At 37.6% G+C, this 72089-nt stretch overlaps 1 protein-coding gene and 1 non-coding gene across 2 annotated transcripts; both read right to left on the reverse strand.

Annotated features, from left to right (window-relative positions):
- Nucleotides 1–18797: 18797 nt before the first annotated feature.
- On the reverse strand, nt 18798–18904 carry LOC141624528 (small nucleolar RNA R71). The gene has a single exon (XR_012534334.1). It is a non-coding gene; the product is annotated as a small nucleolar RNA R71 (small nucleolar RNA).
- A 26808-nt stretch (nt 18905–45712) lies between these two features.
- On the reverse strand, nt 45713–48189 carry LOC141617279 (uncharacterized). The gene is made up of 5 exons (XM_074434463.1): nt 47690–48189; nt 47286–47602; nt 46320–47200; nt 46080–46231; nt 45713–45893 (listed from the first exon to the last, which is right to left on the reverse strand). The coding sequence occupies exons 1-5, from the start codon at nt 48187–48189 to the stop codon at nt 45713–45715; spliced, it is 2031 nt and encodes a 676-aa protein (XP_074290564.1).
- Between the last annotated feature and the right edge of the window lie 23900 nt (nt 48190–72089).

Genomic DNA, 72089 nt, shown 5'->3' on the forward strand with positions numbered 1-72089 from the left:
TGGCTAATAGCTCGAGAACCAATGATACTCAAGGATAGGCTCCACAGATTTGGTGTAGCCTCTGATGATGTATGTTTGATCTGTGGTACTGAAGCTGAAACGTATACTCACTTGTTCAAGGAGTGTGCTTACAGCAAATTGATTTTTGAAGAAATGGCCAGGTTGTGTGGCATCAGTCTCCCTTCTACTAATTACATTCAGTGGATTGGCCTAAGTCAGGTATCTAACTTGAAGAAATGGGTGATATTGTGTTTCTTTCTTGCTACACAATATCATATTTGGATGCAAAGGAATAAGGCACATGTGGATGGCTATATCATGAGACCTGAATTCCTTTGTCAGATGATTAACCGTGAAGCTAAGGTTTGGTTGCAGGCTAAAGATAAGCAGCTTGGTACGATTAGGGATCAACAATGGCTTACTTCCTTGCAAATGTCGTTGTAAATACATCTATTGTGTTAGGTGTTGAAAATTGTATGTATTGGAAATGGTAGCTTGTAATAGCTGTTTTGTTCTTAATGGAAATTTTACATTTCACCAAAAAAAAAAAAAGTATATAAAGTTAATGTTACATAGTTCTAAACCAAACCAAAGGAAATGTTTGCTACTACTCAAAACAACTGAAAACTTAAACAGCTAAACTCGTAACAACGGAAGCTAGACTCGAAGTGGTGACTCCCCATCTCGTCCCCATAGCTAAAGACCATCATCACCTGTCACAATATGCGCACCATCCCCGAATGGATCACCACAGATTTACAAAACAACAACGGGGTCAGTTCACTTCATAATCAAAATAAGACAAGGTACGATAAAGATAAACAGCTGTTCACAATCCACCTCCAACTCCCAATCACATCTCATAATTGACTACATACTAAAGTGTGTAGCCCTGCCAGTGGGGGACCGCAGCCTTGCCCACCTAAGCCCCCGCTCATTAACGAGCGATAACCCTGTTCATTAATGTGCACATCCCCTCTTGTGGCGGGTTCCACAGAGGGTGAATCTAGGGCATGAAGCCACTCCCGCAAGTGACTCCACTCAGTCGAGGACGCACCTCGCGAACATAAAAAACCATCTCAACACCAATGCCATACTCAAATCCACCAACAACAATCAATCACAATATCAATCATACAATCAATTACAACACATATCTTAAATCAATTAAACGGTAAACCGAGTAGGGAAACCCTACCTTAGTACAAATCTGACACGAGGCAAACAAGCAAGCTAAAACGGCTCCTCTACGAAGTCTCTACCTAACAATAATCATACAATTGAATCACAAACATGAACAACAACCCCTTTCCCCCAAATCATAAGATTAGGGCAAAACCTTAAAAGACAAATTGCTAAAACTCATAGAACTAGAGGCTTACCGACACAATCAATATGAAAGAAGGATGAACAAGACTCATGAAAGATCCACGAAATCGAGAGAGATTTGGAGATGATTAGAGTTACGTTGCAAGTTTAGGTTTTGGTAAAAGTGATTAAGAACTGTAAATCTCGTTTATATAACTCTAATCCTCTCTAAATTAAACCGCAGAAATAAACACTGTCAGACCGGATACTCGGTCAAGTATAGAGTATACTCGGCCGAGTATCCTCTACTCGATCGAGTATTCCCATACTCAGCAGAGTATTCCTGGACAGTAGCCTGACCAGAAATACACGACGCACTTACTCGGCCGAGTAAGCTATATTCGGCCGAGTAATAGGACTTAGAAAAACGTAGTATTACACCGGTCTAGTTTGATTTCTATCTATTCCGGTCTGATCTTGAATCGATGCATGCTCTTATTTGTCTTAAAAATTTTGTTTTTGCTAAGTAATTCAGAGTACTCTATCATATTGGTTCTAACATCGTCGCATTTTCAATATATTAATTTTTTTTTAACATAATTTCTTACTACTAAACGGACCAGATAATTTTCAATATATTAAAAATTATGTTTCTGCTAAGTAATTCAGAGCAATGTTTCTGCTGTTGGAGATTGGACCAGATCGCTTATGCATAACAGAATTATGCCTACTCATAGGATAATTTGTTCTTTTGTTGTTCAACAACATCTAGCCACAGTTGATAAACTTCAAACTAGGGGCATTCAGTTGGCAAATAGATGTTCTCTTTGTCAGAATGGGCTTGAAAGTCACGATCATCTTTTCTTCAATTGTGCTTACTCTGCTGCTGTTTGGGATAAGCTGCTTCACTGGATGAGTTATAATAATTTGGGTTATAATCTGATTACCATCTTAGAAAATTCTGGAGCAACAGGGAACTATTGTAGATGGGAGCATGTCTGGTTTCAGGTTACAGTTGCAGATGCTATTTACCAGCTTTGGAGAGAGCGTAATGTTAGAATCTTCTGTAATAGGCATTCTAGTATTTATTCTTGTGTTAATCATGTTAATTTTTTTTGTTTGTGTCCGGATGTTTATGTGGAAAACACATAAATCTTACAGTCGTATTGTTGATAGGCTAAGTACTTAGTGGCTTCCTAGTCTAGAGGATAGTTTTGCAAAATCCTTGTAATTTCATTTATCTTGAATGAAATAATACCTTTTTTTCAAAAAAAAAATAAACGAACCAGATTCTCACAACAAATATATAATGAAGGGAGCTAGGGTACTTTCTTTCTTCCAGACTCTCAGTTATGGATATATCTTTTCTATTTTGTAGTGTCTCATTATGGCCCTGTTTGGTAAACAGCGGATTAGTTTCAGCATACGCAGATTATAAATGGCAGATTTTATAAGAAGGTTTGATTAGCATATTACAATTAGCATAATTAGTTTGAGTTTTTGGTAATTGCCATACTAGGATTAGTAGGATTAGTATATTGTTAGTTTTCTTTGTAAAATGAAGTAAACTTCCCTATTTTACAATATGCTAACTAATATGCTGGGGTAACCAGCATATTGTAAAACAGCATATCGACCCCAAATATGCTGTTTCATTATGCTCTTTACCAAACACTAAAATTAGCATATTGTTTGGTCAAACATGCTAAAACCCTTTAATATGCTAAAAATAGACCAATATGCCATTTACCTAATACCCCCTATATGCTATTTTTACATTTTGCGAATTTTGTAATTAGTTATTACACATTGACTTACATACCGCTCTACTTAATATAGAGAAAGAAATGACACTTCCTCAACCCTTCTTAGTTTTAACTCTACTGAAATAACAACTAGTTTTGGAGCCCGTGAAAATCACGAGATCGTTAATAACTTATTGGTTTAGGTATTTAATTAATCTGTGCATAGCTTATATGGAGTACTTCCTCCATCTCGAATATCGATTATTTGTTCAACTTTAATTTAAACCGCTCGTGAAAAAGAGAAGAGGGTAACAAATGAATTTGACGGATTTAATAATATTATAAAAAAATAATATTTTGAGCAACATTAAACCTTATAAATACAACAAAACTCTAATTTAAACCGCTCATGAAAAAAAGAAAAAAGTAAACAAACTCAAAAATTCTATTTAAACCGCTCACGAAATAGAGAAAAAAAAAGTTTTTTTTTGGTTTTTTGTTTTTTTTTTTTGTGGGCATCCGACCGTTACATCTAATCATATTTCCTCAACTTGACTTCGTTGCTAGTCTTAAAATAAAATTATAATGTGGATATTTCTTTTGATAAGGCGATCAACAATTTACAGTGTTAAAATTCGCCTTGATCAATATCTCACTGTTGTTAAAATAAAAACCAAATTTAAATTTTCAACTTATAATATAACAAAAAGTTAAAATCAAGTAAAAATGAGCAATGGCTTCCCAATCTACAAAGTAAAAATCATGTTAAAATTCACTTTGCTATTTTGCTTCAATTGAGGTCTTGTTTTAGTATATTTTTTGTATACTAACCCATTCTTCAAAGGAGAATGATCTATTTTCCTATTCATATTTATTTTCGATACATATGTGAAATCTTATTACTATTGTTATTTTCATCTACTTTATTTGTCTTTTTACGGACAAAGACCAACTAATATTGTTTCAATAAAATTAAATGTCATCTAATATGAAATAAGAAAGTCGACATTTTTCCCTTGGACTAAAACGCTCTCTAGTCTGCTTTATTAAGTATATTGAAAAACAATCATCTTTTTCATTATTGCACGGAAAGACGTAATATTCATAGCTGATACGTGCAATTTATATAGACTTTTTAGCCTCTTATTGCATGCATTTCTATGCCATTTTCATTGCTTTGTATTGCAAAATGCCCCGAATTGGCTACCTTGGTTTGTTTTGTCTTAATTGTAGAAATGGACCTTAAAGTAGTGGAATCGCACCTTATTCGTCCTTCTTAGCATGCATTTTGAGGAGATGGAGATTTAGAGCAGAAGTCGTACCTCGGGAAGCGTGAAGGAAGGTCCTAGGAAGCTAACCAATGAGTGTCAAGGCTGTTTTCATTGGAAGATGCTCGATCGAGAGCTTCTAGAGGTCGATCGAGTGGTTTGGCAGCTGCAGGTGTTCGATCGAGTGGTTCTTAAACTCGATCGAAAGGGGCTAATTTGGAAGTGTTCGATCGAGAGCTGCTTTTGCTCAATCGAACGGTTTTGCTGAAGATTCACTCGATCAAGTAGTTTGAAAAGGCTCGATCGAGTTACTAGCTATTTTATGTCACTATTTTACACGGGTTAATTAATTCGTGTTAGGTTTATCTTTATGTTAATTTTCGCTTCCCTATATAAAGGAAGTCATCATTAGGTCATAAACACTTTTTGATACGTTTAATACTCTCTTTACTTCTCTTAATTGCTGCTGCTACGTTGTTCTTTACGCCGGATTCGCTCTTTTGTAATCTCTCTTCCTCTTAACCTTAATCTAATCCATTGGTTGCTTTCATTTGTTCTTCTTTACTATCTCTTAATTTCTATTCTTTTGTTATCATTGTTGGTGTATGCTTCATCCCTTAATTCTCTTTATCATGCTTCTTTACGACGATGTTGTGAATAGGCTAGACAGTTGATTGTGAGAACCTGTGACCATAGCAATATAACTGTAATATGTTTAGTTGAGTGCATGCTTCTAAATAACTTTAATTTGGTTAAATTCGCTCCTAGATCAGAAGATTGGAATGAACAGACCTGTTATGAACAGTAGACTACCCTAATGAGGACGGAAGTTAAGTTAGTTGTAATCTAGGGTGGATAGTGGACCGGAAGGACCTTTCCCTTACCCTTCTCACAGTAGATTGTCTATACTATTTACGACTGAGTTAGTAAACTGCCATGGTGAACCGAAATCTTGACATACCTCTCCCTATCTAATCAATCTTAGCTTTCCTAACCTTTATCGCTCTTGTCTTTATTTCTCTTGCCTTACATCTTCAGTAGTTTAGAAAACCAATTTTAAAACCCCCAATTGTGACCCGACAGACGTACTTAGCAGATAGATACTTCGCCGCCCTGTGGAGATAGACCATACTTACCGCTAGCTTATGTTAGTAGTAATAGGTATTTATTTTTGGTACCTAACGACGGTATCAAATTTTGGCGCCGTTGTCGGGGAGGCAATAGCCTATTTGCCTGTTTTTTATTTCGTTTGTCTCTCTCAGTCTCAGGGAATTCTTATTCCTTGAGACAGTTCTTATTTATTTCTCCATTGCTGTTTATGCCCAGGTCTAACAGGTCAGAGTTAGTTCCAGCTGATCCTGAACCAGAGAGGACCTTTCATTATAGACAGAGACTGCAGAGGAAGATCCAAAAGGAAGCCTTGACTACTTTTGAACCCGAGCTAGAACACTTTCTGTTTGCAGAAGACCCGTCTTGTGAAGATGACAACTCTATTTCTGCCGTAAGTCCAGTGAAAATGCCTAACATCACGAGTTACTCAGAGCCCGTATTTGCCTCAATCCCTAAAGGTTTCAAACTTGCGACCGAAGATAGGAATACATTTGATATTTGGCCTTCCTACATCAATCTGGTCGGACGGAACCTGTACCGAGGTGTGGCGGGTGAAGATCCGCGTAAACATATGGAAGTTTTCACATACTATTGCTCAACCATTCCCGCTACTAAGGGAGTGACCCAGGACAAGATTAAGGAGGTCTTATCTCCTTTCTCTTTAACATATGGAGCTCGTGAATGACTCACAGATCTAGACAGAACCGCAGCCGGTATAACTAATTGGGAGACCCTGGCTCTTGCCTTTTATAAAAGGTATTTTCCTCCACAACGGACTAATCAGCTGAGAGGAAAAATTACAAATTTCAAGCAAGCACCAGATGAGAACTTCTATGAAGCTTGGTGCCGGTTTAAGAAGTTGGTGCGGTCTCTTCCTCATCATGGTTTCGATCAGTGGTTCTTATGCAACTAGTTCTATAATGGGTTGTATGACGACCACCGTGCTATCTTAGACGCCTCATCAAATGGGCGATTTCAGAAGAATAATGATGATGATAAGGGAGGGGGAATTAGAGGAGATGGCTACCCATTGTGCTGAGTATGGGAACCCGAGAGATGGTATTCGGAGAGTTAATTCTATTGATAATGTAGTTGTGGCTCAGCTTGAAGCCATGAATGCCCGTTTTGATAGGTTGGAATTGCAGAATGCTGGTGATCAACAGACGGTTCACTTGTTGACTAGACAAGAAACCATTTCATGTGAGAGGTGCAGTAGTAATGACGGTCACACTGTTGTTGACTGTCTAACTGAGAAGGAGCAAGTTCTTGCCTTTCAACAATATAGGCAAGGAGGTTCCTATTATAACAATCAGAGTGGAGTACATCCCAATTTGGGATAGACCAGTCAAAACCGTAGCAGCAACAACCTTACATCCCTCCTCAAAAGGCTCAACAAGGCTTTCAAAAGCCCCCATCTTTTTCACCGCCGCAACAAGGTGCTTTCTCAAGTGGTGTTAGTGAGATGACCGAGTTGAAGTCAATGATACAAGCATTGACTATTCAGTTGCAGAAGAGTGACCAACAGAAAGATGCGTCGATAAAGTCACTCAAGTCCCAGATAGCTCAACTCGCAGCTAACCAATCTTCAAGGAAGCCGGGTCATTTACCGTCTCAACCTGACAAGAACCAACATGAGACGATTATTCTGATAAATTTGCGAAGCGGTCTTTCTTATAAAGGACCCAAAATATCGACTGGTGAAGACATATCAGACCCGAAAAATACTGTTGCAGTGCGTGAACAGTCGTCAGTGGACGAATCTATGCTGAATCCAAGGAAAATCCTCGATCGACTCATATTTGGAGGTCGATCGAGAGGAAATGCTGGGAATATTACTCGATATAGTGAAGCTATTGGTTGATAGAGTAAGGCTGATTTTGAAGAATTCGATCGAGTAGAGGAAATTCCTCGATCAAATGAAATTGCTGAGAAAACTACTTGATCGAGTGAATTCATATCTCGATCGAGTGATGCTGATAAAGAGGACTTCGATCGAGTTGTTGATGGAGCTCGATCAAATTATATTGCTAATGAAAAACCTCGATCGAGAGGAAAAATGGGTCGATCGAGTAAGACAGACGACGATCCTGTTGAGACGTTGGCAGAAAGAAACAAGGGGTTGGAAATTCCTATCACGGTTCCTTTTCCGGGGCGATTGCAGAACAAGAAGGCCGAACAACAGTTCTGGAAATTCACTGATATTTTAAAAAGCCTTCATGTTAATGTTCCATTCGCCGAACTGCTTACCTAGGTACCCTCTTACATGAAATTTATGAAAGAATTATTAACGCGTAAGAGGCATATTAGTGACCATGAAATGGTAGCTTTGACTGAAGTAGGGTCCGCCTTAGTTCGGAATAAGACACCACCCAAACAATCAGACCCGGGTAGCTTTTTGATTCCATGTCATATAGGAACCCACTTAATTGACAATGCGATATGTGACTTAGGAGCTAGCGTGAGTGTCTTACCTTTGTCTCTCACTAAGAGACTGGGTTTGACCAAATTTAATTGCACCAATATGACTGTTCAGATGGCCGACCGTAGTATATCACGGCCCTTAGGTGTCATAGAGGACATACCTGTGAAAATTGGGAGATTCTTTATTCCCGTTGATTTTGTGGTCTTAGACATACCCGAAGACTCTTATACCCCTATTATTTTAGGGCGACCATTCTTATTTACTGCTCGTCCAGTAATTGATGTCGGGTGGAAGACCCTTACTTTCCAGGTAGGAGATGAGGAGCTGACATTTTATCAGTCCAAAGATCGTAGGCCCCCTATGTAAGTTCAACCTTGCAATGCCCTGCCCTCTACAGACCCAGACATAGACTCTCCAGCTGAAAATATTGAATATTATGCTGCGATAGTAACACCTCCGCCTCAGACTGAGAGCAAAAAGGAGGACCATTCTGTTGTTTTCCTTGCTGCAGGTACACACAGAGTGGATACTGGAGATGTTGTCGGTCATGGTGCAGTGAAAGTCAAGTTAAGTGACGAGAATGTCGCCACTGAAGATAGGAATGCTAAAGGGAAGAAGAAAGTGAAGGCGTACGTGGACGCAAATTATTATTCTTCTATCAGTTCAAGTTCAAGCTCATGGCGATCCAAGAGGACGGTCCGCGATGCTGAAGGGACCTCCTCCAGTCAGAATCCCTCTTTTGGGCTACTACAGTGTTTTGGAAGATGAGCGGGGAATGCCCCGTTGTAAAACTTTTTAATTTGAATTTCCGTTTAGGCATTTTAATTGCGTTTTAGACTGTTAGACAATATCGTAGTTAGTTTTAGCATAAGACCGAATATAGACTGCGTATTTTGTGAATTTGGTATTTGCGGGAAGCATTTCTACGTGTTTCTATGCAGGTTTGGGGAAGATTTATTGCATTGGGATGCGTGCCAAAGGAAAACAACTCGATCGAGTATTTTTTGTACTCGATCGAGAGGAATGCCCAGGTAAATCGTTCGATCGAGCAGATTAAAGCTCTCGATCGAATTGACCAAAAAGGAGAGTTCTCGATCGAACGTTGGTTTACTCGATCGAGAGGAATGCAGGAAGAAGGACTCAATTGAGTGGTTTTAAATCACTCGATCGAGTGATTAAGGCTTATATCACGCAGGGAGTCTATCTTTTCCTCTTCTATTTTTCATTCTATTTCTTTTTCTCTCCTTCCTTTTGCCATAAAACACCCTAAACCTCTCCAGATCCTCCATTTTTTCTTCCCCATTTCCAAATTCAACTCCCACATTATGCTTATTGTGTGATTTTCGACAAAAGCCCCATATTTTCCCCTTCAAAATCGTGTTTTTTGCTGCTTAATTTGGGAATTAGGGTTTATTCAAGTCGGGTTTTAATCCACCTTGTTTCTTGCATTTTTGTCGATTTCTTTGCATCTTTTGTGGGTAATCAATCAAGTAAGTGATCTTCCCCTCTTTCTTGTTGTTTAATTGCTATTTTTCGACCTAATTTAGGGCTAGGGTTTCGAAATTTCGATTCAATTTGGGGAAATCGTGTCTAATTGATTAATTTTCTGATTAATGTACTTAATTGATTGATTAGGATGGATAGTAACACAATGCCCTCTACTCGTTCTACTGTTACCCCATCCCATTCTGAGACGGTGGTCCCTGCTCCTACCACCGTCACAAGCCCTGCTGTTACTGTTTCTGCTGCCACCACCGCAACCATTGTCCCTTCCCTGGTGACGACCCCTGCTGTGTCGTCACCATATGTCACTGATGCTACCTCTTTTGCGCTTGTTCCTAGCCGGCCAGTCACAGGTCACACGCCTGGATCGCCTACTATTACTAGATGAGGGAGGGGTGGAGGACGAGGTCCTCCTACTGCTAGACGTACTGCTGCCACGTTCCGAACAGATGACTCCTTGGACCCGCTTCCCGAGTTTCCTGAGGTACGTTTTGTGAATTCTATTCATCGTAAACGCTTTAAAAATTTGATGCACTGTGACATTGCCTCTAATAAATTCTTGTGTCGGACTTCACTTGAGAAACTAGGGATTTACGAGCATGTTGCTGAGTTGTTAAGTAGGACAGGGATGACCGGGTTGACCACCATGCACGCACTGATCTACGAGCAGATCACACTTGAGTTTTTCAGCTCATTTACCTTTTCAGCTGGTGCTTATGACACTGACCCGGAGAGCTCTTGTGTCTCCTTACGACTGTTCAACCAGACCACTACCTGAACCTTAGCTGAGTTTGGGAGGCGGTTAGGTTTGTCTTCTCACGACCATCAGGACCCTCCTCGGAAGGTCCTGGCTCGACTTTGGCCCACTTTGGGACAGACTCCCTTTAGCCAGTGCCGACTGGCTCATATTCACCTTCCCCCGGCCCGTTACTTTTTGCGTCTCCTTGGCGGGACGATTTTTGGCCGTAAAGAGCCTAACAACATTAACAATGTTGAGTTGTCTATTTTAGGGGGCTATTTAAACATTGATAGCGTTGGCCCCTTTGTTTTTAACATTGCTTACTTGACAGCTCCGCATTTTAATGCTGTCGGGCAGAAGGAGACGGGCACGATTTGCTATGGAGGCATAGCCTCTTTTCTCGCCCGTTCCCTTTTCACTGACTTCCCCAGAGGCTTGAGACACATATATAGGGAAGCAGACTTAGATGTTAACGCCATGCTGGCGATGTTTTGGTTAGCTTCAGACCAGCGGATGATGTGACCAATATTTGAGCATATTTAGTCCCCGAATTAGCCTCGTTCCTATGCTTTTTAGTGCATACTTGGGTCATTTACTATCTTTAGTCCTTTGTTTTGCATATTCTTTGAGGTTTTGTTTCCTTGGTAGGAGAGGATTGCAAACCTTGCATTTTCATGGCAAAATAGAGCTAAATTGATCGAATCTAATGACCAAGCATCAAAGTGAAGACAAGACTAGAAGACCTTTGTAAATAATGTAGTAGATGGGCAATGCTGAAGAAGATCCTTGCATCTCCAACAAGATCCCGGAGGATTGTTGGAAGAAGGAAAGAAGAAAAGAAGAAAAAGCTCACTGGACTGGAATCCGCTCGTCCCAGCATCTGGACGCTCGTCCAAGAGTCACAATCCGAGACCTGCCTGGCCGCTCGTCCACCGCTTGCACAATCCGCTCGTCCCGACCTTTTGGACGCTCGGATTGTTCTCCAGTGCAGCCCGGCTTCTTCTTGTTCTACTCGGGATGCGCATATTTTCGAAAGACTGCTAGCAAAAAGGAGACTCGCATCTTTTTTCGAGAGGAGCATTTCCTCAACTTTTCTTAAGGACTTAATCGTCATTTAAGCCCTTAGTAACCCTAATTTGTGCACCTAATCCCCATTATAAATACCCCATTATACTAATTAGATTATCATGTTCTTCTTATCAATCTTTAGTGTAGTCAATATTATTCTAATCTCTCTTTTATCTTGTAATCAACTTTTAATCAAGTATTAATACAAATTTTATTTCCTTAATTTCTCTATTATTCATCCTTTATTTTGGGTAATTGAAGATTATTTGGGTTTATTTGGAGGATTGACAACCTTCCAATCATCCATCAAGTACTTCTATTATTCTTTGTTTATTATTTTGGAATCATCATTAGGTATAATTCTCTTAATTCCTTTTTAATTATTGTTAATCATCTTTACTTATTCATCATGTTTTGCTTTGTTGATATGATTGACAACCTAGTTAACATGTTAAACTTGATAATGAGTGAGTAGTTTCCTTAACTAGGGTTAATGGGGAATTAGGGGAAACCAACATGGGGGATGATTCATGCTTAATCTAATATGTTCACATAATTTATTTGCTTGCTTGTTGTGATCTCAACTTATGCACATGTTATATTTGATGAAATGCGAGCCTATGAATCCTTGTATTTTTTACCCATCACTTACCTTTTCAATGAGACTTGTAAGACATAAACCAACTCGAGTCTCATTAGACCATGCATATAGTTGAGTAGGGAGGATTAAGTCGACTTGTAGGTGTTGTAAAATCTAATCGATTCGGCTCCGGGACCCAAGCCTTCCTAGGATTGTAAGATATAAACCAAGTCGATCCTATCACAACAATAATTGCTTGCATATAATTTGAGAATATGTTTGTATGATCAATTCCCATGAATCCCCTATGAACCCATGACACCCTAGTGCTTTTAATCAATTGTTTACACCTCTTTTTAATCATCTTGCTTGTTTACTTTTATTGTTATTTAGTTTAGTGATCTTCTTATCTCAACCCAAATTGTGACACCCTTAGACACCACTACTTGCAATCGAAAATCGTACATCAATACCCGTCCCTTGGGATCCGACCTTACTTGCCTCTTTACTAATAGTAGAGTTGTTTGTGAAGATTATAAATATTGTTTTGGTCTAGGTACTCCTAACGACAAGTAACCGAAATCTAAGCTAAGAAAGCGACCGACCAAAAATGGCGCAGTTGCCGGGGACGGTGTTAACTTGATTTGATTTCACTAGTAGAAAAAGTGCTATTGACATCGCCTTCATAAGATCACTTTTTTAAAAAACCGATGTAAATAATCCAGCCTTAGCTATTGACATCGGTTTCTAAAAAAACCGATGTAATATAAAATTATTATTTTTATTTATATCGTTACTAGCATCGGTTGTTTGAAAACCGATGTTAATTTGGTTTCTTCACATCGGTTCTATTGAAACCGATGTTAATTTATTCAATTAGTCTTGCTGAAGACGGGTCGGAGCAAGTGACGGGTAATGTCACTCACAAAACGGATAGGGGGAACAAGGTGGGAGCACCCTCATGTGCTTCCCTCTCTCCTCTATTTGGGTCATTTGTGAGAGGAAATGGTATCCGTTACTCCAAAGTGACGGATACGTTCCGTCTTCAATTAGATTTTGTGTAATTTATTTACATGATATTTAGGTTGCATCGGTTATTTAGTGAACTGATGTCGGAGATAATTTGAAAAAAGCCCTTCAGTCCCCACTCCCCTCTAATCAAACCGCCTCAAATCGAACTCTTCTCATTATTCTATGGAGTCCCTGCGTCTCCTTTCTCTTTTTCTGTTTCCCATCCAATTCTCACAATCCATGGACACTACGCTAGTAACGGCCAACCGCTATCACCATTCAGAATCACCCGCGGTCACCTACCACGCCCACCATCGAGACTCGCAACTCCTTTCGTCAGTAAGTTTAATCGCGAAATTACTCATACTTTTGATTTTCATTCTTTTTATTCGAAAAGGATAAATTGTTATTAGATTCAAACTAATGCCTAAATTTTTTATCTTTATAGTTTAGAATCAATACATTTTAATGTGTGTGTATTAGGATTAGGGTTTATAATTGAATTAGGGAGAGAAATAGCATTATTGAGAGGCAAAACAACGTATGATGTTCGTTCAATTTTTGTATTCATATTTGATGTAACGTGTAATCATAATCATCGAATTTCACATTTAACTGACGATTGAATATGTTATCTGCGGTATTTCTTTTACTGTAACTTGAACAAATGCGATAATACTTCATGTTTAATATCAATAATTTTTTCTTCCAATATCTGGCGTGAAGTTTATGCCCTAAGTTTTCAGGAGAAATCATGATGGTGTTTCTTGATACAGTATTATACATTTACTGGAATTCTTGTTGCCGTTGTTGGACAGGGAAACTAAGAGGGCTAGCAGGGACGATAGTCCTCTAGGCATTAGAAAAATGAAAATTTCCAGTCAAGTTTTGCCCCCCTCTAACTTGAAATCCTGGTTCGTCACTACCATTGGACTTTGTCGTAGTTTCTTGCTTTAGATGTGCTATTAGTTACAGGAATCAGTGCTAGAATGGTTAATATGTTAATGATTCATTTGATGGTTTTGTTTGTTATGATGTACACAATTATACAAATGTGTACAGATTTTGCATATTGTTAAAATGTTAGTTTTTGGATGGGGTGATGGGTTTAATCTAAGGTAGTGTTTGGAAACACGGAATTGATTTCATTTTCATGATTTCAATTGTAGAAATTGAAATGTTTGAATTCAATTCCAAATCCAATTCCAAAATTGTGTTTGGTAAACCCGTGGAATTGGAATTGGAATTGGAATTGGAATTGGGCGAGACGGATATGGGTTGAGGTCATTTGATGTTTTACATTTGAAAAAATAAAATATTGTCTCGAAAAATATTTGCCATCGGAAAAAATATCATAAATAAAAATATTGTGATGAAATTTGCATCACAAAATAAAACGTCAGAAGTCATGGAATTGAAATGACTAGTATATGGTAGGTGTTTGAGAACCCCAAATTTTAACTAGCTTGGAATTGATAAGGAATTGAGTCAATTCCAATTCCAAATTCTAAGAGTTCCCAAACACTTGAAATGTCTCAATTCCAGAATTCAATTCCAATTCAAGGTTCCCAAACATAGCATAAAGTCAAACTATTTCCTAGAGACAAAACTGTATGATGGCTGATCAGGATAATTTCTGTACAGTTCCATTTTCATTTTTCGATATTGTTTTCACTCTTTAATATTTATTCTATAATGAGAGAAAACATCAGAGTATTGAAAGGTCTATAATCTCAAAATAACTATATCTGTTGCAGTACGGTCCAGTACATGGGGTTCTCTCTCGGTTGAATATGAATCTAGCTTAGATCACGACCCTCATTTCTTGGTATGTCCCAACAATGCATAAAATATTTAATATTTATCATGTTTTGGAGTGGTGATTTCACATTTTGAGTTGTTTGTTAGTCAATTTTTACCTTATTTTTATGTGACTGCAGTTGTTGGTTAAGGTACTCAAATCAAGGATTCACATACATCTTGCTTCTTTACACTTATCTATGTCAGTTGCTTCTACTTTGTTTCTTTCCTAATTATTCTGCATAATCTTTAGTTTTTTTTATTTCCTCACTTGATGTAATGTTCCCTTAAAGTTGATTAAATCAGGGTTACCTAATTCGCTCCCCCCCCCTCCGAATTGCGAATTAATTCGCGCAATTCGTTTTCATCTTAATTCGCCCCAATTCGCTTTTAATTCGCTAAGATGAGCGAATTATATGATTATGCTAAAAACCAAAAAAAATCAAGAAAAATAATTTAGTAGTACACTAGTACTTGATCAGTTTCTGTTATTTGATCAGTTTTCCGTTATTTAGGTACTTTGGAGACTTGTTTAAAGTAATTTTATCAAGAATAAGTATTTTGCTAAAATAATTTTCATATTTTATTCATTTTGTAGAGTAGGCGAATTGATTCTAATTAGCGAATTATGATTTCTTTTTGCGAATTGGATTCGGTGAATTACCGAATTTTAAAATAATGTAATTCGCCAGCAAATTGAATTCGCTAAATTGAGCGAATCGCGAATTAGAATTAAGAAAGCGAATTGAACGAATTGCGAATCCGGTAACCCTGGATTAAATGGTGTAATTATTTCTTCACATGGCCATGTCGTAAGATTTTTCAATAATATGATGTTCAAATAACTTTTTTCTTCATGTTCAAAATTTTGAGCCTTACAAACTTACAGTTTGTTGTTTGTGATGTGATTGTGTGCAAAAGGATTATGTAGTGTTTTTGGATGCTTGACCAGATTGGAGCTAGAGCCTGATTTATTGGAGTTAAGGCACTGCACTTAAGTGGCAACTAAAATGCACCTACAGAGATAAAGGAGCGAGATAAGGTAATAAATCTTATCTTTGATCATTTGTTTTCATTTTACTCGGCTCATTTATTTTTCTATCTAACGTATTTATAGTTGCTGGATTGACAGATGATAGCTTTCTTTTTATGACACCAACGATGGCTTAATACATTTGCTATATGGGTTGGAAGGGTGGTCATATTATTGGTGTCATGCTTTGTTGTGTTAAGAGTTGTCTGTCTTGCATAACAACTTAATTGTGTGTGAGAATGACCTTACAGTTGTTGACGGACTTAGTAGTAACATCACTGGAGAGTTGGAAGGTCTTGGATATCACCTGAATTCACTGAAGTCTTATCCTTATTTTTTTTGGTAAGTTTCAAGATATATTGTAGCTTTTCTATTTGCTTACCTTTAAGAGTACTGCTCCTCAGAACGGTAAGTTTCAAGATATATTAGAATACATGATTCTTAAACATGTTATTCATGTTTATCACAAAAACAGCCACATTCTCTGCAGCATGATCTGAACTAGTGGCTGAAACAAAGAACATAAGAGAATAAAACTGAAAAGATAATAACTTTGAAAGAAATACCTAAAAATAGAAAGGAATATTAAATAGAAATAAGTGTAAGTATTGAGTTCAGTGTGGAGTTTAAGAAAGTAATGACAGTCGCCCTGTGTTACTTAAGTGTGCAGTATTATGTTGGTAACTGTAATTTGAAAACTCAACATTATGTTTTGAACCACTACAATATTGAACATTTGTGCCTATTTTTTTACTTCCTTGATGAGTTGATACTCATACTGACGGTGACTATGAACACACTAGTTTCTAATATCTCCGTATCGTTACGTTGTTGACTAAATCTAAGTAATGACAGTCGCGTATTGTTTTCAAGCATCCTACTAAAAAATAACACAACAAATTAGTTGATCCTTTGTCTAACAAAAGGCTTTGTGTGTGCGTGTGTGTTTGTGCTTCCTTGTCAGGTTTACAATTTAAATCAAGGAAAAAGGGATGTAAAAACTGTCTTAACGATGGGAGTCATGGACAATGTCAGCATATTTCCCCAACCTGCCGAAGGTACATACATAGAGTTTCTCCTCTAACCTTCTATGGAGTATTAGCTTATTACACTGACATTCTGCCAACAACATGTCATGTTATATTGAATATTGTTTACCTGGTGAACTTATTGTATGGAATTCGCTGTTTGGCCTTCGCAAAGATTACAGATTCTGATAAGATGAAACCCTTGCTAGCCGAATTTAGCTATATGGCTGTATCCCATGCTTCTGAAGTTGTACTCTCACTACTCTGTAGTAGTGTAGTGTTCTTGGGAGTATTATTTCTAGTTATGGCCTAAGCCGAAGGATTTAATTAACTAGGGTAATTCAAACGAATAGCTAGTGATATCACTGTTTTGCACTTATTTTTTCAGCTATGCTCTGTGGTCGGTCTTTCAACCAAGCAGAGGGCAGACATCAGGAGGGTATAGTTGATTGGCTAGTAGACCCACTGACCTTACTTTATATAGATTGGGGATTTGAATTTAATCTTCATGCTACATTAGCTATTTAATGGACACGTAGAGACAGGCCTGGTCTGTCATGGTAGATTTTCTGCTTGTGGTAGTAAGATCTTACGAGTGTTTTGGTTTGTCATTTGCATAGGAGTTAATCACTAACTCACCATACGTCCGGGTCTGTATAACACTATATATATTGGAAGATGTGTTCAATTTTGTATTAGCTATTGACATGAATGGTTGTGATTCATACCAACACTAACTTTTGCAAGTATTGTCTACAACACTGCAGACACAGGCAAGGTTGATCATGTCATGAATCTGCTTGAGCATGTCCGTGGAGGCCAGTTTCTCAGCTCGTGGTGATATTTCAAGTGGGTATGACTGTATGAGTTATTGTACTGATATGAATATTAAGATCATGGCCTCTTGCAATTGTAGAATAACAAAAGAGGAGTATTACACTATTATGTTAATTTTTTTTATTACATTTGTATACTATCATTATTTAGTCAGTAGTATTATACAAGTATCATATCTATTTATATGTAGATCTAAAAATATTTATGTTAAAAACAAGTGTATATTTATAATTTTGGAGAATTTATTTATTTATAAATTATGGGTTTTAGAAATATAAATATATTTTTTTAATTGATTGGAACTTTCATTTGAGGTGTTTTCCCAATAAAAAACGCCTCAAATGTAATTTTTTTTATTTAGAAATATACCTATTTACATCGGTTTTAGTCAACAAATGATGTAAAAAAGGTGATATTTACATCGGTTTTAGTCTATAACTGATGTAAATAAGGTTATATTTACATCAGTTCTGTACCAAAACCGATGTAAATTAAAGGCTATTAACTTCAGTTATAGAAAGAAACCGATGTAATATATGTCATTAACATCGGTTGTAAAACCGATGTTAAGGTAAAAATACTATAAACGTCGCCCCCAGAAACATCGCCCAAAAACCGATGTAAATGAGGCAAAATAACCGATGTCAATAGGACTTTTTCTACTAGTGTTTTCTTTGATTGTTATTAGTTGTCTCTTTGTTTGCCTTGGGGAAATAAAACTCCTCAAGCTTTGTTCTAATTGTTTTTTAGTTGTTTGATATTTTGCATGTCTAGAAGATCACAAGGTAACTTGTTGCCCATTGATCACGAAATTGAAAGAACTTTGACAACCAATAGAAGACTTGCTAGAAATACTTTGAGAGGTATTGGTGAGGTTGTAGATATTCAACCAAATAATCTTGAGTTCATCAACCCTTTTGCAAGAGAAGGTGAGGAGAACCCAACACAAAATCAACCACACAATCAACCCATAATGCCTAAGTATGCATCACATTCCGTACCAACCGAGGAGAACCTACCCAATGGTACTCCCACACCACAACACTTAACCGGAAATTTTATTGTAAAATCCGCATTTATCCAATTAGTTGAAAGAAGCCAATTTGGGGGGATGCCTAGTGAAGAGCCTCATTCTCACATGGAGACTTTTTGTGACTATTGTGATGCGATTCCACAAACCGGAGTGACTCAATACCAAATTCGATGGGTCTTATTTCCTTTTTCTCTAATTGGTACCGCGAAACAATGGTTAAAGAGCCTTGATAAGGCTACTCTTGGAATTGACTCTTGGATGAAGTTGGCTCTAGCTTTCTACAAAAAGTTCTACCCTCCGGAAAAGACTAACATGCTAAGAGCCCAAATCACGGGTTTTAAGCAAAGGGACGAAGAATCTTTGTATGAAGCTTGGGAGCGATTCAAAGGAACTTGTCGCTCATGTCCTCATCATGGACTTAGCGAGTGGTTCTTGGTACAACAATTTTGGAATGGTCTTTATGAAGACTCCCGAAACATTCTCAACATGGGATCAAATGGTATGTACACCGAAGTTGACGATAATCAAACTTGGAACAAGATTGAGGAAATGGCGGTCCATAACTCACAATATAGTAGACCTCGCAAGGCTACTAGAGGAGGAAAACATGAAGTGGACTCTATTACTCAATTGGGTGCTCAACTTAGTGCTCATATTGATACCATCAACTTGAAGTTTGAAAAGGCTATGGCTAAGCTTGAAAAAGCCTCAAAATCACCAAAGAAACATGTTAATGCCATGGTAGCATCTTCATCGATTCCAAATGGAGTATGTGAGAATTGTGGAACTTTGGGACCTGACCAAAGTGAATATAGGGGAACAAGTGAGCAAGTGAATGCTTTTCAAGCATACAAAAGTGGTACCCCTTATTCCAACTATTACAATGAAAACACCAAATTCCATCCAAATCTCTCATACAAAAGCCAAAATATTCAAAACCCTCAACCAACAACATACACCCCACCCCCAATGAGAAACCAAAATCAAAGACCCTTTTACAACCAAAACCAAGGTTACCAAAATCAAACTTCATACAATCAACAAAATGACCAAGGTTTTGATGTTCAAAAAGCGGTCCTCTAAATGCAAATGAATCAACAAGAATTTTTCACTCAAATGCAAAAAGATAGCCAAGCAAAAAACATCACCATCAACAACATCCTAGCCCACACAAAAATGTTGAAAACTCAAATGACCCAACTAGCATCTTCAAGATCTCAAAGACAAAAGGGGCAATTACCACCTCAAAGTAATCCCCCAAGACATGAAATGGTTAGTGCCATCCACTTGAGGAGTGGTACAAGATATGAAGGGCCAAAGAAGCAAGTTGAGGATGAAGTTGTGGAGGCTAGTGACAAGGAAATAGTTGTGCAAAACTCTAGGGAAAAAGAACCCACCTATCAAGAAGTTTCAAAGAAAAATGAAGAAAAGGCCAAAGAGAAGGAGCCCATTGTGATTAGACTTCCATTCCCGAGTCGTCAAGCTAAGCCTAAGTTTGATGACCAACTTGGAAAATTCATGGAAATTGAGAAGAATTTAGAAGTCTCGATTCCTTTCACGGAATTGATCAATCACGTTCCGACCTATGCAAAGTACATGAAGGACATCCTTACAAAGAACAAATCAATCCGGAAGCTTGAGACTATTGCCTTAACTAAGGTGAGTAGTGCCATCCTTCAAGGGAGTTCACCTCCAAAGCTCAAGGATCCGGGAAGCTTCTCCATTCCATGCACTATTGGTGACACTACAATCAACAAAGCTTTATGTGACCTTGGGGCAAGTGTTAGTGTCATGCTATATTTGGTTAGCAAGAGGCTAGGAATGGGAGAACTCAAATGCACCAACATCATGCTTCAAATGGCGAATAGATCAACAAAGACACCTTTAGGGGTATAGGAAGATGTTCCCGTGAGAATTGGAAAATTCTTCATCCCGGTGGATTTCATTATTGTTGACATGGAAAAAGACTCCAACATTCCTATTATCTTAGGAAGACCTTTCTTACACACCGCGGGAGCGGTGATCGATGTGAAGCATGGAGAGCTCACCCTTGAAGTGGGAGACGAAACCATCACTTTCAATCTTGACAAGACTATGAGAACTCCCCGATTGCATGAGCCATGTTTTATGGTTGATCACTATAGCCGGAAGGATGATAGAAAGAAGTTGGAATTTCAATGGAGAAAGAAAGTGGATGATGCCCCATCAAAAGAGCAAGGAAATTGCAACAATGAGAGCTTGAAAAGCTCACCCATGACAAGTAAAGAAGAAGACCTCATTGGCCAAGACAAGAAAGAAGGAGAGTTGTCTTTATCAACTCAAGACTTTTTTAGTGAGCAAGTAGACGAAGTACGCGGTCTTTGGGATGATGAGTTTGAAGGGATATTCAATCCTTATATTGGTAATGCTATGATCCAAGACCATCATGGAGAACAACAAGTGCAAAGATCTATTGAGGATCTTTATCATGATAATGAGCAAGCTTTCGACTACTCAAGGTGTTGGGTAACACCAACAACACCTTGAACATGCCCCCTTGACATCTCACATTGGATGAGAGTTTGGTGGAGTCCTCCCTAAACCACCATTTGTAAATATTCTAACTCCCTAACTTGCATTTCAATTATTCTATTGCATTTTTGTCATTTTTGGATTTACATTTATGTGCCTTGATCAAGATATTAATCATTTTGAGAGAAGTGAGGGAGGGACTTATGAATTTATTGATATGTAGTGCTTTGACTTAGTGTGGGGATAGCAATTGCCTAGGCTATTCATGCCTTTGTAGTGCCCCTACAATGAAGAACATAAGAATTGAAGAATGAAATGACACGGGTTGCGAAGCACCCACGGATGGACCTGAATCCGTGTGATCAAGGAAGAATTCGAGCGGCCTGAGGGATAATCCGCTCGTCCTGAAGAAACCCGAGCGTCCAAGCCATCAGACGCTCGTCTGGTAGAGCTGCAGAAATTAAAATTTGGGTCTGACTGTTAATCCGAGCATCCCAGCCAGAAAGACGCTCGTCTCAGTCTGGACGGTCGTCCATCAAAAAAAGACGCTCGTCTTTTTACTGCCAACTTCTGGGATTTCTCCCTGGAAAGGAATCCGAGCGTCCTAAGGAAAAGACGCTCGTCTCAGCTCAAGGAATCCGCTCGTCTTTCCTGTGGTCCGCTCGTCATGTGGCGTCTTTTTCTAACCCCAAATTTTGAAGAAGCCGAGCGTCCCGACCCCTGGTCCGCTCGTCTCCCTCTGCAGATTCAAAACTAACGGGTATTTTTAAACCCTCCTCTCCCATTCATTCTCATTTCTTCAAAATACAAACACTACCCAAAATCCTAAAACCCCGAAATCCTCATCCTCTCCATCAACAAAAACAAATTCCCTCAACCAAATTCAACTAAATCAAATCCAAACTTCCTCACGGCAAAAATTAATCACTCCTTTTGCAACAACAAGTAATTCAAACACCAAAATCTTCAAGTTTTGAGTCGATTTTTAGGATACAAAGCAACATTCATTCATCCTAAATCGATTTGAGCATTACTAGAAATCGAAGATTTCAATCTTTCATTGGTGAAATTAAGCAAAGGAGAATGGCAAGAACAAAAGGTGCAAACAAGGCACCTCAAAAGAAGACACTTTCCAAAAGGCAATTAGCTCTTCAAGCAAAACAAGTATCAAAGGCATTGGTAGTCCATGAGGCAAGGTTGGAGGTTCAAGAACAAAATCCCCCTATGGAATCTACTGATAAGACTAAATCAAACACACAACCAAACCAGACAACTAATCCTACCATATCACACAATGTCAGCATCAAATAATTTGCATATCAATTAGTAATTCTCCTACTTATTCTCCTCACTAATTGATTGCATATCTTGTATATTTTAGGAATAGATTATGTATATGTTTATGCTTTCACACTTGTATTCTCAACTATATAATGTAACCCTTGCAATGAAATATATCATTAAGCTTCTAATTCTTTACATGGTATCAGGAAACAAATAAGATCCTCACGATCAATGAAAAATCTTATCACCTTTCTTCATCCGTCTGCCCCGGTTCATCTATTTCGACCTCCGACCTCCGCTATTATGGCAAACCAACTTCAACTCACCAACGCCAACGACCCAACTCACCCATTAACCATTGTTACCTTTTCAAATTGCATCCAACTCAAAGATTCCATTTCCTTCCGTCAATGGAGGTTTCAAGTTCGAGCAATTATGAACGGCCTCGAGATTTTCTCCTTCCTTGATGGTACTGCCCCTGCTCCACCCAAAACAGTAACTGTTGACCCGGTTGCACCCGAAACCAAACCCACCATCCAAGCCAATCCCGCCTATGCTACGTGGTACCGCCGGGATCAACTCATCCTCGGCGCTCTTGCCGGTACCCTTGCCTCTCCAATAGCCGCATTGATTGTCAAGGATCCTACTGCTCATGATGCTTGGTCCACTCTTAATCGAACATTTGCCAATTCCTCCCGTGGTCATCGCCTTCAGATCAAGGATCGTCTCGAAAATATCACTCACACTGATGGTATGACCATCACGGAATACATGACAGCCATCAAGTCATGGACTGATGATCTAGCGCAACTCGAGCATCCCATGGATGTCGACGATATCACCACAAAAATTTTGAACGGACTAAACTATAATAAGTATCGCTCTGTGATAGAGGCTATCCGCGTTACAGATACCTCTATCTCTTTCGAAGCCCTTCATGAGAAGCTCATCAGAACTTCGCCTCAAAAACGAACCTGCCCCCACTGCCTTTCCTCCATCCGCCAACGCGGCCTCATACCACAATCGATCCGATTACCAGAATCGTTCTAATAATCAAACCAAATCCTCCAACTACACACCCAAACCTACTACCAACAGCTCCAACCCATCCGGCTACGCCAAACCCTATAAGGGACGATGCCATTTCTGTGACGAGGTTGGCCATGTAGCGTCGTCATACCGTCTCCTTGCTGAACAGTACCCAAATGTGGTATTCCCAACCCGCCAGCCTCGCGGGCCGTGTCCACAGGCCAACAAGGCCACCCATCAGTCCAGCCAACCTTAGAACTCGTGGGTCGTTGATAGTGGGGCGTCTCACCACATTACCAACGATCTCAGCACGTTGTCCTTGCATTCACCATATGAAGGACCTGATGATCTCTTCATCGGTGATGGCTCGCCGCTCCAAATAACACACACTGGTTCCTTTTTTTTCCCTTCATACTCTCGTTCTCTTCATTTCACTAATGTCCTAGTTGTCCCGGAAATTTCCAAAAACTTATTTTCCGTATCTCAATTTTCCTATGATAATAATGCTTATGCCATATTCTTACCGTCTTCTTTTCTTATTAAGGACACCCAGACGGAAGCAGTTCTACTTCAAGGGCTCCTAATTGATGGCACCTATATATGGTGTCCTTCCCTGCCTCAAGCTAATGTTGCCTTATCATCCGACCGTTCTACATGGCACCATCGCCTCGGCCATCCGTCTAATAAAATATTGCAACTTTTTAATTCTAAATTTCAATTACGTATTCCTATTTCTGATTCCTGTACTGCATGTTTAATTAACAAAAGTCACAAATTAGCTTTTGGCATTTCTAGTCTCGTCTCTCGCGCCCAGCTTGACCTTATATTTTCTGATGTTTGGACCTCACCAATTCTCTCCTCTGACTCATATAAATACTACCTTATCCTTGTTGATCACTACACCCATTATATATGGCTATACCCTATTAAACGAAAATCCGACACCACTGACACATTCATTAAATTTCGCGCAATTGTTGAAAATTACTTTAACAAACCTATCCGTCAATTTTATTCCGACAACGGAGGTGAATTTGTAAAACTTACTAATCATCTCAATATCAACGGCATCAATCATCTAACCTCCCCTCCGCATACTCCGGAATATAACGATTTTGCTGAAAGGCGACACCGCCATATTGTTGAGACGGGTTTAGCTCTTCTTACACATGCTCAATTACCCACAACCTTCTGGCCTTATGCGTTCACTACAGCAACTTATCTCATCAATCGACTACCTACATCCACGCTTTAAAATATCTCTCCTTATTCTGCCCTATTTAACCATGAACCCAACATTCACAAACTCCATAGCTTTGGCTGTTTGTGTTTTCCTTGGTTACGCCCGTACACGACACACAAATTTCAACCACGGTCTGTCCAATGCATCTTCATTGGCTACTCCCAAACACAAAGTGCCTACTTGTGTCTCGATCCCCTCACATCTCGAATTTATATATCTCGACATGTCCGGTTTGTCAATGATACGTTCCCATACATCACCCTCCTCAATTTACCAACTCCACATGCCACCATATCCTCCATGGACTGGTGCTCCTTCACCGTACCCATCTTACCCGCATCTGCCCCCACTGTTACTAACACCGACCCCTCCCCTACCTCTCCTGTTTCTCCTGCCACGGCTATCCCCTCCTCTGACCCAGTCACCACCACCTCCCCTACTCCCTCTGATTCCTCTCCTCCCATACCCAACATCCACACTACCTCGACGTCTAGTTCACATTCGGACCTGCTACCTTCCACAACTGTCCGTCACAATACCCGACTATCCAACAATATCATAAAACTGAATCCCCGATACTCTAAAAACGCCAACCTGTCTGTCTCCCCCACTATCTACACTACTCCAAACACCGTTAAACAAGCTCTCATCGACCCATTATGGCGAGCTGTTATGCAATCAAAATATGATGCCCTTATTCACAACAATACATGGACCTTAATACCTCCAAATTCGACTCATAATGTTATTGGATGCAAATGGGTATTCCGTCTCAAGTATAACCCGGATGGAAGTCTTAAGCAACACAAAGCCCGTCTTGTTGCGAAAGGTTTTCATCAACGCCCTGGACTCGACTATTCCGAAACCTTCAGTCCCGTAATTAAACCCACAACCATTCGCCTAATCCTCTCCCTTGCCATCACTAATGGTTGGTCGTTGCGACAAATAGATGTTAATAACGCTTTTCTTCAAGGAACGTTAACCGAGGCAGTCTACATGATTCAACCACCAGGTTTTTCCGACCCAAATAAACCAAATTATATTTGTAAACTGAGCAAAGCTATCTACGGATTGAAACAAGCCTCACGGGCTTGGTACACCGAGCTTAAAAATTATTTAATTTCATATGGTTTTCGCAATTCCATTTCCAACTCATCTCTATTTATTTGTGACCGACCTAACATCCGTCTATTTGTTATAGTTTATGTCGATGATATTATTTTTACAGGACCGAACCCGATAGATGTGACTCAGTTCATTGAAGCAATTTCAGCTCGATTCTCACTCAAAGACTTTGGCCCATTGTCTTACTTTCTTGGTATGGAAGTCACACCGACTTCAACAGGTTTACATCTCAACCAATCGAAGTATACATCCGACATCCTCAGCCACTACAATATGGAAGACTGCTCACCCTCTACGACCCCCATGCTGCCTCATCCGCCTCTGATACGACAAGCAGATCAACCACTCGAAGATGAAATAACATATCGTGCCATCGTCGGGAGCCTTCAGCATCTATCCCTTACACGGCCTGATATAGCCTTCCCCGTCAACAAACTTACGCAATTCCTCACTCACCCGACTTCCTCTCACTGGATAGCACTCAAACGCCTTCCCCGCTACCTTAAAGGAACACTGCATCAAGGTATTCATCTTCAACGTAACACCCCATTCAATCTACATGCCTATTGTGATGCCGATTTAGGTGGTGATAAAGATGATTATGTATCTACTACTGGCTATATTGTTTTCATTGGGCAAAATCCGATCTCTTGGTCCTCTAGAAAGCAACGGGCCTTATCAAGATCCTCAACCGAAGCCGAGTTTCGAGCAGTGGCCGACACTACAGCCGAGGTACTATGGTTAAAATCCCTATTGTCTGAACTCTTTATCTTCATATCGCCCCCCTGTTATCTTTTGTGATAACCTTAGCGCAACAAATTACTCAGCCAATCCGATCTTTCACTCTCGCATGAAACACTTGGCACTAGCTTTCCACTTTGTTCGAGAACAGGTCAACCTTGGCTCCATCCGTGTACAACATATCAATGGTGACGATCAATTAGCTGATACACTCACCAATCCCCTTGTCTAAACCACGGTTTATGTTACTAGCTGCCAAGATTGGTCTCCGTCTACGCCCGTCCATCTTGCGGGAGCCTGATAAGACTAAATCAAACACACAACCAAACCAGGCAACTAATCCTACCATATCACACAATATCAGCATCAAATAATCTGCATATCAATTAGTAATTCTCCTACTTATTCTCCTCACTAATTGATTGCATATCTTGTATATTTTAGGAATAGATTATGTATATGTTTATGCTTTCACACTTGTATTCTCAACTGTATAATGTAACCCTTGCAGTGAAATATATCATTAAGCTTCTAATTCTTTACAGCTACTACTTCAACTCCAGTAATTGAACAATTATCCGATTATCCGGAGGTAATTTTCACTTCCGACTCCCATATGGAGAAATTCATTCTCTTTGCTAAGAAAACCATCATGCCTACTAAGTTTATTTGTGAAGGTGCATTGTCAAAGTTGGGTGTCCTTGAACAAACTAAGACCTTTTTCGAGTCTATGGGGTTAAGTAAATTGTTTACAATGCAAGAATTGACATACCCCTCCCTCACCTTAGAGTTTTTGAGCTCTTTGAAAGTCACAAAGGTGGAGACCCGAACCATTATTGAATTTCGTCTTGAAAATGTTGATAGGTGCTTATCTTATGACGAATTAGGTAAGATATTTGGCCTTAGTGATAGTGTAAAATTTACAAAGATGCCTACGAAGTATGGCCCCGCTCCTCTTTGGATGGCAATTTCCGGAAGGAAATTCACCCGCTTTCATGATAGTCGTGCTCTCTTAGTCCACCATCCAGGCATTAGAGTATGGCATAAGGTCATTGGGAATACTTTGATAGCTAGAAATGGCACAAATCATCTTACCAAACTCGACTTTATCCTTCTTGAGTCGGCTTTGGACATTGGGAGAGAATTTACCAAGCCATACAATGCTTTACGACATTTGGTTGATCGATGGCTTAATATTGATTGTGGCAAAGAAGGCACGGCCTTTATTGCCAATAGAGGACTAGTTACCTATTTGGCTAAGCATTTTAACCGGGATTTCAACAAGAACAACACTTATGCACCGGTAAAAGGTGGCCACCTTATCGATTTGCCCACCATGATTCTAAAGTTTAAGTGGGTCAAGAACGATACTCTTGACAACAAGTTTGGGTGGTTGACAAATGAAGCTAGATCCTTCACTTTGCCTAGCAAAATTTGCCGATTGAATGTTCATCGACCGAACTACCTTTTTCCCACTCTCCGAAGAGACCGAGTACATCATTCAACACCAAGGGGACGAAATTGCCGAGCCCTCCTCCTCCATTATCACCCCACCTTACCCATTTGAGTACCACGAGTTCAACCCCAAAGATGCCAAGGCGGGAAATGATTACTTGACTCTACTCATGAGGGAAATGCATAAACAAGCTTACAATGATAGAGTTGATGCTTACAAGGCCCAATATCCGCCCCTCCTACATCTAGCTAGGCAAGGACTTCTTGATCCATCTTGTCCTTTGCCTAGTTGGGCGGATAGGGAAGTATTCTTTCCTAGCACTTCTAGTGGTGGTAGACCGGGTGGAGAGGAAATGGTTGTTGATGAGAGTGGTGACCAAGAAGGAGAAGAAGAAGAAGTTCAAGAAGAACAAGAAAGTGAAAGTGAGAGTGGACATGATTCCACATCTATGTAGGTTGATGATGCCTCAAGCAAGGAAGATGATGATAATGATGATATGATGGGTGAGGACACGTAAACTTTTGGAGGCTCCTACATTCTTACACCTCCCTTATGGTTTGTCTACTTCTCTTGTTTTTATTTTATCTTGATCATTTTGAGGAGTCCTAGCAACATTGGAGGACTAGAACCTTGGCATCATTAAGGTGTTCATTTTTATTGTTCCCGACTTGAAAAATCCAAATTGACAATTTTTAGTTTCATGCATTGCATTCCATGTGCATGAACTCCCCCGAAATTCTTGACATTAGAAATAATGTCTATTTTGATTTGGGAAAGTCTATGCATATGCATTGGGAGCTAATCTAAATTATGCTCTCCGCCATAACAAAAACACATGCATCATATAATATAGTTTAGATTACATTCATTTGTTATATATGTCATATAGAATTGCATTTAGTTAGAGCATGCATTCATTCATATCATATCATTGCATTTGTACTTCAATTTCCATAAAATCAAAAAAAAATCCAAAAACATGTTTTTCTTTTTCATTCCTACTCCTACATGTACATTGAGGACAATGTCCAAAATAAAGTGGGGGATGGGAATTTATATTCCAAAAATGCATAAAATTTGAAAAATTTCGAAAAAATCCCAAAAACATGTCTTTTTATTTCATAAAATCAAAAACCATAAAATTTTGAAAAATTGAAAAAACCAAAAACAAGATCATTTCCCTTTGTAGTGTAGTCTTGTATATATATTGTTTTGTATATATTGTGTTTGTTTATCCTTGTTGACATTGATCGACTACGCCACATCTGAGACATGAGGATATTGAAGACCGCATGGTATGATCTTTCCAATCTCCTTTTTCCTCTCTATGTTAATGACTATGTGGCTTTATTTTGATTGATGCGGTATAAGCAATGTGAATCTAGGACTTGCATTTAGATTATTTGGCATACTAGTTGGTAGAACCATATGCATTAGGTTGTATAAATGTTAGTTGCATCATGGCATATAATTTGCATGTTAGAAAAAATTTTGCGAAACCGTCTACTTGGGAAGCTTGACTAGTGTATATAGGCCCTAGTAGATGCTTGTTGTTCTTAAGACTTTGCTTGTTAGAATACTTGTAAAATACCCTGGGATGTGTCATGCTAGTATCCTTTGACCCATGGATTAAGGCCTAGTCAAGAGTACCTTGTGGTGTGATAACTCCTTGGCTACCGTTTATTCCAAGGTGACCCTTGAAACCATGCAACCATCATCCATGTTCTACCACATTTTGTCATCAAAGGGAATGGGCACAAAAATTGTTCAAAAATTTGAGTTCAAGAAATGAAATGAAAAGTTAAAAAGTTTGCAAATTGCATCAAAAGAAAAGAGGAGTAACAAAAATAAAAACTTCTATGCTTCAAATATAAGGCACCCTCGTTACTAATTGGGGTGACTTTGAAAATGTTCAAAAGAAAATGCAAAAAGTTGAAAGTTGTCAAGTATTGAAATGCCAAACATCAAAAGAAATGGCAAAAAGAAAGTGTTCTCAAATGTTATATGCCACAAGAAATTGGGAGGAAAAACAACAACAAAAGCAAACTCCCAAATGAAACTCAAATCCTATTGATCCCTTTATCCATCATATCATTTTTGTGCATGGTAGAGAGGGGATGACCCTTCTTCTTGTCATGCAAGAGACGGAATTCCGCGATCCTCCAGTATTTCTAACACCATAGGGAGTTTATTCTTGACAAAAGCATTTAACGATTGAGGACAAAGGTACCCTAGCTAGACACAATTTGGAGGTGATTTATTGGTATCCTTCTAGGCTTAGTAGTTTGAAGAAACCATATCTATGAAGGAGTATGTACCCTTGAATTGCTTCCCCTTTAGATAATTTCCGCCACTTAGATGAGGAAAGTGGCTATTCCTTTTGTAGATGCATCCATTACTTGATTTTGTGTGCTTTAATGATTGGATGTGTCGACCTTTTGGCAAGACCCACCTTGCCTTGCAAGAAGGCATCCAACCTCATGGTTGTCTTGTTGTGAGTTGAAGGGGCGGAGTGAGACCCGCTAATTGTCTCATATCGGCTATATTAGTAGGTTAGTTTAAATAAGGGTCCTAGTTTTGTCACCTCTTTACTCGGAACGAGCAAAGGTTCGGTTTGGGATATTTGATGTGACCAATATTTGAGCATATTTAGTCCCCGAATTAGCCTTGTTCCGATGCTTTTTAGTGTATACTTGGGTTATTTACTATCTTTAGTCCTTTGTTTTGCATATTTTTTGAGGTTTTGTTTCCTTGGTAGGAGAGGAGTGCAAACCTTGCATTTTCATGGCAAAATAGAGCTAAATTGATCGAATCTAATGACCAAGCATCAAAGTGAAGACAAGACTAGAAGACCTTTGTAAATAATGTAGTATATTGGCAATGATGAAGAAGATCCTTGCATCTCCAACAAGATCTCGGGGGATTGTTGGAATAAGAAGGAAAGAAGAAAAAGCTCACTGGACTGGAATCCGCTCGTCCCAGCATCTGGACGCTTGTCCAAGAGTCACAATCCGAGCGTCCCACCTGCCTGGCCGCTCGTCCACCGCTTGCACAATCCGCTCGTCCCGACCTTTTGGACGCTCGGATTGTTCTCCAGTGCAGCCCGGCTTCTTCTTGTTCTACTCGGGATGCGCATATTTTCGAAAGACTAGTAAAAAGGAGACTCGCATCTTTCTTCGAGAGGAGCATTTCCTCAACTTTTCTTAAGGACTTAATCGTCATTTAAGCCCTTAGTAACCCTAATTTGTGCACCTAATCCCCATTATAAATACCCCATTATACTAATTAGATTATCATGTTCTTCTTATCAATCTTTAGTGTAGTCTATATTATTCTAATCTCTCTTTAATCTTGTAATCAACTTTTAATCAAGTATTAATACAAATCTCATTTCCTTAATTTCTCTATTGTTCATCCATTATTTTGGGTAATTGAAGATTATTTGGGTTTATTTGGAGGATTGACAACCTTCCAATCATCCATCAAGTACTTCTATTATTCTTTGCTTATTATTTTGGAATCATCATTAGGTATAATTCTCTTAATCCCTTTTTAATTATTGTTAATCATCTTTACTTATTCATCATGTTTTGCTTTGTTGATATGATTGACAACCTTGTTAACATGTTAAACTTGATAATGAGTGAGTAGTTTCCTTAACTAGGGTTAATGGGGAATTAGGGGAAACCAACATGGAGGATGATTCATGCTTAATCTAATATGTTCACATAATTTATTTGCTTGCTTGTTGTGATCTCAACTTATGCACATGTTATGTTTCATGAAATGCGAGCCTATGAATCCTTGCATTTTTTACCCATCACTTACCTTTTCAATGAGACTTGTAAAACATAAACCAACTCGAGTCTCATCAGATCATACATATAGTTGAGTAGGGAGGATTAAGTCAACTTGTAGTTGTTGTATAATCTAATCGATTTGGCTCCGAGACCCAAACCTTCCTAGGATTGTAAGATATAAACCAACTCGATCGTATCACAATAATAATTGCTTGCTTATAATTTGAGAATATGTTTGTATGATCAATTCCCATGAATCCCCTATGAACCCATGACATCCTAGTGCTTTTAATCAATTGTTTACACCTCTTTTTAATCATCTTGCTTGTTTACTTTTATTGTTATTTAGTTTATTGATCTTCTTATCTCAACCCAAATTGTGACACCCTTAGACACCACTACTTGCACTCGAAAATCCTACATCAATACCCGTCCCTTGGGATCCGACCTTTACTTGCCTCTTTACTATTAGTAGAGTTGTTTGTGAAGATTATAAATATTGTTTTTGTCTAGGTACTCCTAATGACAAGTAACCGAATTCTAAGCTAAGAAAGCGACCGACCAGCGGACCAGGAAGATTTGTAGTTCCAGGTCCGTGACCCTTCCCTTTCCTGACCTACCCCGTCTTATACCTTGTCCACTGTGACGGGTGGGTTGCCTCCACCTCTACCTTCTTACCACCTTCCACTTTTTGCTTCCGCTTCTAAGAAGCGGAAGCGACCTGACATTAGAGAGGGGTCCACACCGACTCAGGCAAGGTAGAATTCCACGCTCATGCCTACACCGACCCCTATCCCTACTCCTCCTGTGACACAGCCGGTCTTTCCGGTTAATTTTATTCCTCCTACTCCTTTTGTGGCGCCTGAGGTCATGGACCAAGGGCGTCGTGACGGTTTGTTACTTGAGATGTGTAGTCCTGTGGCTCGTATAGAGCGGGACCAGGCATTTGCCTTGTTTTCTTTGTACGAGTATCACATGAGGAGAGGACGTCCCGTTCTAGATGGCTGGCCACACCCTTCTTTCTACCGGTACCCGACGGAGGGGTACCCGCAGCCAGAGAGCGAGGCAGACACAGCTGAGCAGGAGGAGAGAGCCCGAGCTGAGGAGGGTAGGAGACGGGAGCAGGAGGGGGATCCTGACTACGTGGTAATAGAGGAGGAGGAGGAGGTTGTCGACAAGTAGCTGCTGGTCTACTCACTTCCCCAGTTTTCTGGCTGGTTTGGGGAAGTTCGTATATTTTGTATGTATTTCTGCCTTTTTTTTATTTTCATCTCCTTATTTATTTATTGTATTCATTCATTGGTTGTTTTATCCCATTCCCCTATATATACTGCTGGTGTATGCTGGAGGACAACGAGGGCGTTGTCCGTTTTGGTTTGGGTAGGGTATACGTATTGCATTCTTTGAGTCTGCATTTGCATTTGTTCTGCATTCACATTTATTTTTCTGCTTGCATTTGTACTTTATTTCAAAAAAATATAAAAAAATCACAAAAAAATAGAAAATTCAAAAAAATTCACGTTTCATTTTGCATATAGGTTGAGTCGGAACGGTAGATTTCCGTAATGATTTTGCACTTTAACTTGTCATTTCACTTAAGCATTGCAGCTAATTGGCAGTTATTAGCTTAGTCATGCGCATAGTCTACGAGTTAATGTCAAAAATACAGTTGATCAGATAGACTTGACCTTAAAAATTGGCAAACTACTTGAAAATTTCTAAGTTATTAGAGCCGTATAACTGGTATTATTCATGACCAGTTCATGTAGGAATTCGAGAGTAGTACTCCTTGCATAACATGTTCATCAATTTGCACTTTTATGAAATTCGATTGCTTTTTGCTTGCATACATTCGGGTTTGTGGTCGGTGTCACACGCAGGGAGGTGCTTGCAAATTTCCCCCTTTCTTTCATTTTCACCCTTTTAACTCCACATTAGCCACACTTAGCCTTTTGACCCATTAACTACACCCAAATTAAGCCTGCCAGTCAAGCTAGTTTAGTGTACGTTTTGTGGTATATATCTCATTGTTGCGAGTTGGTTTGTTCCTATTCATATGGAGTTGGTAGAAAAGAAAGAAACGTGGGCAGGAAATGAGAAAAGCATGAAAAAGGAAAAAAATGAAATGAAAAAAAAAGAGAAAGAAACGTGAGTTCAGAAGAAAGAAAGAAAATGAAAAGAAAATGAAAATTGGAAAATGAAAATTATAGACCGTATTAAAAAAGGGAAGTTTGTGACGGTCTTACTCCTCCGTTTTTATTTATATCTTTTTGAGGAGATTGTGTATTGGTTAGTGAGTTTTGTGCCAAAGAAGGGACTTGTGTTAGATTTCTAATCAGCTGAGAATTGGATGTTATTATATGGTCTTGTTTAGGTGCTAGCTTGACGCTTTACCTCCACATATCCCATAATCATTTTGCCGTTCCTTACCTGTTGCCTCACTTTACCATAACATTTGTAAGCCCTCGGCTGTGACGGATATTGTTGGTTGGAATGTATGTATGGTAGCTAGACCGTCTTCCAGATCACGTCCCGATATCATCGAGTACCGACTTCGTTGTACCTGTTACGGAAATTCTGTTCTTGAGACGGTTCCCAAGCAAATGATTGCTACAAAAAAAAAAGGCGACAAAATTTCATATCAGTATAAAATAAAAGTCTAACTTGGTTCTTAAAAAATTTATCAAAATTAATTATTTGGTTTCTAAAACAAAGAACTACGAAAAATATATACCCGAAAGTTATTGAACCACGCCTCTTTTTGTGCATTAGAAGCTTGTATCCACGATGTAGGAATTGGACCCACGAAATTAGTCTTCGTGCTTTTTGTTACACCTCGTATCACGCAATCGTCCATAAACCTGCATTTATTTTCAACATGTAAAATTAGAAACAATTATTATTTTACAAAAAAAAATAATAATAATAGTAGTAGACTAATAAAGAATAAGACTTACCATAATCCCATCGGCTCAAGTATCATCCGATGATCCGAAGTGTACCGTATCTGCACCTGTACTGCCTCGTCGGTAGCGTCAGCCTGATCCTCGTCACCGTCACCGTCACCGTCTGTCTGCATCGGATCCTCACGCACAAACTCCTCCTCCTCCTCACGCGTACTGCCCGTAACCCGAGCCGCCTCCACGCTTCCTACCTCGACCGCTCCAGCCATCGCGATAATACAAATAAAAATTAACACAAATAATGATAAATGAAAATTATACGGACTTCTAAATTTTAATTATTTACTCTTGAGGAATATAAAATTATACCAATTTAATCATACTCATCATCGTCGTCGTCCTCATCCTCATCCTCATCCTCATCATCGTCATCATCATCATCATCATCATAATCATCTTCATCTCCAAACCCCTCGTCTCTCCTCCTCTTTTTCTCCTCCTCCCTTCTCCTCCTCACCTCCTCTTCCCCCCTCCTCTCCTCCTATTCTTCCCTCCTCTCCTCCTCCTCCTCCTCCTCCTCCTCCTCCTCATCCTCCCCCGGCAGTCTCTCTTCCACATCATAATATTCTTCCTCTTCCATGTCTTCACCATCTTTATTCTCATGCTCATAGTTGATTTCATCGGGTGGAGACAAAAGTGTTTCATTTGAAACGTTTTCTTCTTGGAAAAAAGTTGTATCAACTTGTGACCGTGCCTTTGTCTTAAAGATTGCACACCACGCATTTTGATTTCTATCATTTGTTGTGCTTGGATAAGTAGCAAAATACACTTGATGAGCCTGATGTGCAAGTATAAATGGATCATACTTAGAGTATGTTCTAGTACGATTCACTTCTACAAGCTTGTATTGTTCATGTACTCTCATTCCAAATACGTAATTATCCTTCCAAGTCAACCTTGAATAAGACAGTTTTATAAGCTCGCTCACGTCCATTATAACTAATTTCAAAGATATCTTCAACTATACCATAGTATTCGTTGTCATCAAGAGAAGAAATAGTAACCCCCCAATTGCACCTAGCCTTACCTTTACCGTGGTTGAATGTTTGGAAATTAAACCCATTAACCGAGTATCGATTCCACATTCTTACCATTTTTGAAGGACCAAAAGCCAAACCTCTTATCAAATCATCTTGAATATTCAACTCAATTACATGTTTCAAAACCATGTTGAAATTGGTCCTCATGTTTGTCCCAAACATCATCCTTACTTATATTAGGATTCCTCTCAATGAAATCATTAACAAACTGTGTTTCGTATGACTCCAAGAGGTCACAATTAGATAGCACGTAAAGGTGGGCACGATTATACTCCTTATCATCCAAATATCTTGTTTGCCCCTTTGATGAACACCCTTCATCATCTTGAGTTTGAAAAAATTCGGGTAAACTTCCGTCTATTTCATCCGGTTTCTCAACATTCAAGTTTTTTGCTTTGGTTTCTATATGTTTTTCAAAGTAAAGAGAACAAAAGTTTGCAATCTCTTCCGTTAAATAAGCATTGCATATAGAACCTTCCACCCTAGCTTTATTACCAATTTTTTTCTTCAAATGATTACGAAACCTATAAAAGTTAATGATGAGTTTTATTAATAATAAAGTTAACATATAATAAATAGATTAGTTATTATTATTAATTTTAATTTAAAAGTAGCTAGATTATCTTAATTACCTTTCAAATGGATACATCCACCTATATTGGACGGGTCCCCCAACTTTGGCTTCATATGGCAAATGAACCGGTAGATGCTCCATGGAATTAAAAAATACAGGAGGAAAGATCATTTCAAGCTTACACAATATCTGTGGTATTTGCTCTTCCAGAGGAATCATGTCATCAACACATATTGAAGAGGCACATAAATCTCGGAAGAATTGACTAATCTCAACAACTGCATTCCAAACGTTTGTCGGCACGAGGTGTTTCAAAGCAACGGGTAATAATCGCTCCATGAATACATGACAATCATGACTTTTCAAGCCTTGCAACTTCAGCTTCTTAAGATCAACACATCGACTAAAATCTGATGCATACCCATCAGGAAACTTCAAATTTTGTAACCACTCAAGCAATACCTTTCTCTTAGCTTTGTCGAGAGTGAAAATGGATGTTGGCTTAGACCCGTCGCCGCGAATGTGTAATTTGGGACGATCACAAAATTTCTGCAAATCTTTTCTAGAAGCAATTCTATTACATTTTTCACCTTCTACATCCATGATCATGTCAATTAGTTGCTCAAAGAAATTCTTTTCTATGTGCATTACACCCAAATTATGTCCTATCAACATTGTCTTCCAATAAGGAAGACCCCAAAGAATGCTTCTTTTAAACCAACCGTTTTTCTGCTTTTTCAATTCTTTAAATTCTTCTTCGGTACCATCAACAGGGGATGGTAAATCACATACCATCTTCCATATCTCATCCCCATGCACTCGTTTCGGAGGGGCATCAAGCACCTCTTTATCTTTTCTGAAAGCTTTCTTGTTCCTCCTATGTGGATTTCCCTCTCGTAAGAAGCATCTATGACAATCAAACCAGCTTATTTTCTTGCTATTGGGAAGCCAAAATGCTTTACTTTCCCCCATGCAACAAGGACATGCTTTTTGTCCTTGTGTAGACCACCCAGATAGCATACCATAGGCAGGAAAATCATTTATTGTCCACAAAAGGGAAGCTTTAAGTTGAAAATTTTGTTTTTTAGACACATCATAAGTTTCCACCCCAACTTCCCACAAATATTTCAACTCCTCCACTAATGGTTATAAATAAACATCCAAATTACGTTTCGCGCTTTTTGGTCCGGGAACAATAAGTGACAAGAAGATAAATGGTCTTTTCATACATAACCAAGGTGGTAAGTTGTATGGTGTGACCATAACGGGCCAACAAGAATACTTCCTCCCAAAATTACCGAAAGGATCAAATCCATCCGTACACAATCTAAGTCGTACATTGCGGGGTTCCTTGGCAAATTCAGGATACATCTGATCAAATCGTTTCCATTCTTCCCCATCACTAGGATGACTCATCTTCCCCGGAGCACGTGGGTTTTCTTTGTGCCATCTCATTTGTTCGGAAATGTTTTTGGTGGCATAGATTCTTTGAAGTCTTGGTGCGAGAGGAAAGTAAAACAATTGGTTACATGCTATTGGTCTCTTACTCTTTTTGGCCCTCTTACTACCCTTGCCTTTTTTCAACACCAAAAATGTATCTCCTTCACTTGTCTCATATCTATTGGCCCCGCAATCTTTGCATTTGTCAAGCAAAGCATCATCTTTCCAAAATAGCATACATCCTTCAGGACATGCATCAATCTTTTCATGCGGTAACTGAAGACCTTTAACTACTTTTTTGGTAGTGTATAAACTTCGGGTCATGATATTATCATCGGGGAAAGATTCCTCAAGGAACGAGGCAATGCCATCAACAGCAAGAAATGGCATATTAAACTCACATTTCAATTTAACTAGCCTAGAAGCGGCTTGTAACAATGTCATTCTGCTTCCTTCATACAAGGGTTTTTCTGAGGCTTTTAACATGTCAAGAAAGGCTTTTGCTTGTGGGTGTGGCGGTTGTTCTTCAGAAATGGTTGTAAGGTCATCACTATTAAAAATAGTGGAATCCATAGCATCAACAACCATCTCTCTATATGGGTTCTCATCATTTTGTATTTGTTGGGTGTGAGCTTGTTCATGAATTGGAGAATATGCTTCTCCATGTGAAATCCAATTGTAATAATTTGGCTTAAACCCGTTTATAATGAGATGTTCTTCTACTACAATGTCAAGCTAGTATTTCAGGTTTTTGCATTTGGCACAAGGACACCTAAGTTTTTTGTCTACCAAGTCATATTCATCTTGTTGTTTAGCAAATTCAATAAACTCGCTAACACCCTTTATAAATCTAGCGGTAGGACGTCTTTTCTTATTGGAATGGTCTAATCTTCCTTCATACATCCATGAACGTTCCAATATCTTCATTTTAATCTAAATAAGACCCCACAATAATTTAAACATTTTTAAAAAATAACAATAATATTACATACAAAATTTAAACATTATACTCCACATTATATAATAAACATATGAAAACAATATATAAATATTGTCAATAAGTAATCCATCTTCGAATGGGGTCCTTATCACTCCAACCTAAACCCGTCAATGTACGTTTCAAGTCACTAGCAAACACACTTGTAATTTATTAATGAAGAAAAAATTTGGCAGCAATTCCCTTCAGTTCTCAAAATACACATCAATGTAGAATATCTAATTACTCCACATATACATGTATTCGGAGAACATTAAAGGGATCGCCACCAAACTCATTCCTCATTAATAAATCACAAGTACGTGTTTACTACCTAAATGACTTGAAACGTACAAAGACAGTCCCAAAATGGGGACTATTCAAGAATTACTCCTAAGGAGTAATTCTTGAACGGGTACTAAGTCAACATCAAATCAAACTAACACTAATTTAAAGTTTAAGATAAACAACAACACACTTGGTACTAAATTAATTAAGTCAATCAATAGCATAATTCAACCACATAATAAAGGTTTCTATCCTAAAGTCCGTAGCATAATTTGAACTAAAATTAGTAAATTTAAAAGGTAACTGGTAAGAGGAGGTTACCTAATCAAGTAAAAGCAAAAATGAAAAGAAAACAAGAAGCAACAGCTACCGCGGACGGTGGTGCTCAGCAGCGAGGTGAGACCCCTGAAAGGAGAAAAGAAAAACAAAAAAACAGGGTTATTCAACCTCAATTCATCAATAACATGAATTATGAAACTAAATTTATCAAAATCAAGTCCTAAAGAAGGTTCCACTTAGCTAATAGCTAATTTCTCTTAATCCAAAAGACGGTTCCACTTAGCTAATTCCATTAATGCAAAAGACGGTTTTACTTAGCTTAATATTAATAATAATAAGACGGTTTCACTTAACTTAGTAATAATAATAATAATAATAATAATAATAATAATAATAATAATAATAATAATAATAATAATAATAATAATAATAATAATAATAATAATATTAATTAAGACGGTTCCACTTAGCTTAATACTAATGATAATGAGACGGTTTCACTTAGCTACCCAACACCAAACACCACCCACGATCCACCCAAGGCCACCCCACAACCCACCCCCATCCACGGCCCACCACGGCCCACCCACGGCCGACCAACCCCCACCCACGGCCCATCAACCCCCACCCATAACCCTAAACCTAAACACAAACCCCCTTAATCATTCCCTTTTAATTCAAACACAAATTAAACTAAATCTAACTACAAATTAATCTAATATACTAACTACAAATAAATCTAACAAACTAACCACAAATTAATCAAACTAACTACAAATTAATCTAATAAATTAAACTAATTAAACTGAAATTAAACAAAAAAAACTAACCTAATTAAAAGAGTGGAAGTGGCGGTGGAAGTGTGGTTGTGTCGTGTTGTTCGTCGCTGCTGTCGTCGCTCTTCCTTTTTTTTTGTTTCGTAAAGAGTAAAGTAGGAGAGAGGAGGGACTTGTTTCTATTAAAAAATTTGGCGACTGAATTTCAGTCGCCAAATTGGCGACTACCACTAATCCGTCGCCAAATCTAAAAAATCAGTCGCCACTTTTGATTCCCTTTTTAAAAAAAGCGTCGCGGATGATTAGCGATCGATTTGATTGCTAATCTGAAAATCAGTCGCCAATTTGGCGACTACCTTTATCAGTCGCCAAATTTCGGTCGCCTGTTTTAGTTTTTCTTGTAGTGAAATATATATGCGTCGCTTACATGTTTTTCAGTCCAAAAGAATACAATAATTGTTGTATGAGACGGTCTTATTGTGTAAACACATAACTCGTTTATTAGCAACAAATGAATAACTTTATTTACAAAATGGACCGTCTTACGTGTGACACCGTCTTATTCTATAATTTGTGAAAAGAATAAGAAAATACAATCACTAAAAGTCTAAAACATGTACCCAAAAATCACTAAAAGACCATGAAAAGGAAAATTGAAGAATAAAATCATACTTTCCCTAACAAAAAAAAAGAATAAAATTTTACTCGTACTATCTAACAATGTGGCATTGATCAACAAATCACTTGCTTGATCTCCATCCGCCTTTGCATTCCTATAATTGTAAACCAATTAATCATATATATATATATAGAATCACTAAAACTTGGGAGAGACGGTCTCTCACTAAATTATTAAGAGACCAATATTTCGTACCCTTTTATTTATATTTCGTACCCTTTTTATTGTTGATTGTGACATAGTAATTTCGTACCTATTTACATAATAAATGTACCCATTTTATCATTAATAATGATTTGTACCTATTTTATTACCTTTAGTACCATTTTTTCATAAAATTGTACAATGGTCTTTCAATAAAGCTTATTAAGAGACCGTCTCTCAGGAGACCTACTCATATAGAATAATACGAACATAATAAGCATCAAATAAAAATAAAGTTCTATAGAGTGATATGTAAATGAGATTCTATAATGCTAGGTGATGATTGTTGAGAACCATGAGAGATTGAGTATGAAGATAAAAATGAATTAATGTTGGTATTTATAACCGGCAAACAAACACCTAAATTATTGTTATTAGGTCAAGTGAGGAGGGAAAAGGGTGAGGGGAAAAAAAATAGTTAACAAACGGTTTAAAGAATTTATAAAAGTAATGACTCCTTTATTGTACAGTATTCATGTCTTTCTTAACTTATAATTACTATAACAATTAAATTGTAGAGATAAATTGCACATTTGCCTTTTTTTTTTACTACTTTTTTTTTTGTTTACGATAGATTACTACAGATCATTTTATAGAGATTAGAGGCTGCTACATGGCAAACAGAAAATACTCATGTTTGCCTTTTTATAATATTCTATAGATAGAATAGATAGATAGATGGGTAAAGAATTGACCACAATCGTAAATAGAGAAATTTATGATAAATAAGACATTGAATAGAGGAGCTGATCACTTAAACTTGCTTTCAGTCTTTTGGTTTTACCTTTATCTTCAGTTACAACTTACAAGTGCATGCATAATTGCTTAGTCTCTTGGCCTTTCGCTTGCTTCAGTTTCAAGTGCTACAAAGTTTCAATTAATTGTAATCAACGTAAAAGATAATAGATGACTTAGAGCTTTGATTTGTGTTTAGGTGCTAACGTGGACTTTTAAGAGTACAAGGTGGCATTTTATAATCCGATGTGGCATTTAGTCTATAGTCTACATGGCTTTTAATTGCCATTTTACCTTAGCCTTTTAATAAGGTTTTATAGATAACATCTGATAAATGTTCTTATCGATTTACGCTACGGTTATTGAAAAAGTAAATAAATAAATGGTTGAAAATAAGAAAGTATATTACTAATTTACCCCTAGAGTACATCGTGTACACGACTACACACCTAAGTGGCTAAGTGGATATGATGCATTAAAGTTAGAAATAACGGAAATAACCAACCCTAAATTTTATTAGCCATAGTAACACAAATACAGCCTATTCATAATATGAAAACAGTGTGTAATACTAGGTTATTGAATCACCCTCGTAAACACAAACCCTAAAACCACTTCAGTCAACTTCCAATGGACACTAAATAAACTGTGGCTTAAGCATTTGAGAAACGTCCTTTATGTGATATCAACTTTGAATCCCTCGAAAATGGTGGAAATATTCCAACATCTAACATTAAAAACTGCAGTATACGTCATTATGAAGAGAAAGTAAGAATAGGATAAAAAGAGAAAACAATATAATATTTGCATGCATTTCGTATTTAGGTATAGAAAATGTTACACGAGTCGAAGTATGCATAGTTATACATACGCTTAGTAGAATCGTAGCACAAAAATAGGCATTGTAAAGTTCTAACATATGACTTACCAAATAAATTATCGTTGATCGCAAAGGTGAATCAGGTTTCTCTGAAATGATTAAGATTTGGATTAATTAAGGTTGTTTCGTGAAAACAATTTATTTGATAGTTGAAAATTGAAAATATAGCTAAAATTCTATACAATAATATAAAAAGGGTAACTTGGGTATATGTTTAACCGCCACATGGCACTTTATAAAATATTCAAGAAGACATATCTTACAATATGTACAATACCCTTCAAAATCATACAAAAATTATGTTTATTGTTAATTACATAATAAACCAAATTAATTTACAAGTTACAATGCTTCATATTCCCTTTCGTATTTATATCTATCTTTATGTGAGAGTAATATATATATCCTCCATTAATGCAATAATAATAAATTAATTTACAAGTTACAATACTTCTTATTCCGCTTTGTATTTATATCTATCTTTATTTGAGAATATTATCTCTCTCCCTTTACCCAATAATAGCAAATTAATAATGTCCATTTATAAATATTATGATTTGCTTTTATACTTAACATATCAAAACAAATAGTTCACAGAAGACTAAAGGCCAAAGCTTTTCTAAACACCTTCCTACAAATAAAATAGGAATGTTAAATATATGATTGGTTGAGGAAGTTTTATTATGCAACATATTATGAAATACTCTTGATTTATCTATTAGCATTTGAAGGTAATTTCTAACTTTACAGAAATTAATTTTTTGAAAATCTTACATTTAAATACGACTGTAATTTGTATTATTTTAAGGGTTATGATACAAAGTGTATATTTTGTATGGATTTGCTAATATGTATATATATATATAATGTATGTTGTTCGTATTAACGGAGGTGTTTTTAACTTCACAAATAATTAAGCATTGTGCACGACCGTGTTCAGTTTATTCACATTTTTTGGATTTGATGGATTTTCATTTCTACGAAGTTAATAAAGTGTATGCATTCTGATGTTTATATTATGTATTGTTTCAAGAATCAGAAGGTTTAAGATGGGTAATGATCCGAATGTCATCATGAACAAGCTAAGCAGGCCCGTCTTTGAGCCCGTGCAGCCCGTGCGGCTGCACACGGCCCCGAAAATTTAAGCCCAAAAACCCCAACTTACTAGACACATATCAATCTATCGCAAAAGATCAATTGAATGCATAGTGTCTCATTGGTTTGCCATTTGCTTTCCATTCCCACTCTAGGGGTTCGATTCCTCATTTGCTCATATATTTTCCATTTTTTTTTTCTTGCACTGAATAGTTCGGCCTTATAATTGCATTTTTTCCACCATATTCTTATTTCTAACGAATAACACCCTTATAACTTATAAAGTATTAGAGCATAATATGTTTACCTCTAAAAAAATCAACCCAATCTAAAATAATTTCTATTAAGTAATGACCTAAAAATAGTGGGAGACGATTTTCAGTTTGGCTCACAAAATTAAGTAACTAATATAATTTTATATTCAGTTCGTCTCTCTTGCGACGGTCACAAATTGTGACGGCCCTAAATGTGACCACTTTAAGATGAAAAATAATCATTCATAAAATGTTAACTATTAAATTATGGTCATATTTTCTCATTAAAATGGTTATATTTGGATCCGTCACAATTTGTGCCGAAAAAGAGCCCCTCGCAAATGAGAATTACATTTTATATTTTTACGTGGGTTTAATTTAGGGTATTGCTTTTTCACATACGCCTTTTACTCTTTCACATACGTAATTTACAAGGTTACCCTTCTCATTTCTTCATCCTTTTCCCCAACAAATCAATTATTTCTCTCCCTTCCCTAATCCCCTTCACCCATCTCCATTAACCACCACACACCTCCATTAACCACCATCTCGCCGGCACTCGGCCGACACCAGTCCCTGCTCCGACCTCGGCCAGCCACCCCTGCACCGGTCTCCCTTCCCCCTGCGACTGCCGCACTCCCCCTCCCATCCCCCTGCGATTCCGAGTCCGGCTACCACCGCACAACCCTCCTTCCCCAGCCCACGGTCGTTCTGACCACCGCCACCATTATTATTATTATTATTATTATTATTATTATTATTATAAAACATTAAATATATTAATTCCAAGATAGCAGTACTCAACAAAACCATTTACATGGGATCATTTCGCTTACATTGGTAGATGTAAGCTGTATACGAGAGTCCTTGCCATACGTTGTAAGCTGTATACGACTGTCCGGATGAGAGTCGACACCACACACGAAGTTTCTGAAATGGGAAATTCTGAGTTAAAGAAGTCATCTGTACGAAAGGGAAGAAGTCGGTGCAGGGGTGGTTTACAGTTCAGAATGCATGCAAAATTGATTCCAATAACATCATCTGAACTCCATATTGGATGACAATCTGAACACAATCAGCAAAAGATACAGCCAAATTAATTCAAATTATAAAGTTCCACCTGTGCCAGTGAATAGTTTACATTTAATTTATTACGCGAGTGAAACTTAAACTATTGACTGAAACGGAGGGAGTAATGTATCGAAAAATATAAGCTCAACATAAGAAACTTACAAGTAATAGAGGAGGAAGAAAGTAAATGGGCAGCCATGGATGAATCAATAAACATAGAAAATAATGAGAATTAATTGTAAAGAGTAGTGAGAGGATAAATGTTAGTTGGAGGATTAGAATAAAGTGGAAGTTGCCTTTGTGTTCATGTTTTTCTAATCCTCTTGTGTTTCATGCGTCTTTTTTGTTCCCAGATTCCAAGTTGACTTTTACAGAAAGAAGTACAGTAACATTTTGCAGTTGTTATTGAGAGATGGTAAATTTCGTAATCATTAATCTCTACTCGGTTTCAAAACCCGTCAACATTAAAACTCGTCTCGCAAACTTCCTTTAAATGGTTAACATTTTGTGCATCGTAATTCGTAAGAGATCTTGTATCCCATTTTCGTGTCTCATCTTGTGTTTCACGACTCACGCACTCTCTTCTTCTGACACGAGATAAAACACGGAAATTAAACGGATTCTACACTACAAAGTGGCAGCTGGGTCCTAGTTTTGTGAGCAACGTTTGAACTGAAAATAGTAAGATGTAGATATTTTGGTGTATGTATTAGATTAGACTTGGGCATGTGGCAGTAGTCTCGCAGTACGAAAGGGAAGAAGTCGGTTTGACAGGAGACTCCGTTCAGACTTGGGCATGTGGCGTAAAATTTGTACTGTCGAGTCTGCAGTCAAGAAAAGTCAAATAAGCTACTGTCGATAACTGCCGACTGCAAGTAGGTGCAGGGAGATAAGAGGTGACAGGAGCATAGGACCATGTCTGTATGAATTCAGTTGGCATGTATATGAGCATTAGACTACCAACCCTGCGCACCCAAATTCAAGGATCTAAATAATCAATTAAATACGGAAAACAATACCCATTAGTAAAATGAAATTGAATATTTTCACAGTGAATATGAAATGAAAATATAAATATAAATATAAATAACAAATGAGTATCTAAATATTTTTCTAAAATAATACATGATAGTACTAAACTAAACTATTACAAGTCATCTAATTCAATGGTTGTTGTCCCATTGTTCGATTTGGTTGGAACTTGTTTTTGATAAAGCGTTAATCTATCTTGAATCTGATTCAGATATCGAACATTACCAAGCGAGTAAACCTTTGGTAATGGACTCCTACTTCCAAGTCGTACCTACAAAAATCATTAATATAGTATTTTAAGACGGTGTAACACAATTATAAAAACATTCAAGAATACAAAAATAATTACATAAACTTACCCATACAAAATGTTCCGCGGCTCGAAGGTAGACCATTGAGAAAATTCTTCTTGGACCATGTTCATCTACATTTGTTGCTTTCGTTGGTAAACAAGTCATACTCTGACGGCGTGACAAACTCACAAAAATTGCATTATAACGATTGGCAGCAACAAGCAATAACTCAGTGTCAAACCAATATGGTCGCAAACATTGTCCCCCCGAAAAAGAAACCCTATCGCAAAGGGCAACAAAATTATCCACACCCGCAAAAATATCAGTATAGAACTCCTTGTTACTCTCTAGCTCATCCAATAAATCACGTCTTACCTTTAGCCATTCATTTTCATCGCCATAAATATCTAAAGCAATACAGCGGTACCCGCAATTTCCATCACCTATGACATTCACCCAGTCCGTTATCCAACTTACCATGACATCACATAAATCTTCCTGCCACTGAAATGGTGTACTACTCTTTGTAGGAATCTCTTTCTCCTTTGCGACCGAACCATTACTTCTCCCTCTTTTACGACCCTTTTTAGGAACCTCTTTGTCCTTTCCGACTGTGTTCGTTGATCTCCCTCTTTCATAGCTCTCAGTGGGAAACTCTTTTTCAACGTATTCCCATTGTGATGGTGTTCTTGAAACCGAGGTTTTTTTGGGGCGCCCTCTTGTCTTTTTAACTTCAGGGTCAACAATGTTAGGAGGATGCAACATATTCTCAATGTATTCAGAAATTTTTTTCATCGATTGTGCACCACCCTTTATCACTTCATCAACTAGTTTGCGTAACCTATTTTCCTCCTCAACCTCCTTTTCAGCAACTCCTTCTCCAACAACTGTCTTGACATCTAAAGTTTTCCAAAATTGGTGAATAGAGTCTAGTTCAATACAGCCATCTACAAGTAGAAAACAACAATTATCATCACGAATAACAAGTAACAAGTATCATTAACTAATTTTTTGTATATTATTTGCAAATACCTGTGTCGAGTAGCTTAATAACCTCGCATGCGCAAGGTAGACCATGTGTCACCTTCTTAACACAATTATTACATTCTGCCTTTTGTAGTGCAAGGTCTATAGCATTAATCGCGTGGTGGCTAACATTTAAATTCAATCTTTGATAAACATTCAAAGCCACGCCAATATGAAGACGAATAATTCTTGAGCGGCCTAATTCTCTAACTATTTCTCCAATCTGAAGTTTTACAGAATTATGAATTGTTTCAAAAACTGTGTCGAAACCACCATTGGACGTTTTTAGCAATCGCTTAAGCGACGCATGCGCACCCTCAACTCTGTAAACAACACAATGCAAGTTTAAAAAATTGAAACAAATAATAATAATAGTGCGTATTTAACATAATAATGTATTTACATATTACCTGTTTGTGGTAACATTCCCAAAATGTAGGATGTTGTTAATCCAAGCGGACACGAATCTCTCTTTATATAAATCAAGCCATGTCTCTTTCAAATATTTTTTCAATCCCGGGACTAACCGGTATTTTTCGAAACATATCCTCTCATTTTCCAAATATTCAGCCTCAGTTGCAGAATTTACCAAATTTTTCCATCTCCCTTTTGCGAATGCTTCACCCCTTGAACCATTTTTTGTTACTCTCTTTACCCAAGCCTCCACGTCTTTTTCTATGTGACGTCTACATAGCAAGTGTCTAGCATTTGGAAAATATTTCTGAATGGCATTCATTAACGCTTTTTCTTTATCAGTCACAAAAACTATCTCCTCATCTGTATCTAATACTTCCCTGATACACTTAAACGCCCAATCATATGCCGTCCCCCTTTCATTTTCCAGGAACCCATAAAATACAGAGAAATTTTTATTTACTGGTGTAATACCAACAATTTCCAATAGCGGCATCTTATACTTGTTCGTGTTGTACGTACAATCAGCAATAAGGACAAATGGATAATGTTTCAATGATTTATTGAACTGGATGAGCGAATAAGAGATCGTTAGCTCGGATGTACCTTTTTCTTCCCGGAATCGTTTGATGAAAGTGTAGATAACCATGAGCATCGGCAAGTGTTCGTAATTGTTCCGATGATGTGCGATTTCCTCTCACCCTTTTCTTCTCTCCGCCCGTACATTGTATACTTGTTTTTGCGTAACTTTATAATTCTCAGTTACGTAACTCAATCAATATATTCGCCACGGGAACTTGACTTGCAGTCATTCTCATAATAATTTCTTTGACTTTAGGATTTAAAATTTCATCCTTTTCTACAAGCTTGTGATTATGCATCCCATTAAGAACAGATAACTTCCACGCACCGCCTGGTTGCCCAATACCTTTCAATCTAAATGGACATAGACAACTTTTTGTGCCAGTTAAACGTTTGCTAGATGAAGCGTTTATATTCGATCAGATCGATATGGTCTAGATCGATCACAAAAAGTCGTTGTTCACCAAAACCACCACTTCGCTCTTCGTGATAAACTTGTAAACGGATATGAACATTATGTAAAAGACCAATTCTTTTAGTTTCTGTTACTAGTTCGGCACATGATTTGAAGGTATGATCAAGAATGAAAACATGTGAAGTGTCAACCATATCATCGGCAAAATGCTCAAAATCATCCGCGTCCTACAGTTTCCAAATAAACTACATAAATAAATTAATCTACTTAAAAAGTAAAAAAATCAAACGAAAACTAAAAATAATCAATAAAAAAAGAAATATTATTATTCAAAAAAAAAACAAACTAACTATGATTTTACGAAAATAAAATTCTAGACAGGTTATACATGCGAAGTTTCAACCGTACCGTATCGTCTGCAAAATGTTCAAAATCATCACCGTCCTACAATTTCGAATAAATAAAAAGAAGTAAATTAATCTACTTAATTAACACAAAGATCAAAATAAAAATAATCAATAAATAACTATTAAGAAAACAAAATTATGAATTTCTAAAAAAAAAAAAACTAATAATGATTTTCGAAAAAAAAAAAAAAAAAAAAAAAAAAAAAAAAAAAAAAAAAAACAGTAACGACATTCCCCTTCCCCGCACTCCCTTTCCGACATTCCCCTCCCCCGCAACTCCGCCACCCTCACCCACCCTTGCAACTCCGACCACCGCCCTACCATGACCGTGGTCTCGACCACCGACCACCACCCCCCGTGACCGCCCTTCATCAAGCCCGCCCTCCCCCACCGCCCTTTACTGCTCCGACCACCGACCACCACCCTGTACTCCTGCTCCGACCGCCGTCGTCCACCATACTACCTGCTCTGAACACCACAATCCACCGCACAAATCACTCACATAATTGATTATAAACCCAATTTTAGATCAAAATAATTAATAAGAAATAACCAACATAATTGCTAAATAAATTAGTATTACTTCATTAATTGAAGAATTGTAATCCATGTTCAAGTTTTAGAAGATTAGGTTTTAATTTTAGGAGAATGGTATATAAAAAACCTAATTTGTTTAGATTTAGGAAAAGGGTAGAGTATGAAAATTTTATGAAAAAAAGTATGTGAAAGAGTAAAAGGCGTATGTGAAAGAGCAACACCGTTAATTTATTACTCCTATTTTATTTGGTATCCTAAATCGACTTTATAATAATAAAATATACAGAGTAGATTTATATAAAACTTAGAAAATTTTCGCTTTTCACAAATATAGGGCCCCGTTTTTTATCTTCGTACAGGGGACCCCAAATCTCCAAGACGGCCCTGAAGCTAAGGTATATAAACTATCTACTCCCTCCACTTTTTTATATATGACGTTTTGCATTTACGAGTTAAGCCTTTGACTTTAATATTTACAAAAATATATTTGTTCAAAAAATATAAAAATGGTACCATTAAAATACTTACGAAAAACTCTTTCATATGAGTATACATATCATAATATTTAGTCTTATATTTTAAGAGATATTGAAGAGAGAAGTGAGTATCTCGAAATGTGAGAAAGTCATATATAAAAAAAATAGAGGGAGTATAATTTTAAAGCTCTTAATCTATTTTTTTCCCTCAAGGCAAAGTAATGTGGATGCCGCTAAATTTGTAGCATGATTATGAGAAGGAGAACACAAAGGCATGTGAAAATAAATTCGGCTATAAAATACTACAAATTTGTATGGATACAAATATGAAATTCTCAATCACTTGGCGTTATTAAGCTATTATATCCATGTATATATTCGGAAAGCAAAAATATTGGATCTTTTATTCTCGCTGATCATTGGCTAGAAAGAACATGTATCATTTATGCCGTTGTTAAGATATTAGATCAGTGTATATTTCATATATGAATCTGAATCACATTTTACTTGATTTTTTTCCTCTAATGGCTTTTCGGTGTTTAGGTTGATTTGGATTCCATGGGGGGTTATGTTGAATTTATGACATTGCTTATAGGAGGTTTATAAGAGGTTTTATGGTGGGATTTTAGGTGTACCATTGAGATTGAATTATGTTAACAATAATAATTTATTTTGGCCCATAAGGTAAATCTTAACCATACAAATTACTATATAAGCCAATAAATGAAGCAACTATGTATAATGACAATCACAAATTCAATGTAATGGTTGATAGGTAGTTATTACTCCCTTTGTCCCAATCATTTGTTAGTCTCTTTTTTCTTTGTAAGTGATATTTAAATCAACAACCAGTCTTGATGTATCCGTCACAAGCTTGTGACGGGTCGACTACAATAGTATTATGTGTAAATGGTATAAAAATGGCCCGTGAGCAAAGTGGGGTGGGGCTAGTGTGCATTAAACTACTGTTCACATGACTAAAATTTGCCGTGGAAGTGACATCTCAATTAAACAATTATTCTATTTTGCTTTCCTCATACAACCTTTCAACCACACTTTAAAAATGAGATGAATTCCTTATTTTTTCACGGATTATAATCAATACAAGCCATTTACATTGCTTACATCTAATGTTTTAGGCCCTGTTCTTTTGGAGTTAAAGTCACTTAATTTTAGTTGATTCGAGATCCTATAAGTTGATTCGATTCGATTGATTCGATTGATTCGAGATCCAATAAGTTGATTCAATTCGAGATCCAATAAGTTGATTCGAGATCCTATAAGTTGATTCGATTCAGATCCTATAAGTTCAGTTTAGAAAAATACAGATCCTATAAATTTAGTTCAGAAAAGCTATATACGGAGTATTATTTTTAAAGACCGATACAAAAATATTTGACATTAATTATTCGATACATACATTATTATTTTTTAAAAAAAATCACTCATCTCATTAATAATTTTAGCGTCACAATAGATTTGGGCATGTTTGATAAAAAGCGGAATAAGGCCATGTATTAGGTACGAAACAACATAGTCAAAAATATTTGGCGAGACAATGGATCCGTTGTTGAGAGTGATAGTGAAAATTTGATGAGAATTATGATAATATGGAAATAAATGGTTAGAAAAAAAGATATAATGCGTGATTTATTTGTTATCGTAATGTAATCGTAGTATAATGTATGAACAAACCAATGCATATAAAGCGGAAAAATGTTATTATTTTACATTGTGTTTTAGACTATAATTTTTTTTTTTTATCAATGTTCTCTCTTGGCAAATAATAATAATAATAATAATAATAATAATAATAATAATAATAATAATAATAATAATAATAATAATAGTTAATAAAATTAAGTTAAGTTCGGCTCGTATAAGTTCAATTCAGAAAAGTTCAGATCTTATAAGTTCGATTCGATTCAGATTGTATAAGTTGATTCGATTCGAGATCCTATAAGTTGATTCGAGATCTTATAAGTTCGATTAAGTTGATTGAGATCCTATAACTTGATTGATTCGAGATCGACGTTAAGTTTTGAGCCCTGTTCTTTTGGGTGAAACTTATCCGATCTCGAATCGAATCGAACTTATAGGATTCGAATCGAACTTAACTTAACTTATAGGATCTGGAATCGAACTTATTGGATCTCGAATGAATCGAACTTATAGGATCTCGAATCGAGCCGAATTTATAGGATCTCGAATCGAATCGAATCAACTTATAGGATCTCGAATCGAACTTAAATTAAGTGAGGTATAGGATCCGAATCAACTTATAGGATCGAATCGAACTAAATCAACTTATAGGATCTCGAATCGAACTTATAAGATCTCGAATGAATCGAACTTATAGGATATGAATCGAATCGAACTTATAGAATCAATTAAACTTATAGGATCTCGAATGTAATCGAATCGAACTTAACTTATAGGATCTGAAGTGAACTTATATTAAGTGATTTTAAGTCCAAAAGAACAGGGCCTTAGTGGTAACATATTGATCAATTAACTGAACATATAGCAGACTAAGGCCCTATTCTTTTGAACTGAAACTTATAGGATTCGAATCGAATCAATTTATAAGATCTAAATCAACGAATCGAACTTATAGGATCTCGAACTTAATCGAACTTATAGGATCTCGAATTTAATCGAACTTATATGATCTGAACTATACTTATAGGATCTGAACTGAACTAAACTGAACTTATAGGATCTGAACTGAACTTAAATTAAGTGAGTATAGGATCTCGAATCGAATCGAAATTATAGGATTCGAATCGAATCGAATTGAACTTATAGGGTCTAAATCGAACTTATAGGATTCGAATCGAATCGAAATTATAGGATCTGAATGAATCAATCAATCGAATTTATAGGATCTGAAGTTAACTTAAATTAGGTGACTTTAAGTCCAAAAGAACATGGTCTAAAAGATCTTTCCATTTCGTGAATGTTTGTGCCCATATTTAACTTGATGTAATTTATTGAGACCCTGTTCTTTTGGACTTAAAGTCACTTAATATAAGTTCACTTCTGATCCTATAAGTTCAGTTCAGTTCAGTTCAGATCCTATAAGTTCAGTTCAGATTCTAAAAGTTCAGTTCAGTTCAGATCCTATAAGTTCGGTTCAGTTCAGATCCTATAAGTTCAATTCAATTCAGTTCAGATCCTATAAGTTCAGTTCAGATCATATACCTCACTTAGGCCTTGTTCTTTTGGACTGAAATTGTCTGAATCGAATCAATCAATCGAATCGAATGAATGGAGCTGAATCAATCGAATCAACTTAATGGAGTGAATCTGAATCAATGAATGAAATAATAATAAAAAGATTATAATAATAATAATAATAATAATAATAATAATAATAATAATAATAATAATAATAATAATAATAATAATAATAAATATTATAATAAAAATAATAACAATAATAATAATAAATATTATTATAATATTATTCATTAATAATAATAATATATTAATATAATCTAATAATAATAATCTAATAAGATATATAAAAAATAAAATATTAATATAATAATAAATAAAGTAGTAATAATAATAATATATTAGTAATATAAATGATAACATTATTAATAATAATATAATATATTAATAATAATAACTAAAAAATAAATAATAATATAATAATAATAATAATAATAATAATAATAATAATAGGTCTAATATAAGAACTTATTAACATAATAATATTAAATATAATAATAATAATAAATATGTGATTAATAATATTAATAATGAGTATATTAATAAAATATTAAATATTAAATAATAAATTATTAATATAATAATATTAAATATAATAATAATAATTATGTTATGAATAATATTAATAATAATAAATATATTAATAATATTAATAATAATAAATATATTAATAATAATAAATATAATATAATAATAATAATAATGATAATAATAATAATAATAATAATAAATGTATTAAATATAAATATAATAATATAAACAATACGAATTAATTATTAATAAATATAATAGTAATATAATAAATATAAAAAATAATATAATAATAATAATAACAATAGTAAATACATTAATATAAAAATAATAATAAGAATATCAATAAGAATAATAATAGTAATGTTGAAATAAATCGAATCAATTGACTTGAATCAATCAATCAATCAATCAATCGATCTCGAATCAATCAATCGAATGGAGTGAATCAATCGAATCGAATCGATTAGAATCGAAATTAAGTCCAAAAGAACAGAGCCTTAATTTAAGTTCGCTTCAGATCCTATAAGTTCAGTTCAGTTCAGATCCTATAAGTTCAGTTCAATTCAGATCCTATAAGTTCAGTTCAGTTCAGATCCAATATGTTCAGTTCAGATCCTATAAGTTCAGTTCAGTTCAGTTCGGATCCTATAAGTTCAGTTCAGTTCAGATCCGATAAGTTTCAGTCCAAAAGAACAGAGCTTGACTCCATTACATAATATTAGTTGGCTGAAATGATTACGTATACTTTTCAAATGGTTACATAATAAAAATAACAAAAATTCTATCGTCCTCCCGGGGGATGGTACTCCTCACACACAAACACAATCCACCCAAGTGGAATATTAAAATGGCTTGTGTGTGAGGAGTACCGTCCTACGGGAGGAAGGTAAAATTACACTAAAAATAATACACATGAATGATACAATAATAGGTTTTGGTATAGACGGGTGGGGCGAACAGACGGGTAAAAACCTCTAATAAAATGGATAGGGGGGACAAGGTGGGGCACCTCCATGTACTTTCCACTTTATGACAAATGGATATTTTATGAGGGAAAATGGTATCCGTCTATACGTATAGACGGATAGTGTCCGTCTATAAATGAGAATTTGTGATGATACAAATGATACACAGGGAAATGGAAATAAAAATTGATGTAGGTGTGTTGTGGGGGATGATAGTGGGGTAGAGTTTCTTTTGATGTCTTGGAGTGTCATGCATAGTTAATGCTCCTCACAAGAGTAATCATGTTTTAATAAAATAATAGGGTACAGGTACATGGTCATCTTTCAAGTGGACAAATTGGGTGGGTCAGAACTCAGAAGTGGGTTAAGTGATATATATCTACCTATCACAAGCTTGTGACAGATGGTTCGTCACAAAAGAGAATTTGTGAGGAAAAATGATTGGGACGGAGAGAGTATATAGATTTTGACATTATTGTATATCTCTTTTGATCTGTTATTAACAAGAAACTCCCACATATACGAGTAACATATTAAGTAGGCTAACACCTTAAAAAAAATAAGAGCACTTGAAAATCCCGTGAATATCACGGGTAACAAAACTAGTTGAATAGTTTATAAGTTACCAAATTAACATTAAATGTTAGGTAAAACTAGTAGGGAAAAGTAACTAATATGAAATATTTAGTAAATGACATAAAATGATATACGGGTAATTATTATTATTGTTAGGCTTATTTAATCAACGATAAAAGTGGGACTAAAATAAATATGATAGAAAGCCTTTTTGTAATTGATCTGTTATATACATGATTTATTCAATCAGGTACTCTCAATGTCTTAATTACTTGTTTACCTTTGTTTGGGTATAAAATATGTTACATGAGTCACGAGATTATGCATTGTTATATATACGCCTAATGTAATTGTACCAAATAAATTAGGCATGATAACTTCGAAACATATGACATAACAAATAAATTCTCTACACAAATTCTTGTTGTAAACAACAATAGTTTGCAACAGAGGTATAAATTCATCCGAACCAACACTTTTTTAGGGGTTAATGGTGCTTTCTACCTCTTCGTTTTAACTTTCAACGGTTGTAAACAAGACTTACTGAATTATTTATCGTTGACCTCAAAGAAGAATCATGTTTCTCTGAATTGGTTAAGATCCTTAATTTTGGTGAAAAAAATTTATTTGATAGTTGAAATTGAAAAAGGTAACTGAAAATTAAGTAGTTTATAAGTTAATAAATTAACGTTAAACTAGTATAGATCATAAAGCTTTTACATTTTAATATATTATTTATAAATTTTAAATTGACATGTTATTAATTCTTTATTTCACCCTTTTTATTTGAATATGAAAAAAAAGTGGAAAACTTATTAAGTGAATTGAGTGAAGTCATGAAATATGTATTTTAATGATTTTTTTTGCCACAACACTAATGATTTTTAATTAGACCTGATAAACAGATCGGGTCGTGTCGGGTTCGTATTCGTATGACATATAAACGGGTCACAAACCCTCCAACCCTAACCTAATCCAATTAAATCTCATGTCGTGTTCTTGTCGACCCACTTATATAAATGGGTCATAAATTCTCAACCCTAACCAGTTAATTTCGTGTCAGGTTCGTGTCATATCCATATTTAGAAAGTTTAAGTATATATTTATGTGATAGAGGATCAAGAAAAATTATGATTAATTTAAATAAATAGGTCATTCATATCGGTTTCGTGTTTAGAGAGCTCAATTTAAACCCAACCCAATTAAATATCATGTCGTATTCGTGTTGACACATTTACATAAACGGGTCATTAAGCCTCAACCTCAACCCATTAATTTCGTGTCGGGTTTGTGCAGTATTTTCGTGTCTTGTCACTGTTTGCCCAACTTTAATTTTAATTTATAACTTTTCTCAAATAGTTTTAATGAATTTTTTTACAAGTAATTTATTTTAGATTTAAACCAACTTTGTTTTATTTTAATTAGACGAATGTAAGTGAGAGTTTACAGAAGATTATAGTGATTAAAAGATTAAAGGATTATATCTCAATTAAAATATAGTCTTGTTTCCTTATTTAAGCTGTAACACCCCCTTCTTACCCAGCCAAGGTAATGGGAGGATGTTACCATCTCGATTTCCCAAGCCATTGTTTAAAAACTCCAATTAAAGAACAACTTAAATAAATAACAAGTTTAGTGATTTACAAAAGATTAAAAGATTAATAAATGTAAACTATAACATATACAACTTGACTACTATCTAAGTCATCTAACTAGGTAGCTCGACTCCAAGTCCAAAGCGCGTCCCGTCTCCCGCGTGACACCAAATCAACCTGTACTCAATCTGCTCCCCATATGATCGGAAATAGCATATGGATCGACATAGGCCACCCCGGAAATAGGTGATAATTTACACATAACCCAAACACGTCAGTTTCAATAAATCAACAAAGAACACTATGCAATATGTAAGTATACAATATGCTAATGAAATGCATAACTCATGACTATACAACACCACATCAGTACCAAGACACGCCCATCCATACCCACAACCACACCGGTGTCAGGAAACCGCCAATGACGCCACACCTCACAAATAAGTACTCGGATCAACCCCGTGGTACCAGGTCCAGAAGGCAACCGAATCCCTTGCCAGATGTTGTACCTCAACCACACGAGTCCCTCCGTACTCAAGTCATTAATGTGCACATCCCACTTGAAGTAGGAAGCTCCAAGAGGCGACTCGAGCGTAAAACGGTCTCCTAACCGCCTTACGTCTCCTCAATCAACCAAGTATCACCACCACAATTCTACTAACAAGCACATATATCACAATATGCATCAGAATGAATATAAAGTGTAACTCTTTCACATTAACGTGATTCACCAACATAACCCGAATACATGTACTCATAACCATACCGACTTTTCAAGTCGCCTTACCTCATTATCATGCCAAGATGCAACCTCCACGTATTATGAGTCTAACAACGAATGCTAACTATCATGTTATCGTGCAACTACAATGTTCATATGAGACCAACACTATTACTCAGTACCATTTCACAAAGAATACCCAACAACATTATGAAGCCGACACTCATAATCCACAAAATCATATTATAATGCACAATAATACAATAATGACACATGCAACCATCTATTCTTATTGAAACCGAGTAGGATTAACCTATATTTTAACATACTCTATAAGCCACTCGAAATCACAAAGTATCCATCTTATAAAACCGTCTCATCCTATATAATCACTTAATAACTATCATAAAATATTCTACAACAACTAATAATACTAATTAACTGTAGGGTAATATCCGTATAAAACCCTTAAAATTTAGGACTATAACGCAAAATTTAACATGTGATTATTGTCATAAAACAAAAATACAAGAGAGAAACGATAAAGCATAAGAATTAACCTCGGGTCCTTTGAAATGCGGCCTAAGATAGAAACCAACGTAGATTTCCTCCTAATCGTTGCACCCAAGACCGTCTGAGACTATGCCCCTTGTGCTAGAAATGCTCTCTAATTGCCTTGCAATATTGAGAGAGCTTTTGTGAATTTTCTTGATGTGAGATCTAGGATTTTCAGAGGAAAATTGCTCTCAAAACCCTAATGTTTTGCAAAATGAATGATTAGGTTACAAAATGAGAGGAGCTCTCCTTTTGTTCCTCATTCGGCCAAACCGTGAGCCATGGGGGGAAATGGGCTTTCATTTCCTCTTTATTTTAACTCGTGGTCCGTCTCGAAAATGCTAAATGTATATGACGGGTTTTATTATAAATCGTCATCGGTTATCGGTTATTAAAACATCGACTAATAACACGGATTAGTTGAAATATTAATACATGTCCGACAAAGACAATATTGTATAATTAATTCAATATACATCAATTAAATATAATCGTTTATATTTAATTTACGAATTAACCGCTTAATTCGTCTTAGCCATTATTATTTAATCCGTATTAAATAATTATCTCAACATCGCGTTTGACTAATTATTAGTCAATAACTCCGGCTAACTTCTTAGTCAAATTAGGCATCAATATGACTGTATTTTCATACCGTCACATCTCTCAAACGTATCCTATAGGTGTGACTTTTAGGGACCAGTTGATCACCGTCATCTGTATGACAATAACGTCAAACTTATCTAGCAAGCCAACCGTTATTGATAAACGTGGACCAACTGATAATAATACAAAAGTATGCCCTTTGATCCTTTTAGAGATTTAAATGTTATTGCACTAACTGTAGAGGACACCAGCCCCAACAAGCTCCCACTTGTCCGTACAAGTGTATGTGTAATAACGTTATCCGCACTAACTGGAGGACACGGCTCCAACAAACTCCCACTTGTCCGTACAAGTGTATGTGCGATAACCGATTCTCATATTCATTTAAAATTTCTCCCACTCAATGTAAAACAATTTGCAGATCCGGATCCGCAAAGGTCGTATTTTACAATCGATCTGTATCAAGAGTGGTTTCCCCGACTAGAGAGTAACTCAACTGATAAAACGAATTCGTATTCGAGCATGGCCATGCATTTCGATTCTGACTCCTCGAGTGGCCCTGAGAAATATCGAGTACCTGATAAAGGCCGAATATTTCCTTCAACTCGACTCCTTCCGATCTAAGCACATCATGAAATGACCCAGAAAAAATATACTTGGCCCCCTGTTACGGATGACCGTGAGAAAGAAACCAAAGTCACCCAAAATCTGCCTTAGTCTCAAGAGACAGTCGATAGTCAAAAGAATCGACTCTTAGGATCACCATGGAGGTCCTATCCACGACCTGGCACCGAATGTTATAAAACATTTAGGACTCCACGTCGATGTCACAATTGTGTCCTACGAGATATCCGTATAAATCGCCTCTCGTGATTGGTCGGTCAACCTTTTGACTTATGGCTCGTTGAACCCACCATCAACCAACGTCACAAAATAATTGCCAGAGTTATCAGCTCATGTGGGCAATTAAGGACCAAAAATATAATGTTTGTTCAGTTCACTTTGTGGTGTTCAAAATTGTCGTACAAATCCACATGAAAAACAAAATATATAAATATCAAAACGATGATGTCGTATAGAGTACAAAAGAGAATGAATCTAATCCATAAAAGAGTACTACAACCCAGGAACACGTTTAATTCCCATGGAATTAACATGCCCTTCATGCTTATCTTGTCGTAATGGTTTAGTGAGAGGATCTGCTATGTTATCATCTGTAGCAATCTTTTCTATCACTACCTCCTTTTGCTCCACGTAATCTCGGATTAGATGAGCTTTCCGTTGTACATGTCTAGACTTGTTGCTAGACTTAGGCTCCTTAGCTTGGAAGATGGCACCTCTATTGTCGCAATAGATGGTGATCGGGTCATTCGAACTAGGCACTACGGATAGTCCTTGTAAGAATTGACGCATCCATATCGCTTCCTTTGCAGCTTCAGACGCGGCATAGTACTCGGACTCAGTCGTAGAATCTGCTGTAACGCTTTGTTTGGAACTCTTCCAGCTGACTGCAGCGCCATTAAGAGTAAAAACGAATCCAGACTGAGATTTTGAGTCATCTCGATCCGTTTGGAAGCTAGCATCTGCGTAACCGGTTGCGCATAGCTTTTGTTCGCCTCCATAAGTCAATGCCCAAGCTTTAGTCCTCCGTAGGTACTTAAGAATGTTCTTGACAGCCATCCAATGTGATTCACCTGGATCTTTGTTGGAATCGACTTGTCATACTCAATGCATATGCCACGTCCGAACGTGTGCATATCATGGCATACATGATTGATCCTATAGCCGAGGCATAAGGAATCCGTGTCATGCGCTCTTTCTCTTCCGGTGTCTCTGGTGCCTGAGACTTGCTCAAATGCACCCCTGGAGCCATAGGAAGAAACCCCTTTTGGAGTTAGTCATCTTTGAATCTCTCTAGGATCTTGTCTATGTAAGACTCTGACCGAGAGATAACATCCGACGTGATCTATCTCGATAGATACGGATGCCCAAAATTCTTTGTGCCTCACCCGGATCTTTCATCTGGAAATGGTTCTTCAACCACACTTTTACCGAAGTTAAGAGAGGTATGTCATTCCTAATCAGGAGTATGTCATCGACATACAATATTAGGAAGACAATCTTGCTCCCACTCGACTTGATATATAGACATGGTTCCTCGACCGATCGAGTAAATCCATTTTCTTTTATCACTTGGTCGAAACGATGATTCCAACTCCTAGAAGCTTGCTTAAGTCCATAAATGGAACGCTTAAGCTTGCACACTTTCTTAGGATGTTCTGGATCGATGAAACCTTCGGGTTGTACCATGTACAACTCTTCCTCCAAAAAACCGTTTAAGAAGGCGGTTTTCACATCCATCTGCCAAATTTCATAGTCATGAAAAGCGGCAATCGCTAAGATAATCCGAATGGAACGCAGCATGACTACGGGTGCAAAAATTTCATCGTAGTGCAAACCTGGCACTTGGGTGAAACCTTTAGCAACTAGTCGTGCTTTATAGATATCTTGTTGACCTTCCACAAAATGCTTTATCTTGTAAAGCCATTTGCATTGAAGGGGACGAACCTTAGCAGGTAAGTCAACAAGATCCCATACGTTGTTCTCATACATGGAGTCCATCTCGGATTGCATGGCCTCAAGCCATAGCTTTGAGTCGGAACTAGTCATGGCACCTTTATAGGTTGCGGGTTCACTACTCATTAAGAGTAGAATGTCATCTATGTCATGTTCCTCGACCATACCAATGTATCTGTCCGGAGGAATAGAGACTCTTCCCGACCTCCTAGGTTCCTCGGGAATATTAACCGCAGAATAGGGATTGAAGGAACTGGTTCCTCCAATGGTTGCTCGGTATTTGGTTTGGAATCTCCGACGGCTCGAAGGTTCTATCACTCTTTGCATTCTCGAGAAACTCCTTCTCTAAGAATGTCGCACTAGCCGCAACAAATACACGTTGTTCGGTTGGCGAATAAAAGTAATGACCAAGTGTTCCTTTAGGATAACCTATAAAGTATGTCTTGACCGATCGCGGGCCGAGCTTATCCTCGTGTCTCCACTTGACATAAGCCTCGCAGCCCCAAACCCGTATAAAGGACAAGTTAGGGACCGTTCCCTTCCATAGTTCATATGGAGTCTTGTCATGAGCTTTAGACGGACTTCGGTTAAGTATTAGAGCAAAGGTGTGAGAAGAGCATAACCCCACAATGAGTCAGGCAACACGGTGTGACTCATCATGGATCGAACCATATCAAGTAGTGTTCGATTTCTCCGTTCGGACACACCATTCAACCGAGGTGTTCCGGTGGAGTTAATGCAAGGCAATCCCACGATCTTTGAGGTGTTGATCAAACTCGTGAGAAAGATACTCGCCACCACGGTCCGATCGCAGTGTTTTAATCTTTCTACCCAAAGAGGTTCTGTACCCGATTCGGTATTCCTTGAATTTCTCAAGGGATTCACTTTTGTGCTTCATTAAGTAGACATAGCCATATCTACTTAAATCATCCGTGAAAGTGATGAAATACCTATAGCCTTCTCGTGCGGTGATTGACATAGGTCCACACACATCCGTATGTATGAGTCCTAATAGGTCAGCAGCGCGTATTCCAACACCTTTGAAGGAAATTCGAGTCATCTTACCAATGAGAGATGATTCACACGTGCCAAATGATTGAAAATCAAAGGCCGAGATAGCTCCATTCTTTATGAGCTGTTTTACGCGTTTCTCATTAATGTGTCCCATACGGTAGTGCCATAGGTATGTTTGATCTTTGTCACCAACCTTTAACTTCTTATTCATTACGTGTAATATTTCGGTGGTCTGATCTAAAACATAAATTCCGTTCATGGAGACTGCCTTGCCATAAATCATATCGTGTAATGAGAAAATGCAAGTATTATTCTCTATTACAAATGAAAAACCAAGTTTGTCAAGTGCAGAAACTGAAATAATGTTTTTAGAAAGACTGGGTACATAATAGCAGTTATATAAAAATAACTCAAATCCGCTAGGAAGCTGGATCACGTATGTTCCCCTCGAGACGGCAGCCACTCATGCTCCATTCCCGACACGCAGGTCCACCTCACCCTTTACGAGGGGTTCGATGTTTCGGAGCCCCCGCACATGATTACATGAGATGAGAACCACAACCAGTATCTAGTACCCAAGTTCCGTAACTTGCGTGGTTAATCTCAATCATATGAATAAAAGTAGAAGAGGAAGAAGACATACCAACAGGTTTAACGCGACCTGCTTTTATGTCCTCATGGTGTGGACAGCGGGGGCCCACGGGGGCGCTTGGGAGGAAAAGAGAAACAAGCGTTTGCATTTTTGTATGGAGTCGCCACCAATTTTTATGGGAAATTGGAACCGTTCGAATACCTCGCGTCATGTCAAGACACAAAGTAAAGACATGAACACTAAGCAATCGTTACCCTTAGCATTCTATGTCTAGAATGACTCTCGTGGATGCCAATGAACACGGATGTTCACAGAGATCTGGAGTAAGGGGTGAGGGTACGTATTAGGAAGCTCTTTTGATCGAACACCTAATCCCGCCCGCCTCGATAGCGGCCTCTACTAATGATTAGGGAAATCGTTTATACTCGATATATCGTCGGCTATATGCATGCAATGCAACATCCAAGTTTTAATCCTAGCATGTGAAGATTTAACTAAGTCGGTGGACAATTAATTATCATACAATTGGGTCGAAGTAGGATTTAATGCTCAATTACATGTGAAAACATACAAACAATAAAAGAAATACAATAATTATAAATTACAACAATGAAAATTACAATAATTACATTGGATTAGGCGATTTATGTCGAAAATACCTTTAAAACGGATAATTTGAGAAAAAGAATAAAAGAGAACGGATTACGACAAAACAGAAGGTGATAATACGATTAATAGTCAATTATACGTAAGCTAAATAACTAAGTCAAAGCAACAACGGAGTTCAGGGACAGAAATCAACCAGGAACAGGCACAACAGAGCTGCGTCCCTTGGAAGAGGCGCAGCAGTTGCTGCGTCTGTTCCTTGGCTCAGTTCTAGCTGTGAAGCCAGAATTGCAAGTTGTTAATATTCGTTGGTTAATTTAACGATTGATTAAATTATTTACTCGGATGAGAGTGATTAGTAGGTTATTTAACATATGAATGGGTCATAAAAACAATAAACATGGATGAGACGGAATTACGAATTAACATAAGATGGATTAATTACAGGAGTGAAAAATATTAACAAACCAAACAAATTAATTGGACTAAACATGATGGATTATTAATGACGAATATATGATGAATACGATAAATAACAGATGAAAACTATATCAAAGACGAATTCCAGAAACCCAATATTGATGAATTGAATCACTATAACCCGGAATTGAATTTAATGACGAAAACCCGCAAATATTGGATTATTTGGGATTTAAGTCGGATTTGTGATGATTATAACATATTAATGATGAATAATAAATATACATGTGAATTATATGCTATCATGATGAAGAATTAACGAACAAACGAAAACAAATAAAGAACTTTGACGAATAACAGAGGACGAACGAAGAAGAAAGGAAGCAGGAACTGCGGCAGCCTCACGAAGAGGCGCAGCAGGAACTGCGCTCCTTCGAAGAGGCGCAGCAGTTGCTGCGTCCTTTCTCGACGGTTATCTACTGGAAATCCGTAAAAAGAGGTTTTAAAGCATGGTTTTAGAAATCGGTTTTAATGGTATTTTCGACATAAACCTTACAATTGATGATACAATAAATAAATACAATAAATAAAAGAGAGATTTACACCCTCAGACTTACATGTTGACGAAACGAGAAGGACTAAGATATCGATTAGTGATGCTCGACGCGAATGTAAAGAAAGATGCCCTCGTAAGAGGAAAACGATTAATTAATTAAGTTGGTTGATGTGTAGTTGGTCAAATTGGTCTGTCATGCAACGGGGAGGCTGGTACTCAGAAGGATCCGAGCTTACGTGGTCGAAAGTTCAAGCACGTAGACGCCAAAAAGTAAGAACAAAGTCTAGAATGCAAAGGGAGAAGAGAAGGGCGGACACTCGCGTGAGAAATATGAGGAGCGAAGGCTCCTATTTATACTAATCACACGACGGAATTATGGTAAGACTAGGATACGGAAGGAAAGATCCGGAAACAACCGACTTAGGTTAAAACACGGAAACTTGGACAAAAAGAAAGCCCTGGGAAAAGGCGCAGCAGAGCTGCGTCCCTTGGAAGAGGCGCAGCACTTGCTGTGTCCTTTCCTCAGCAGGTTCCTCCTGCGCAAGAAAGCGCGTTTGACAGCCTGTCGTATTTTAGGCATAACTTTCTCTTCAAGACTCGGATTAAGGTGATTTCGGTGGCGTTGGATAGCTAAGAGAAAGATCTAGAACTTTCTGTGAAATAGGCCTGACCCAAAAAATTCGTTATGACCTCGTAAATTGGGCCTAAAGCTCGGGTTGTCCATTTAACTAAATGAAATGCACATTTTGTAATGTAAACTTTAAGTTTAGCCTAATGAAGTGACATGGGATTCAAAATGAGATATAATCTCAACATTTTGTGATATCCTAACCTTAGGTAGACAAGCACATTGCTTTGACTCGGGATTTGACGGTTTTAGGAAATGAAGACGATTTTTGACCCGGACTCCAAATGTACTCTAATTACTGCCAAAACGACCGTATCGGCACGTAGATGACAATTAAGAGGTAGACACAAGTATTTGAGTGATCACTTGACGATAAACTTACGAACTGTCACAAATCGTTCCGCGTACCAAACATGCGGCCCAATCATCACCGGGTGGTTTGCGGGAGGTGCAGAAATGAGGTGTCTACAGAGCCCCCACTTTGACTGAGGCTTGGACAAGGCGAAAGTCAAAGTATAGCCATCAGGTCAATCGGAGATTACAACCTGACGACTATGGCGACGCGAGGCGGCTCAAGGGGTCTGAGCCAAGGACCCTGTCGTCGGGAACATTTTAGAGTCTGTCTACTATCGGGGAGGGTCGTTTAAAGTCCATTAGACTACGTAAGGAAGCTCGCCAGCCATAAGAAGAGACCATACCTGAGACTTCTTTCTCGAGATGCTTCTGGAGGTGCGTAGGAGCTAAGGGTAAGCGTAGGAGCTAAGGGTAAGACCTAAAAGATATGTAAGGATTTGTGCTAGGGTGTGGGGCCCTAAAGGAAAGCATCGACGGGAAGGAGGCCAAATATAAGCTCAACCTAAAGGTAACCAAGGTTTGGGTGTAGGTACTCTAAGAAAAGGTGATCCTAAGGAATATGATCCTAAGTGTAGAAGTGTATGAACTCTAGGGAGTTTGGGAACTTAAAAGAAGCTAGGTGTGCGAACCTGGGTATATGAACCTAAAAGGGCGGCTGGTATGGGAACTTAAAGGCTTGTGAACCTAAAAGGAATGGGATCCTAGGGTTAAGTTTAGGAACTTACTGGGTTACTAATTCTTGTTTTAAACGCGTGCATTTAAGCTTTCTGAGGCATGACAACTCCAAAAGGATTTATGGGTTTATGAACCTAAGGACGTTGGTGTGGGAGCTTAAAGGTTTATAAACCTAAAGGAAGCCATTTTGGGATCTAAGAACCTAGGGGGTAAGAATCCTAACTTTGGGTTTAGGAACCTAAGGAAGGAGGCACTGGTTTGGGAACTTCTGGAGAACGACACCTTTGCCGAACTTTATGGGGAAACAAGGAATACAGCAAGTAGCAGGACACAGGCGGGAACTGCTGAGGAGAAATCTGCTTGGGTAGTCTTCAAACAAACTTCAGAAGAACGCGGGGTCAATGTTGATCTCCATGTCTCGAGAGGAAGTGACTGTCGGTCGTGAACTCTCGTTGGGGAACATAATCGGGAATTTATCTCCGTGTCTTGAGAGGGATAGTCCATCCGCTTACTCTCGCTTGGGGAAATATAATGAAGGCGTGTCGAAACACCTGTCGGGAAATACTCGCTCATTGTGACAAGCGAGGTCTTGGTAAAGTACTGCTTCTAATACTTACCTGCATGGTTAGTAGCCACACAAGAATACAATCTAATATATGCATGTAAGCAATTATCACATGGACCTCGAATGAGGGAACACATAGGTTTTGCAAAAGTTGTTTCTTTATAAAAGCGTTTAAAACTTGCTCAAAGAAATTTGCCGTTTGTAATGCGTTATGCATATTCAATGGGCTTTAGACACATGATTGACGCGACGTAGACCTTCTAGGACACGACGCGAAATGTAGACTTAGGTTTGACTAACAAGACACTAACTTAGATTTGACGCGACACATGGATGACTTTGACAGACTTTGTTTAAGTATACGCAACCCCTAGCCAAGTGTGGGTGACAATGCGTATCAGTTCCAAAGGTAGAAGAATTGTAAGAAAGATGGGGACATATAAAAGCAAGGCATGAGCCATAGATCAGCTGTCTACTTGGGCATCTTTCACCACCGTTTGCTGTAAAAGGAGACCCCTCTTGAGGCACGATGACTTGGAGGATCGATCTAAGATCTTTGTCATTGTCTGGACCGAGTAAAAGCTAGACTTAGAGGAATAAAGGAAGGGTGGCATCTTGGAAGAGAAGCCCCCAGGATGAGAAGATGACTCTGGACTTTGGTAAAAAAAAAAGAGGCTGGGTGATAATAAGGAGCCCCCATTATAGAGGTGTTGGTTGTGGAAGGGATGTTAATTGAGGTTGGAAGGTTGAAAATTGGGATGGAAAATTGAGGTTGAAAGTTGGGAGTGGGGATGGTTGTGTCCTTGAGGACTGCCTACGTATTCAAGTGAAGTGAAATCAAACCAGATCGTAGTTCTGAGGTTTGGTTAATTTTGTTTGGGTGTTGTGGTTGTATCCTTCTTGTGTAAGAAAGGACTGCCTACGTATCCACCTGAGTAGGTGAAATCAAACCAGATCGTAGTTCTGATATTTGTGCCTAAGCTATGTTGTCAGGACCTTATAGTGCAGGAGTCAGGAGAGTAATATTCCTTTGGTGACTCGAAGAATCGATTTGAGTTAATCCCTCTGATCATAGACCAAAGAGGTATAACTAATTTTGTAAAAATTTCCTTGTTATGTGAGCATACTTAGTGGACCCTAAGGAAGATATGGGTATGTCCCGTTCTGGTAGCAAAGTATTTGAAGACTCCGTGTATGGGTCAAGGTGAAACTGGATTGGATACTTGGAATGTGGAGCTTGGAAATAAGAGGCTTTGATGAAACAAATCTCTGGAGCTTGATTTTGTGGAGTTAAGGCTTAATGGGGTTAAGGCTTGTAATGTGGCTTGGAAATGGAGTCTTTCGGCTTGCTGTAGCCTGAGCACATAAAGGTAGGTTAAAATGACGTGGGTTCAAGTTTCCATGTCTTGTCCCTAAAGGATGGGTATATTTGACGAGCTTGAGAGGATTCTCAAAATTCTTAACTATCTCCCTGGTAACGGTCTCGAGAAGGACTTATGGTGTGTGATGTGTGAAAGGCTAAGTGAGGGTGCTAGCTAACCATCTTCATCTTATACTTTCGGATCGGTTGTTGACTTGGCATTTGATCTCTTTTGCCGCTTGATTTCAGCCTTGTTCTTGATTTAGGCACGGATTCTTGGTCTAGAATATATCTCGGATTTTTGCTAAAATTTTTGATTCGGGCTTTTGGAAGATAACTTTGACTTTGGATATTGACTTTGACTTGCTTAACTGAGCCTTCTTCTTTTGACTCTTTTGTCTTGGATATTGATCTTGGTCATTTCTCTTGATTGAGCCTTTGTCTTTGATCATGGCTCGTATCGTCTTGGATGGACTTGGGTCAGACTAGCACCTTTAGTGTGAAACGGTTTGTTCTTTAGTAACACGGGTTGTTTATTGTGGGAAATGGGCTTGCCTTCCGTCATGGATTGTCAACAAGGGAGATGGTCTGGATTCGTCCTAGAATCACTTGAGATAGGCTCGTCCTAAACTGAGGTATATTGTGGTTTCTATTTCCAGACATGGAACAGGTAAGAAAAGAACACGGAGTTTCAGGTCCTCTACAACTTTGAACGGAACATCATATAAGTGCACTCACATTGACTGTCATGTGTTGTTGTTGTCATTTTAAAAAAAAAAGTCTCAAACCAATTCTTGTTGTCACAGGAAAAGGGTAGAGGAAGAGATATGATAGAATATGTGGATGGAAAATTGTGCTTTATTGGAATAAATAATGAATGTACTTAACATAGACTCGAGAATACATGTGACTCGTGGGACAGTCCCCAGGTTGTCACTAGAAATGAAAATGGACACGAAAAAAAGACACTAGAACAATTGGGGAAAGAAAGCCTAAGACTCGGACTCGGACCCGGACTTTGACTCGATCTTAGACCTAGACTCGTAATCATCGGCCCATGCTTGAACATTTTCTCTTCCAGCAACTGGCCTCGACATCCGGCTTTGAGCATTCATCCATTTGGGCACTTCGTCCTCATCATTGGGAATACTAGAAGGGTAAAGGCCCAAGAGACCTTCCTGTCTTTGAAGAGTAGGACACCCATGAGGGTCATTCTGTTCTCTTAACGGATCGAGGGCCGATAAAGATATCTTGTCGTGATCGAGCATATAGTGGATGGTATATTTGAGTTTGGAGCATTCTTCAGTGTCGTGTCCATTACCCCTATGGAATAAGCAATATTGAGAACCGTCCCAGAAGCGACCTCTCCTCTCGTACCTAGGGTCTGGCGTTGGACCGATTGGTTGGATCAGTCCTTTGGCAAAGAGTCTTTTAAAGGCTACAGTATAAGGTATGCCTAAATTGTAGTATGACCTTGAATGCCGAGTTCCTCTTTCCGGTGAAGGTTCTATAAACTTTACGTCGGTAATGCGGATTGTTTGATTGTTGGGTTTAGATGTGGATGGTGAACCTTTTTGAATGACTTCATTGATATGAACAATCTCTCCCGATAAGTTTTCAACGGTTTTGATGCCACCTTTCAAATGAGAGGCGTAAACTGGGTGTAGGCAGTCAATAACGCCCTCAACCAATGTCGCCTCCTTCGACTGATCGGGCATTTGTGAATCTATTTTCCTTCTTTTCACCAAATGATTGGTGGATCTTTCATCTTTTTGATCATCTGTGATATTGAACTCCCTATAAGATCGCTTAACTTCTGTACCCAAATATTTTAGGAGTGAGATAGAAATCCTACCATCCTCAATCCCATCTTGTATAACATGCTTGAGCTTATAACAATTTTCGGTACCATGCCCCCTGATACCCGTCGTTGTGAGTACCAAAGATAAAATTTATAATTCCTATCAAGACTAACCTAGGCTAGTGGTAACAGGGTCGAACCACAAGGAGGTAGATGTAAATTTTAGTTGATTTATGTTCGGTCTGGGGTAACTATTGTGGGGGTTGAATTGAATTGGTCTACAACTAAAAGTGAATAAATATAATAAACTAAATAAACGATTTAAACAGATAAAAGAAGGGTACTAGGATGGTCGGTTCATTATAGCTTCGGCGGCAGCAAACTAAGTCGGTCTGAATCAAACACAGGTAATGCGGGAGATAAAGAGGTCCTCTCGGTCCACTCTTAACAAATAACATCTTTCGATCTCGCTATAGGTCCCTAACGTCACTAATACTAACTTTCGTCCTGAAAAGTGACTAACGGTCTAAACTATACCTATCTTTCGATCTTAGCACAGTTTAGTCGATTTAGTTGATAGTCAAATAACTTTCCCTATCTTTCGATCTATTGGGTCAATCATAAATTAGGTATCTAACTGGTCGCATGCATTCGATTTGTTAAATACAACATTAAAACAACTAAAACGAATATAAAACCCTACGAGGTCAGTCGATCGACCTACAATGTCAGTCGATCGACCAACACGAGAGACAGTCCGTGTATGATCTATTGCCGCCTATGCCATAAATCGCCTACATCCTAGCACTATAGAATTAGCTACTCATGCTAAGGGTAAAAACAACAATAAAACTAATAACGATTACTGAATTCATGCTTAAAGTAGATAACGAATAGCGATAATGCGATAATTGACTTTGGGATACTAACTAGCAAATCTATACTAATGATGAAAATAAAGCAATAAACTGTAATTAGGGCAGAAAGAATACCGAGATTTCAGAGGAAAGATTAAGAACAAGAACAGAAATCCAATGCTAAAACGATGTTCCAAACCCTAATTACTCGAATGAACAAAAACTGAAGGTTACTGTATGAAACTTTGATAAAAACTCCGATCCCTAAACTGAAAGTTTGTGTTACGTTATATAGCAAACAAGCGTAACAATTATTCCCAAAACCTAAACTTCACGGGCTTCAAGATTCACGGTCTTTTAATTCACGTCTGAAATAGCAATCTGGTCGATCGACTGATAGGACTGGTCGATCGACCGCTTGGCAGTGAACAGTAGCTTCTGGAACCCGAACATTGGTCGATCGACTGATTGGACTGGTCGATCGACTGCTTGAGCTGCTACTTGACCTCTATAGACTCGTGGATTTGTCTTCTGGGCCTTGAAATGCGCACCAAGCTCGTTCCTTAAGCAAACACTTCTCGTCACATGCAATGCAGGATACTCGGGGACGGATTTAGCTTGATTTCCGCTGGATTCTTCACATTTCTGCAATAATGTACAAAATGCGGAAGTAGACGGAAATAGGGAGAAATGCAGCATAAACTACATGAATGAGCTCTGAAATGCGTGTAAAAAGGGATGCAAAACATCATATAAAAGACACGCATCAAACTTCCCCAAACCAAACCCTTGCTTGTCCCCAAGTAAGAACTAGACTCGATCTAATGACCTAATGGAACGAGTTCAATCTCAGAGCGAATTGCAAACTGTTAAGCCTAAACCAATTTAATGCACAACCAACAATCAATTAGTAAATGAATCATGCAAACGAGTTATGAAGCCGTCAAAGACATGCTGAACCGCCACTGCAGAGACTTATCAAATTGGACTCTCACGGGTCGCTTAAATCACTCAATAAGTACAGGTGAATATATGTAAGATAGAAAGAATTAATTTTGTAGTGACTCTCACCTAACTACGACCTATGAAAACATGCCAGCAATAGAATATGAAAATGATCTCTATGACCGTACATATGCATTCCAACCAACAAAAGACCATGACACATGCCGAGGTATA

Source organism: Silene latifolia, chromosome X, assembly GCF_048544455.1.
Source record: "Silene latifolia isolate original U9 population chromosome X, ASM4854445v1, whole genome shotgun sequence".
NCBI lineage: Eukaryota > Viridiplantae > Streptophyta > Magnoliopsida > Caryophyllales > Caryophyllaceae > Silene > Silene latifolia.

Bases quoted from the DNA above. Each gene is read 5' to 3' on its own strand.
- LOC141617279 (XM_074434463.1), bottom strand. From the start codon at position 48,189: ATGCCGCTATTGGAAATTGTTGGTATTACACCAGTAAATAAAAATTTC. The intron at 47,603-47,689 runs GTAATATGTAAA...TGTTGTTTACAG, and splicing joins GGGAATGTTACCACAAACAG to AGTTGAGGGTGCGCATGCGT. The intron at 47,201-47,285 runs GTATTTGCAAAT...TTCTACTTGTAG, and splicing joins TATTAAGCTACTCGACACAG to ATGGCTGTATTGAACTAGAC.